The sequence below is a fragment of the Osmerus mordax genome, chromosome 11 (assembly GCF_038355195.1).
Source record: "Osmerus mordax isolate fOsmMor3 chromosome 11, fOsmMor3.pri, whole genome shotgun sequence".
NCBI lineage: Eukaryota > Metazoa > Chordata > Actinopteri > Osmeriformes > Osmeridae > Osmerus > Osmerus mordax.
Window position 1 is genome coordinate 5698115 of NC_090060.1, and position 60948 is coordinate 5759062.

Sequence of the window (60948 nt, forward strand, 5' to 3'; positions counted from 1 at the left end):
TCAGATGGAAATTGAGATTTAGTTTGAGTAGATCTAGGATGTTCTGGGAAGATGCAGTTGTATGCTATGTATGCAACATGTTACAACTGGATTCTATTCCACTGTATTCTGTTTAATAGACAAAAAATGGTATACAATAACTGTCTGAAACTGGGTCTCACCTGCACCCAAGACGCTCTTCAACTTTTTTCTTGATTAAGAGATGGATGATGTTTTTGGTTGGGGGGTCAAAGTGTTTGTGGTTGTACTTGCACTGGTCCTCCAGAGTGCGGCGAGCCACCTCCTCCATTTGCACCTTCTCCTTGTAGTCCTTGAAGGGCAGGCGGGCAGCCACCATCTCATAGATACTGCAGCCCAGCGCCCACCAGTCCACAGAGGTGCGGTAGGACTCCTGCTTTAGAATCTCTGGAGCCATATAGCCACTGGTGCCAGCCTACAAAGAGAGAGGAAGTGAGAGAGAGACAGAGAGAGAGTGAGCAAAGAGACAGACATACACAAGATGTTGACTTCTGAACGCTACTAGGTTTGTATTCCTTGTCAGCCAGTGAGGACATGACCTCATGAAGATAGAGGTTATGCCCCCCATGGCTGGAGCACTCTCCCTTGAGTAAAGGCCTACTGTGACTCAGCTCCCTTCAGCAGACAGATCCCAGATGCAGCTGAGTAATGCTACGATTAGCAAGATGAAGCTAACTCAATCCAGGTCCAATCCCCTACCTGACAATGCAGCAATGAGATTAATTGGGGTCTAAAGTTTTACTTTACTTGACGTTGAGTCTTAGTGGAATAGACATCTCATCTTGTTAAAAGCAAGCTCTTTGAAAGGAGGTAAACTTCCTCCAGAATGCAATACTACAAAAGTACCAACCAAGATGTTCTACTTTCACACATTGTTCATGGCACATGATTTACTTTTGGTGCACAGTGGATGCCAGTCATGACCCTGGTGGTCACAATCCCACATCGGGATGCCATCAGGCCCTAACAGGGTCTTACCTTCTGGCAGATGGTCTTCTTTCCAGGCAGCTCTACAGCCAGACCCAGGTCAGACAGACGACACTGTCCAAAGCTGTCCAGAAGCACATTCTCCGGTTTCATGTCTCTGTACACTATGTGCATGGCATGCAGGTGCATGATGCCCGTGGTGATCTGTGCCGTGTAGTAGATGACTCGTTCCATGTGGAGGCCCTTCTCACCCATGTTATAGATGTGGTACTTGAGGTCTCCTCCAGTCATCAGATTCATGACCAAGCACAGGTGAGTGTCTGTCTCGTAAGCGTAGGCCAGGTTGACGATGAACGAGCTGTTGACCTTCTCCAGGATCTGCTTCTCCAGCAGGGCCATGCCTTCTCCGTTCTTCTTTTTCAAGCGCTTCTTGTTCAGCTTCTTGCAGGCGTACATCTGGCCTGTGTTTTTAACCTGCACTGCACACACCTGGATGGAACAGAGAGAGAGGGCGAACCAATGCATAGCACATCATGGTTAGCACACATCATGGTGTTGACAAACGTATGGTTTTGCAAATGTCTCTAAGGAGATATACATATGTTTATCAGGAGCTTCAATAAAATGATGTGCTAATTAATATTATTTACTTGTGTTATTAACAAAGTGGCATTAAAAGGAAACCAGCCTTTTAATACTATCTAGTAAACAAATGTACTTTATAACTGATTAGGATTATTATTTGGGGACGTACCTCACCAAAGCCTCCCTTCCCTAGGGTCCTGAACTCATAGAAATACCTTTCTGTGATTTTCTGTTTTTCATACTCCTTCCATTGTAAGAACTTTTCAAAAAAGGGACTGGTCTGGTACTCTGTGAAGGGCTTGGCCTTCAGGAAGTCCCGTGTGGCATCTCTCACCTTATCCACCATGACTTCCTCAAAGTCCTTGTCTGAAACAGCCTTACACTTCTCGGCCACATCCCTGGTCAGATAGGAAAGGAAGCTTTTGGAGTCAGCCTTACAGAACTTGTTGATGATGTTCTGACGGTTCTTGTCTTTGGCTCCCCCCACTGCCAGTTCCCAGTCCTGAAGCTCGTCCAGAAACTCTGCTGCTGCCACATACTCGGGCTTGGAGGCTAGGAGAAACTGACGGAAGAATGTCTTACCCAATGGTTGTTTCTCACAGAGCGACTCAAAGTCCTTCTCTATTGACTTGCGGATGGCACTGCTCTGCTCTAGCTTGGGCAGTGACAGGCTGCGCCTTCTCTTTTTCATCTCCTTGTCATCCCCTTCCTGGGCCTTCAGGTAGGCTGTGTTGGCCACCAGGTTGTCCAGCCCCCCCATGTCGCACATGCTGGCGGTGTGGTATATGGGCTAGTCCTTGCACAGTGTGACTGAGTATGGGCTGGGGATGCTGCCTGTGTCCACTTCTCTACAGTCCCAGGAGAGACTGAAACAGCTTACACCTGCTCCTCCACAGAAGACACTCTCCACCACTCACCTAATAGCATGTCGAATTAAAAAGAAAAACTCACAAGGGATTTTCTCTTAGGTAAGTGTATTTGTGTGCTTATTCATGGACACTGCTCACGGAAAGGAACTTACTTGGACTCTGACTTAAGAAGCTTTGGGCCATCTATATTTAGGACGCCGCCATGTGTCAGTTTAGGTGGACACAGTGAAGTTAGCAGGTAACCAGCACCAGCGCCATTAAAGGGAACGAAGGGCTCCAAGTAACAACATTGAGGTTGAGGGGGCCAATCAAGGAATGAAATATAAACAGTTTTTCTTGATGTGCTTGAACAAATGTGTCTTTCTCCATGATTATTTATTGATTAAGTGATTTAACTGTCCCTGATTTATCCCTGTCCCGTTTTCATATTGTTTCCTACAAATGCTTGTGATTAATGATAATGTGCCTTAAAGCAAACCATTCTTAAGTTGCTAACCATTGTTCTTGCCAATCTCACAAGTTAAGCTGTTGCAATCAATCTAATACACAGTAATCTCTGGTTCATGAGGAGTCCAGCATGTGTGTCAAGTCCTAGTCAGGAGACTAAGAATGGATTATCCTTGCTGTGGTGAGCAGACAGACAGATTGTGGGGAATGGGCATTCTAGCATGCGTCTGTGTTAAGAGCAAACGTTGCACTCATCACCATGGCTTACTGTGTGTATGTTCCGTATACGGTTTGCATGGTGACACTCAATTCAGTGTCAGTGTGCAAATGTCAAAAGAACAAATGTCATTAGAACTCTGGTCCAAACCAGAACCAGCAGTTAATCATAGATAGGTATCACTCTTAGCTTTCTAACACTTAACCCTTGTGTTGTCTTCGGGTCATTCTGACCCATCAGTCATTGTGACCCACCGTCGTATTGCGACAAATTTACCTCATACAAAAACAAAGTGAAGCATTTTCTTTTAACTGTCGGGCTGTCTCAGACCCCCCACATTGGAATGGTTAAAAAATATATATATATATATTTGTTTTTGTATTGGGTAAAATTGGGTAAACACAATGATGGTTCGTTATGAACCTTTGGGTCATGTGACCCGAAGGCAGCACGAGGGTTAATAAGAGATTCATCTAGAATATGTATCAATTTTAGAATGAAGAGCAATCATAGAACCTTTGCTTTCCTTAACATAGTATACCACAAATAAAAAACAGCAAGGTCATACTCTCGTTGCAAATGCAGTTTTAGTCACAAGTGGCCTGCTTGCTGCCCTGCTAATATGACACTGAAGGCTGTGGTTTCCTCTCAGTGGTGATGCCAGGGTTGGCTGCTGGTCAAGAAATAAGTGTTAAGTATGACTGCGCATGTGCAGTTCGAGGCGGGTAGTTTTGTATAATTGAACAATGGCAGTGATGCATGAGAGGAAGTAAAGTGATACATTTGATACTCAACGTTGTCGTCTGTTTGAGTTAACAATAAGGACTATTTTTTTCAAGTAGTAGTAGTACATGTGCATGTGGCCTGGGATTGAAACTCTAAACACAATGAAACAGACCCAACTAAACACAAATCAGGGTCAACTAATCAAGTTTACTCCCTTCTCCGAAGGCCCGCCAGCCTGCACCACGCAGCCTCTACAACTCATCTGGAAAGCAGCTGCCGCCTTCTCTGCTGAGGTTGCTTCACTGGCTGGCGCACACCTTCAGGACATCCTTAAGCCCTACTCTGACTTTGCTCGGCGACGTGGTTGAGACATCTTGTGCCTGTGCTCCAGTTCTCTCACCCTGGGCTGCTTCCCTGTCCTCCCCAGTGGTGGGATGAACCGCCTGCTCAACTTCACCTTTCCATCACTGCCCCATCTTCTGATGAGGTCTGAAGACACATCCACTCAACATGGCACCTGGACTTATCTCTTGATATAAAGACACCTTACCCAGCACTTATCTTTACTTTTAATATCAGTGGAATGGACCTTTTTGTTTTGTATGTATTTGCGACGTTCTTGTCTGTGAATGTCTCTGGGTGATTATACAGTATTGAGATGCAGGGTCTTGTAAAATAGATAATTCCTTGGCAATAACCACTAAAATACAGTTAGAAATACAGTTACTTTACAAACTATTTGGATGTCGCTTTTGGATAAAAGCACCTTAACTTTTAACTTTTGTAAAGCCAAGCTCTCCAATCCAGGCTTTACTTTACAAACTTAACCCATCATTATTTTTCTTTCACAAATGTGAGGAACCCAGGGGAGCAAACAAGGGAACTTAGGGTGGCCAGATCCAGAAGTTCTTGTAAAGGCTGTCAAAATAATACTAAATTCCTTTTTAATTTGATTACACATTTTTATTTACAAAGCACAAAAAACAATGACAACACAAAATCTATCTAGCTAACCCAGGAAAATACATAGCCTACTGCTGCCATCCCCCACAGACCTGTTTTCTTTCCCAGTTCAACATCCCACAATTCCATTTGGAGGGCATTGTAGATTTGACCAGATTATAACCCATCACACTTGCATGTGGTACAGGAAGCTGAACATCAGTGTAGTCCACCATGTCCTCAGACAGACACAGCAAGTAGAAGATTTAGGAGTTGTTCATTTGCCAATTCTCTGTACAACCCAGTCCTGCTGGCACAGTGGGCAGCGATTGTTCTGTTTCACCCACAGTGACATGCAGCAATTGTGAAAAGAGTGGTTGCACTCTCCCCAAACCACTGTAATGACAAACAGACAAGGAAACAATGAGAATTACACCTTGCAAAAAGTATTCAACCGTAAATTAAATTAAAGTACATCTCATCTTCACCGTTCACCTTTCTGACAGTAACTGTCAGTGACAAGGTAAGTAGCTGATTCAGTTATACCTACATGTAAAGATTGGATATTTACAAAAATCGAATTGACATGACGAAAGAGGCTTACCAACACAGTCCTCTTGTTTGTTTTCAGCTTGACACCGCAGGCACGCATCTGTGGGTAAAGAAAAATGTCAGTACGTTTGTGGTAGACATTGGATGGGTTGTGAGGACAAGTCGCTAATCTCTCCATAGTACAGTACTACTACTGTAGGGCTATACTTTGCAACTACTAGCTTGGCAGACTGAATGTAATACCAATTAGCTAGAAGATATGCTAGTGAATTAACTAACCTTGCAACAGCACGTTAGCTACGACACTGAAATGTAAAGTCATTATGTGTAAATAAAGCTAGACAAGCTAGCACTTGCTATCTAAAACGTCAGTCACACTGATTGAGCCAAGCTATGTAACCCCAAGCTTAAAACGGAGTCGCGTCAGCCGCTAGCGTAGCGCTAGAGCTAGCTAGATACTAGCTAGTAGTACTAGTCGAACTTACCCATTACTTGGACTCTACAGATGGCACATGTATCGCATTCAACATCCCAGCTCCACATTGCTACAGCATTCCATTTCTTCAGAGAAAACATCTTGTCGCCACCCGATTTCGACACGGTTGAAGTGTTGTGAGAGTGGACTAAACCCGACTCGTCACCCTCATCCATCTCTGCAATGAAAACACGAATCAAAATGGACGAGCTAGCATGATGCTAATTTTTAATACTACTGATTAGCCACAGGGGGCGCCCATTTCGTTAGTCTTGCTAAAATGTTTCAAATGTGCCATCAAAACAAACCGTCATAGCGGTGCCGTTTGGTGGCGCTAGAGTTCAACAATTGTGGTGGTGGCAGGGATTTTAATCGCCTTCACAACAATTCTTGGATTGTAGGCCTACTGTCAAGTAAAACAGCACTCTGACGTTTCTGACTTGAGTCCATGACTTTGCATACATTTTCAATGTGTAAAGCGTGTGTAGGAAGCCTGGAGCTCAAACAATCCTCAGGCCCGGGAGGGATGATACTCAGCATGAAACTGCATGGGTAGCATTCAACCATGGTCCGGTAAACGCAGTAGTACCCTTTTTTGAGTTCTAGCCCACTAGGCTACTTCTCATTGACAAGCAGTAACATGAGCATGAGCAATATGTTCTTTTTAACAGCACTGAAAGCACGTCGTTCTAAATCAGGCTATGTCAAATCATTTAATCTCAGTGAGTGATGAACAAATGAAGAGGCAGCGTGAACGCCCTACAGCAGCTGTTCAAATACGTGTTAAATCTCTACCTCTTTTTAAACGGAATGAAAAAATAATAAACGTGGTAGGTCTAACCTAAATCACAAGGAAGTACCTCACACCAACAGTGGATAGCCTATATGCTTCATGTTTAGGGCTGGGGTGGAGTGATGAAACCCCCCTGCCCCGTCTCCTGTTTGGGAGTCTTCAAAGAGGCTAAGGCAGTGATCATCCGTGATCCCGCTGTTTCCTGGAGATGTACAGTGAAATTTGATTTAGAGAAATGTTTTTTTGCAGGCCTTGGCATACATTTCCTATGTAGCTTTCACACTCAATTTACAGACAAACCTGTTCCCATGCTGATGTGCATAATTGTTACTTTGCATTGCTTCCCATTTGGCAAGACTACCTGACTTTGCTGCACCACCAAGATCTCTGAGTCCAGGGACATGAAAGATCTATGAGTCCAGGGACATGAAAGAGCCAAGGTCTCCGCCTTGCCCAGAGAGGAAGCATCCCATCTCTCCCACCTCTCGCTAACTCCCCTCTCTCACTAAACATCTGTCTCTCATCTATTCTTCCTTCACTGTAGGATGCTCCAGATTTGCGGCCGTGCCTAGCAGAGATAGCTGAGGTGGAGGTCAGAGAGATGGCCCAATAGTTCCAGCGGATTGTAAAGTCACTGTGGTGAAGACATGGAAGTCTTACCATCAATGAGAAAGCTTACTTTAAAAGTGAACCAGTATTCCCAGACATGTTGTCCGTGTCACGTTAAAAGTAAATCAAGTCAGGATTTGTGACATAAAAAGCAGAGTAAAATTAATGTTTCCTATTTCAGTCTGTGTGTCCAGGACAGCATTATGTGTATGTGTTTATATACTTAATAAGCATAAGCTTAATTAGCCCCCGTAATAGCTATGGCTTTAGACAAATGTTGAAAGAAATCTCATGCAGAGAAGTTCCAGTCATATTACAAACACATTGTCTATACTTCTTTCGTACTAGCACACATACACAAATAAGTTGTGGCTCTAATCTATGACTAAGTTGGCCAGAATGCACTGCTACGGGCTCTTGAGAAACTCTTCAGGACACGTAATGTAACATAACAAATCTGACTACAAAGAATGTGAATATGATCTGGGTCCCCAGGGGCTCCCATTACTGTGAAAGCATCTGTTTTCAGGATGTCTTAGGAAGAAGTCTATGCTGTCTATTTTGTGTGTAGCTGTTGCTTGTAAAGCTTTTGAGGAAATGGGTCTCCATCTTCAGCTGCACACAGAGAGCAGATACAAACTTAAAGTTTCCAAACAGATCACAGACCACACACATACGCGCAGACACACAAACACACAAACACACAAACACTTGTATGGTCAGTTCTCTCCAATTTATGGTGTACAGTATATTTATGATGTCTCTGAGAGTAGGATACTAAATTCAGAGAAAGGAGGGACTGGAATTTGCTATTTGACTTGGTGGTTTACTGACCACCAGAAAAAAGAATGTCACAAACCTGTTTGAAATGATGATATACAAGAACAAATAACATATCAAGATACCTTTTATTTAACATAGAGAATCATGACATTTTATTATGCTGCAATCTATCACTATCACCAGATAGATACAAACCTTTTATCTTTCAGTGTATCTAATTTCATTGCTTATCATCCTGGACTCTTACAATGTGGTGAGTAAATCACGGCTCGCAGTTTCAGCAAAGGAAAATATGACTTTGGCACTCTTCTCAAGTGTCCAAAATGTCTGACCAATATGATTTGCACCTCCACTGAACTGAAAGAAGGGGTGATGTTTTTGACACGAGGGGCCTAACTTATAAAACCAGACATATATCTTCTACAGTAGTAGTATAGGTATAATAGCACAATCTTATGAATGCAACAAAAGTAACAAGTAAAAAGTCAAAGAATTCTTAATCAGCTGATCCAAAGAGGACAAATTGAAAGGTGTTGTTACACACCATTAATGCCCACAAATAGCCACAAAACACTAATTTACACCTAGTCGTTGGTCAAGAAAGCACAATTGACCTTGTGCAAGGCACTCTGAATTCCCACATACAGCCTATGGAAATATTCTGACCCCGTATTGTGTGCCATTGGCATATTTAAAATAGATGCAAAATGTTTCCATCAATGTACATACCCCCCACATCACCAAATTATTTACTGAAAACATGTTACATTTTTGTTGATGGTGTATTATACATTTAACTGCCAATTTACATTTCAAATGAATGTATATAAACTGTTTGCAAATATAAGTCATTTATATAATGATATTATATACTGTATATGTTTACCCTTTGCTACTCCAAACTGAGCTTCTTTACAATATAAATATGCTGCTAAATATTTGACAGATATTGCACATATAAAATTATGCATAATTATATATATATTACTTATATATGAAGTACTTCATGAGTTACATTGTCTATTTCACAATACTTAACAGTAAGAAGAACACTGTCATGTAACGTGTAACCCAAATATCTGTGAAGAAAACTTGCTCCAGAGTACATTTAACCTCAGATTGAGGTTTCACCTTTCACAAATACACAGCCCAAACAACATTGGAGTGACTTCGGCACAAGTCTCGGAATGTCCTTGTGGTTCATTCAAAGTCTGAACTTGAATCTCATATAAAACTTGTTTCAGGTTGAATATGACAGTTAATGGACATTTCCCATCCAATCTGACAGAATTTGAGGATCTGTGAGAAAGAATGGGAAAAACTGTCCAGATGTAGGTGGAAGGCTGCAAAGTAGCCTACTGAACAAATATCATTTATATTTTTCCTTTTCAATGCATTTGCTTTCACATAAAAACATGTATAAAACGTGTTCTCAATTTGGGGTCATGGGATAGTGTAGAATTTCTATAAGAGTTTCTATAAGAAGTGGCCTTTTTCACATACCTTAATTTTCAAAAGAATGTATGTATAAATGTGTACACTTTTCTGGGTTAAATTAAGTGCACAGAAATAGATCACATATTAACTGAATCATTTAGTGTAGCAGAGAGATGTCTATGTCAAACATTGAAAAGGTTATTGCATGTATCAATAATTTGGTGCTAGCTTGGGGTGTGGGTCAAACATTGAAAAGTTATTGTAGTTTTTAAGATTAAACACAATTTGGATGAGGTGTTTGATGTTTTTAAATGTCAACCGTTGAAAAGGTTACAAAAGTAAACACATTTTCCTGATTATAATGGCTCTTTTGTCTCCATCCTAACTCGATCATCCACTGTTTGGGTTTCTGAATGTCAAATGAATGTATTTTAAACATTAATCCAATTTAACCGACTTTAACCTGCCCAGTTAAAGGTTTCTGTAAACATTTTTTTTTTTTAACTGTATGGTGAAATTGTTTGTCAGCACAAATACTGCTCTTCTGCGAAGCCAGAACAAATACAAATCCACCAAATGTAAACCTGAGTCAGAAAGACAGAAACAGACAGAAATCCTGGTAAAATCCTGCTTTCATCTGCAATGAAATGGCTCCCTATGACTCATAATAAAGGAAAGATTTGAAATAATGATATTAGACATCTCAGAGAAGTTGCATTAAAGTTAATATTTAACTAACTCAAAAAATACAACTTTTCCAAGCTTTTAATTGTATAACTTTTTCACGGTTGTGTATACTAATGTATGACATTCCCTCAAACATAGTTCTAACACATAAGAGGGTACATCTGTATTTGTGACTTGCATGGACCCAACCTACCTAAGAGAACTCCTCTGGTGGTCTTCTGCAAATAACAGTGATCTACAGCAAGACAAAAAGGCTGCCCTACCGGTTCTTGGCCCATCCATCCTGGTCCCCCCTCGCTAATCACTCCGCAACCACTTTTCTAGTTTATCAGGATTTATAGGTCTACAACACAGCATAATACATGTGCTTTCACAAACCACAGAATACAGCCATAGAGAACCAATGGCTGAATCTGCCTGTCTATCCTTAGGATCCCCTGCGTCTTAAATGATTGCATAGCACTGTATAAATACTGACAAAGCTAGAAATAGACATTTTATAAGCCAAGCTGTTTCTTTTAAAGTCAGAAAGTATGATTTAGTTTGACAGTTGTTATATTTTTCTTAATTTAATGTAATGTGTAAGTGTATGAGGCCAAGAACTCCATGTGTTGTTGTTTACAGTACATACAGACTCAGGACCATGTCGAGCTGTTTTCTTGTGTATGAAGGGATATATTGTTTCATTGGGATGCTCCAGGCAAAAGTTTGAAGGGTTTGGCAGTGGGATCTATCTGATGTACTGCCATTGTTTTTGGCTGTTGAGACCTCATTAGCTTCACTTATACGGTCTGAATTCCTAAATGACAATACATATATGGAATAACTCGGGTACACTCCGAAATGTGTGGTGTCTAAGGGAGTGTGTTGTCAGGACCACCGCTTCAACCATGGCTCTGGGTTATAGAGGTAAAAACGTTCTTTCACTTCTACTTTGATGTGTCACTAATACAAAACTCCATCAATTAAAAACTGTCATGACAGCCATGTGATAAGGGAACAAATACAAACTGACAGGCTTCAGATATCGACACAGACACAATGTTAAATATGTCAGAAATAGCCTAAACACATTTGTTTGGAATAGGCTACTATTGCATATTAATGTGGTGTCTTTTAGATGCTGATCCTGACTGCCACTAAAAAGCAAAAAATAGGGAGTGTATGTCTTAGACTCAGATAAAAACTAGGATCATGTTCTTGGAGCAAACGTATCATGCAACTTGACAGCTAAACAACTTAAAGGGACACGCCTGCCTCCTGTGAAGATTGCAGCCAATCGCACAAAACACTACATAAGATTCTCAACGGGCGCTGACCTGTTGAATTATTGACTTCAAACGACAGAGGAGTTGAGATAATTCGTGGTGTTGCGATTGACTGGATTTGAATTGAAGAGAACATGAAAACTAGGATCATTGCGGACGTTGCAGACCGGGACAAAACTGCTTCCATGCGCATTCAAAAAGGTAGTTTTAACTGATGGGGTGATGACATCACAATTTTTTTAGTATAGGCTACTGTAAAGTAGGCTATACTATTGTTTGATCATAATGTTTGAAAGCTATTTCAAATACGAAAGCTATTTCAATACAATGTTGTCAACCGAAACAGTTTGATGTATGTCCATTATACTGAACGGCAAACTCTTTATGTTAGAAACAAAAATATTGGAGAATTTGATCTTATTTTAATGAATTTGCTTGACAAGTAACTAGGTTTTCTCGCGGTTGGATGACAATTAGCAGCATTATACTGTAATTGTGACTACGATTATTAAATTAAATAGAAATCGTAGTTTGGGCTTGTTTCAACCTAAATTATATTCATTTATAATTAGGTCATACAATAAGTATAATAAGCTGTATGCATTTACATAGTGTCTGTGTTTTGAATGACAGAGACGATGATGAGGAGAAGAAGATGTCTCTTGCTGGTACTGGGCATGCTCTGTCTCTCTCTCCTCCTGGTTGTCCTCGGGATCTACACAACCACACGCACAGAAAGTTTGAGCATCATCGGTTACTCCTCCGGAGTCATTGTGAGCGTCTGCATCTTCATAATTTAGCTGCCTATGTGCCTGTAAACAGCCAGGACTGTATATACGGACCATGAAAGAAACAGAGCAAGATGGAAACTTTAACTCCACTTTGAATTTCACTTTCTTGTAAAATAATAATTACATGTGATGTGGTTAGCCTCAAAGTACGTTATAATGTTGTGTCGATCTTGTTTAAGATTATTTTTAAACATAGGGCTTGGCAGGTGACGAAAATGAAATAATTTTATGACAGTTACTAAGAAACAATATTACAATTGTAATTTACAATTTTAAAGGTTTACTATAGAATGCGCCAGAAATTGTGTTTGTGAAAGTTTTGTGTTTATCATGTTCTGAGACTGTATGCTGTTTTATGCAGTTGGCTTTTGGATCCTTCTTGGGTGTTCTTGGACTCTGTCTTGAGGAAAACCGCAAGCAGCTGGTATATTCTCCTTTTTTGTCTCATTCCTTACCTCCTAATTTCCCCTCCTCTCCCAACAGTCTCTCTCTCTCTCTCTCTCTCTCTCTCTCTCTCTCTCTCTCTCTCTCTCTCCTCTCTCTCTCTCTCTCTCTCTCTCTCTCTCTCTCTCTCTCTCTCTCTCTCTCTCTCTCTCTCTCTCTCTCTCTCTCTCTCTATCTTCATGGTTATCTGATCCTCTTGATCCCACTTGCTCATTGTCTCAAACTTGATTTTGCATGACCTGGAAACCCTCTATCAGAAACATGTTTGTCTCTCCTGCAGATTGTGGCAGCCATTGTTTTTCTCAGCCTCGGGGTCATGACCTCTTTCCTCTGCCTGGTGGTGGATGGTGTCTTCATCGTCTTCAACATGGTGAGTTGGCAGAGGCATGGTGCCTTCTGCGCAAAAAAAGTATTTAATCATTCAGTATTCCAGGTATTCCTCGATTAACTTGTTTTTAGTCATCACAAGTCCTTATTTTCATATTTTCTTTCTTACTTTTTGAATAAAAATATTTTTTGTATCACTACTCCTCTAATGCACAACACGGGTCTAAAATGACCCACATTCATTTCCTATGATATTTCATGTATGGCTGAGTGTTTCTTTGCCATGTCTTTTAAAATCAATTTATTTGATAATTATTATTTATTATTAATTTTCCAAGTATTCATTAAATATCTTGTTTTTGATCGCCACAAATACTTCTTTTTCTTTTCTTACTTTATAAACAACCATTGTTTTTGTGTCACTATATTCAGTTTACAGACATGGGTCAAAAATGACTCATATGTATTCCTATGGAGTTTGATAGGAACTTTTGATATTTGTTAATTTTTGTAATTTGGAACATATTTACTGTGGATAACCATTCATATGCCACACATTTCACAACTCAAACCGGCTGCTTTTAGGCTGGGAGATGTTCATCAGTGACAACATCATTGAGGAGGTTCTGAAATGCAACAACTTAGAGATGAAGAGCTGCAGCAGCAAAAGGAAAGATTGGAGAAGCATTGACAAACAGGAATTCATGGCCTCTTTCAGTTTGTCCCTCCTTGCAGGCAAGGACAAGAGCTTAGAGGTTGTCTTGCGGGAGCGTTTTTGGATCCAATTGTAAAATCCAATGTATAAAGCCACCATGAGGCTATAGAGATATGATGATATCACCAGCTTGACTTTTGATGACAAGAGGAACAGGGCTTTGTGACAAGAAACCAAATCAAGGGAGATGCCAAGTTCCGAATTTTTCCATGGTCAATGGCAACATGACCATGGTGAGCTATGTGCTGAAGAAGGGAAAGGCTGTTGTCCTTCTGACCATGCATGATGGCAAAGCAGTGGATGAGAACAATATTGTGATCCAGCACTGTAACAAAAGAAAAGCAGGAGTGGACACAATGTTTCAGATAGTTTGCACCTACTCATGTAAGTGGAGAACACAGAGGTGTCTGGCACAATGTGCTGGATGTTGCCACCCTCAATGAGTACAGTAACTTCTACACCAACACCTTCATTACATGGGTGGTGTGACCAAGTGGCAGTTCATCAAGGAGCTAGGCAAGGACCTTGTCATGCCACATAAGAGGCGCATGAAGGCCAAATCACAGCTACAAAAGTATATTACAGAGGTGATGGAAAGATGTTTCCATAGTGAATACATATGGATCATTTTTGACCCATGTCTGTAAACTTGATGTAGTAACACAAAAACATTTTTGCTCAGAATGTAAGAAACACAAAAAATAAAATTATGATTTGAGGTAATCAAAAACAAGATACTTAATGAATAATTAGAATTTTAAATAATGAAATAAATCGATCTAAAAAGATATAGCAAATAAACACTGAGCCATACATGTGTGGGGGGTTAAATATTGTCCAAACAACCAAAACTAATTCCCCTATGGTTTAAAGGAAGATGGGAAACTGAACAGTGTATTAACATGAACCAAATAATGCAAATACAAATAGAAATATAGCTGCAGGCAGCAATGGTGGGTTGCTCCTCAACATTGCAAACCATTACAAATTTGGAATGACATTTCAAGACAATTGGATCAATGGCTGATTTTAAGTAATTTTTTGAAATTCTTCACAAATTGTCACTGTAGAGAAATATACATGCTGCCGACATCACGTTCTAAAGACTTTTTTGTTCCCCATTGGCAATAAGGCATGCATACCAACTTTCAGACATCTTGGCCTGATGGGGTCAAAATGCCACCCTTTTGAAAGTGTAAACTTTGAAGCAACTTTGTTCTGTGAGGCCACCTGTGCTCTGGTCAGGCACATCATGCAGAGATCCATTCTTTAAAAGCTTTGATTACAACAATAACTTTATGAAAGTGAGGATACACTTCACTAAAGGATGTGTATGTAGGTTATGTACTACTACTGCTGGCTCTGCCCACACACTTTCCCCATCCATGCTGTTTCCCTCTTTCCCAGCGCAGGTCACGCAAAGGCATAAATGCGGCGGCCGCATGATGATTAGAAGTAGCCCAAAAAACATACCATACACAGTGACACTGTTTTCAAAATTCCCCGAAACCAGTTATAAAACCATGGCTACAGAAACTCTCCCTGAATTGAACTCTCTCTAGAGTCTCAGTCAAACACAACTGACAAGAGTCATGCCGGGAACTTGACCAAGATAGAGCTAATGTCCAGCTGTTTGCAAGTGTACCTTGTGATGGTACTGCAGCTTGACAATACTTTATCATGGTCAGACTCTCTGATCCCATTAAACTACACAACATGCACAATCAGGGTGACCAACAGTATTATTAACATGAAAGCTTGTCTCGGGGGTCATGCATGTGATCTCACTACAAGCTTTTGATTAAACGTGACGACCATGTTAGCAAGGTATTTATATTCATGTTTTGTTTGTGATTGAATGGTAATGTCAGCTAGCTATAAACAATGTTAGTTAGCTTGGCTAAAATGGTTTTCATAGCAACAGATATCAACAAATCAGATCAATCAAACTTTATTCAGAAAGGGGGAGTGGTGGGAACATACAGTAAAGGTGAAATGGTACGCATTGTTCTGCCTTGAAGCTGCATGCGCATCCTCATTGTTTGTAATCATAAGACCCCATCTATATGTAAAGATAACATCCAAGCTAGCAATTTCGCCAAATTTGACTGCAGCTTTTTAACATGTACTCTGTTATGGTTGTTGAGTCAAACAACTTGCTAAATGATTTAATGTCTGTTAAATGTCAAATCCAACTATAAATGTATAAAAGAGAGAATTAAACCTAGAGGTTTAAAAGGGTACCTTTTCCTAAACTGACATGCACCAACTCAGAGCACTGAGTTTTAACATCCATTTACACATTTAGTCTCTATTTTTTACTCTACTCTTAACGCATGACTATGTTTAACTTAATGTCAGCACCTCTCTGTCATCAATTGTGTCTGAAGTAGGGAGTCAGGTGGCTGAGCGGTGAGGGAGTCGGGCTAGTAATCCTAAGGTTCCTAGTTCGATTCCCGGTCATGCCAACTGACGTTGTGTCCTTGGGCAAGGCACTTCATCCTACTTGCCTCGGGGGAATGTCCCTGTACTTACTGTAAGTCGTTCTGGATAAGAGCGTCTGCTAAATAAATAAATGAAATGAAAATGAAGTGGGCGGTGGGGGCTTGTTATCCAATAAATTACACCCCTGAACTTAAAACATCAATGGCCTACTACAATTGTGAATGTCCTTTGGCCTCTTCTCCAATTGGTCCTTGATACAATTGAATCTAAAATAGAATTTCTTCTTCCATTCTGCAGTTTTTGGGGGCTTTCCACATCAGCACCCATTTCCCAGTTCCTCTATTCTGCACTACTACACTTTGACTTTGAAACTTTCATGTAGGCCCATACTATAGCAGTTACAGATATACAACACAGATGAGAGTGAATAATGGATAATGGTAGTGGGATGGTGTTGCACTGTTCTGCTTCTCTTTTTCACCACTCCTATGAAACATTTGATCACTGCTTTTGCCTGTCAGTGCCTGCAATGCTGGGAAGAAAACTATATGACAACAATAATGTTTAATGTAACTGGCCTTTCTAACAGTACAACTGGCCCCAGCTTGGCACCCCAATGGTCTAGAACCTCCCCTAGCTGCATTGCAAATCAAGACAAGAGCCTTTTCATTAGGCCCAGTGGCAGACTTCTATTTTTTGACTCTACTGTTAATGCAAGAGTATATTTAAGTTATTGTCTGAAATTCTCTGTCAGCAAATGTTTATGGAAGAACCGTCCCTCACCAAATTGCTTTGGTCATGCTTACTTAAAAGTCTAGTCCTTAGTTTAATTGTACCAAAGAGGACGATAAAATGACCAAGCTGTGTTTGGTTGATTCAACTTTATGGTTCTGAAGAAGAAGACCTTCTGTTTATTTTAACAGTAGAATTAGCTGTGGCCAAACTAGCTACAGAATGGCTACTAGATCAAGGAGTGAAGGTGGGGGCTTGGTCAGCCCACAATGTCCTGACATGTTGTGTGTGCGTCTCCCCAAGCTCGCACGTGCGTCAAGGGCTCTGGCCCCTTGTGTGTGTGAGAATTTGGAGCACGCGCGCTGAGGAGCAGAGGGAGAGAGGATTTGGGGAAAAAGCTAGCAATTAGCCAAGAATGCATATTTGAAATATTCACAATAAATCTACTTTTCATCTTACATTCAACTTTTTTTTCATATTTGTGTACAAAATATTCTCAAGAGTATTCATATGAACTTGTGATTGAATCAGACTATCGCTTTTGACCGTCGGATGTGTAAAGAAATATTTTAGTGTTAGCGATAAATTCGATTTGCTTTATATCAATCATTTTTGGAGGTATGAAGTTGCCTTTGCACATGGTAACATGTTGTACGGTCTTCCACCGATATACCAACTTTGGTGTTGATATCTCAAAGATTTGCTGAGATTTGACCAAACGTCCTGTTTCGTTGCTTTGTTGCAGATTTTGATTGGCTGTACCGGACACACGATTTCAAAAATCAAAAATCTGTTGAATAATTGAGTGAAGGTTGCTCTGAGGATGATGTGTGACAATTCTGGGGAGGATCGGACCAGAATTGGAGGAGTAGCGAAAAAACGTGTTTCCTTAATCTTTATTGTACAGAAAAATCCAATATGGTGGCCGTTATAGGTTCTTGAGGCTTTTTTGTTAGCAATAAGGCATACATACAAAATTTCAGAATTTTGGGACAAATGGGAAGCAAATGGCATCACTTTGAAAATGGTCAAATTGGGGTGTGGCCTGTAGCGCCACCTTCTTTCTAAAGTGACCCATGTTTGGTATGGTAGTTACTTATGTGCTGCAGTTTCAACATGCCAAATTTCACAACTTTTTACAGTTCTGGTCTATGGGCTGCCATTGACTCCCATAGGACTACCATAATAATACCACCAATAACAATAGGGTTCCCTCCTACCGGAGGAACCCTAATTATAGTTATTTGAGTCTATGGGTTAAATCAGAGCAAGAATGGTCAAAGTAAGGTTAAAATGAAATACGCATTTAATAACATTGCAAATGAATGAAATCAATTGCAAGGCAAACATGTTACAAAATGAAAGTTAACTTTCACCTACGCTACCATGATTATTGTAAACCAGAGATAGAAAGCAAGAGGTGAGCAAGGAGAATGAGTACAAGCCAGAGCTGAGGAGAAGGTCTCAGGAGATCCACAGAACAATGCTTCACCATTCCTTAAATACACAAGAACAACCAATCAGACCAAATCAATGGGGTGTGAGAGCCATCAAGTTAAGAGTCCGCCCAAAAACTCCAGATTTTAGCAATGAGAGGTGGGGGCAGGATGACACCCAACCTTACACATGAAATGTTATAGGAAATGAATGCGGGTCATTTTTGATCCATGTTGTGCATTAGAAGGTGTAAGCATAGCTTGTCTATCAAAGGGTTAAGAAAAGCATACATAGCTTGCTTGTTTGTTGTGTTTTACAATGCAATTAAAACAACAGTGTGTTTTCCATCCTGGCTACAATTGGAGCCTTGTCTGGAGTTAAAAGCGTTATGAGAGAGTTTAATATTTGTCATCGACTTCATTGTTGATGCAGATCATTTATCTGTTACTAAAGAACTGGATCGGAAATGTGCAAGGGATAAGTTTCTATACGTTGAACAGTTAGGCCATGTTTGATTCCTTTCTTATGCTTCAGCTCACAGGAGTGACATGCCTGCAGCTGGCAACGTCTAATACTAAAGGCATTTTTATAGGCAGCTGCAGGATCAGACTCCATGTATTATGTTGTCAAACTAACATCATTGTTATGTTTTACAGGAGTAGACATTGCCAAAATGAAAAGAACCCTTTCTTTCCCCTCCCAGGATGTGCGCCCCCTGAAGGCTGGCAGATGTCAATTCTACACCAGCGGAAGCAGCTACATCTATGAAAACTATTACGCCGCTGTACGTACAGATGTTAAGGTCATCATTTAAACTTAGGATGAAGAGCCACCTATGTATGGATATCATGGGTCAATAGTTTCAAGTAAGACTAAATGGTGCCTGAAGTTTACGCTGAGTAGCTGTGACTGGCTTCTTCCTGTGGCAGGTGCCCTGCCGCGGACTAGTAGAGTCCTGTACCATGAATGTACGCAGCGGGACCTGCTACTGCTGTGACCTCTACGACTGTGCCAAGTGAGCTTGAGCCCTCAACTCTCTCTTTTCATGACTCCTCATTGGTTATTGTATATCAAGATAGACGCACAAGCATTCACCTGTGTTTGCATTCTGTCATCCTGTTCTGCAGTGGAGGATACATGAACAACTACTATGAGTTTGTGGGTGTGCAGAGCTGCCAGGATGTGATGTCATTGTACTTGATGATCTGGCTCATGACCAGCCTTAACCTAGTGGCCTTCTTCATGGGCATCCTCACCACAGCTGTGCTGGGCAGCGTTAAAGACCTGGTGAGACACACACATACGCACGTGCACACACACAGACACACATGTACACACACACAGACACACATGTACACACACACAGACACACATGTACACACACACATACGCACGTGCACACACACAGACACACATGTGCACACACACAGACACACATGTACACACACACAGACACACATTTGCACACACACAGACACACATGTGCACACACAGAGACACACATGTACACACACACAGACACACATGTACACACCCAGAGACACACTTGTACACACCCAGAGACACACTTGTACATACACACAGACACACGTGTACACACACAGAAACACAGTTGTACGCACACCCTGACACACATGTACACAGACACACATGTACACACACCGACACACACAGACACACACAGACACACACAGACACACACACACAGACACACTTGTACACACACTATGTAATCGGTCAGGAGAACAGAAGGGATCACGTTGCATTCTGTCTCACTTTGCATTAGTTCTGTTCTGTAGATTCACATATCTGCCTTCTTCTCGGAAGATCTGTACAATTGCAGACTAAGCAGTTAGGTCAGAGAGCAGAAGAACATGAAATGTAGATTACATTTCCAGCAGCTTTTCCAAAGACATGTGTTCTCAAGATGTAGCTGTGTGGTGCTCTGAATCTAGGTAACTCTAATGCATCGGAATGTCACTACCATGTTTTATTGCTATCCAGTATTTTACACAAAGGGAAGCCTTCTTTCACATCCAAATGTAAAATACCACAGTAAGGAATAGAGATAGCTTTCATCACATGTCTAATGTCTGAGCAGAAACAAGTTAACTAACTCAGATTGCATTATAGTCCCTTCAGCGTGGGAGAAGGGGGGATATTTATGGCATGGAGTCCCGTAAAAAAAGCATGAGTGATAGTTTCCCAGAATGACCCTCTTTCCATTCCTACCCTCACTCACACCCACGTACACACCACACATTTCTTTTGTTTTAAGGGGACTTCTGGTCCCCACAAGAATAGCTAAACAAGTCCACACGCACACGCACGGTCGGCGGGGCTGGTGTAACCTGATCTAGGTATTGGTGTGTGTGTGTCTGCTATATAGAAGAGCTTCACCTCGCAGTTGTCCTCGGAAGGGGGAGATGTGTCCTCTCCCACAGCCCCCCTGCTGATAGAGTCCAACACACATGCTGGGAACCAGGTCAGTCACGCACACCTGAACCCTGAAACCCCCAGTGGCGGTTCTAGACACAAATTTTACTGGGGGGGCCAAGGGGGGGGGGGGGGGGGGCAGTGTTTAATCAGAGCGGCACATTAAAAAACGGAAACAAATGATATTTAAACATTAAATACTTTCATTTTGCTTTACATTAAAATCATACAAACGGCTCTCCCTCTTCCAGCTCCTCAGCTCTCTCAATACTTTGATATGTTTCTCTAACTTTTTTATTTACTGGGGCAAAAAATGCTGCAATGTCCCTTCCTCGTTTCATGATGACTACTAGAAGAAGAAAAACGTGTAATTTTTATTTATTTATTCAGTCAGCTCAGGGGGGCCACAGGGGGGGCCAGGGACATTTTTACAGGGGCACTGGTCCCTGTAGGCCCCCGTGTAGAACCGCCCCTGGAAACCCCTAACCCTAACTCTACCAACCCAGACGCCGTGTACCCCTTAACCCCACTGGGAGAAAACACAGGTCTTATACCCACTCATCCTAATCTCCCTAAATCCGAACCCACCACCTACTATGCCCTCCTGTTCCCACCCCCATCCCAAGAAATGTACCAACCAGTTGTGTAGGGTGGAGGACCCTCTAGACGTGAGAAGCTATCCTGACATAACCCTCTCTGGCTGTGCCTGTGCCTTTACACTCTGTCCTGAGGTTCACTGCTCTGGCTGGGCTGTGCCTTTACACCCTGTCCTGATGTTCCCTGCAAGGAGCGCTGCCCATTGAGATTCCAGCTCCCTCCTGACTCGTTTATCTGTTTGTTAAACACCCCATTGTTGTTAGTGTTGGAACTTACAACACTTACCGACCCAGCACCAAGGAAAACAAACACATTAGCGGTGCAGCATGATAAAAATGCAATAAATACACTTATCATTTCCATGTAAAACAAAAAATATGGTCCATCTCATGTTTGCCCTCCAAGATCAACATTCTTCAGTAGTAGTTGTTGTGATGTTGTGTACTGAGGTTGTATTGCTCGTGTAAACTGTAGAGGTGTGAGATGTGGATTTGATGTCTGTGTCCTCAAGGAGCCAGACTTTTCTCTCTTGGTAGACCCTCATTTAAGAGCAGCCACAACAACATAGATCTCCAGTGATCCTACTGCTAGCAGAACCAGAAGTATATCCTGAAAAACCAACCACCCATATTTGGAATGTATTGACATGGCTGTTTGTTTTACTGCTCCTATCTAATGGGATGATCTAAGCATTTGATGGTGTCTGGTCTATTTCACTACACTGTGCATGAGAGAAAACGGAATGACTGCAATCCTCCTCCTGACTGATCTTTTCTTTCCTGTTTCATCAGAGACAGTCCCCGTATTTCTCACCAGGCATTCTCTCTGGCAGCCAGACTGACTCCCTAGAAACCTCCGCTCCAGATCCAAACCCCCCTCCCTTTGCACCCCTCTATAATCTTCTGCCCTTCAAGTCCCAAGGATTCTCCGTCTAATGTCCACTGCTGGTCACCACTACCCATCTCCACCGGACATATCACCTGCAGTATCATCACCCCACCACATCACCACCCCGACGAATCATCACACTGATACATAACCACTTCCACTCATCGCAACCCCAAAATACCACCATCACCCATCACATGACACATCACTATCTAACACATCACCACACCAACATCATCCTCCTCAACCAACAAATCTGTATAATATTTGTTTCTAGGAACAGTAAACACGACAAACATGATGTGACAGACCATGTGAAGAGAAGCATTCGCAACACAAGGAGACAAATCTATGGAAAAATGTACTGCACAAAATTGTAATGTATCCCAATAATCAGTAACCCTTAATTCGAAGAAAAGGTGACGTTTGTTAGATATGGTGTCAAATGTACATGAAATGTAAATATCTCATTTGGATTGAGTTGTCTATCATGTTTTGAATGCATAACACAACCGTTAAGACTCACTAAGACAACAACTGTTAAAACTCATAAAAACCTTTGTGAAATGTATACTGTAGGTTTACATATACAATATATACCTTGTATACTACATTGTGACTATAAGGTTGCATAATAAAAACGTAGGTGCTGTTTGATCCAACCTTCCTTCTTCTTTCCCCTTTTTAGCAGTGGTCTTTATGGCGACAGTATCTAGATCTACCAAGAATAATTTAATGTGGGTCAGTGATTTCGTTAAGCTTGGCGAACTCGGTTCTCTCTCTCTCGGAACCTTCTAGATTTGAGAGAAGGGCACTGAGGGAAAAAGATCTCTGGTCAGACAGGACACGCTTTATAAAACCAAAAATTGTTTGGTGGACTCTCTCTTCCCTCTGTAGATGTGGTTTGCAATGGTAATGTGTGTGTTCCATCATGAACCCAACAATACTCCGAGACAGGAATGTGGACAGACGCACATGAGTTAGGATGCTGTGTGACTATAAACCCAATGTAATCAAATGACCTATATAAAATCTAATTTGCTTACAAATTTAGACAAAAACAATTAGTAACAGAAGTAGTGTTCTTTTTTGCCACTACACTCCCGTGGGGTCAGGGGCGTAGCCAGGACATTATTTCCCTGACCAATGGTGGCCGTGGCCCCCCCTGGCCACCATGTGGCTAAGCCCCTGCATGGGGTCACACATGATGAAAAGTAAAGTAAAAGTAAAGTCTAGTTTATGCAATTGTGAAAGTTTAAACTGAGGGAATTAAGGGTTTTGTCTATGATATTTATGTTTAGTTGCTATTCTCTCATTACAACAGGGATTTGTGGCTCTAAACCATTCTGTCTTGCATTTGTTGAAACAATACATGGCAATAATACTCCATGCTGAAACCACTCACTGTGGTATGGTTCTAGAACTTATAAGTGTAAGGAAACTAAGTTACTGTTAGTAAAGGTACACAACAGCATTTTCATAACCCACAGAGGTCAACAGGCATCTCAATCCTTATATATCAGCCTGCGGAAGACGGGGGCGGAGCATTTACATTATATATCTTTAGCATTTATATTGCATCTTTATCTGTAATATAAAGGATAATACATCCTGTGACGTGTGTGTATCAGCATTAAATTTGGGGAAGAGGTGCCTCACTGCAAGAATGTCCAGAGTTTGCACAGTGTGGTGCTCTGGCTGGACCATCTCCCAGGCCTTTCTGTGTGGAGTTTACATGTTCTACACATGCTCACATGGATTTCCTCTGTAAAGAACCCCAATTGAAAACGCTCAAAAACATACAGAACAGATCGCTCTCTTACCCATGTCCTTTGGAGCACTTGGACTTGGGCCACAGTTGCCTGGCTGATCATTCCTCCTGGCTGGCCTTGGAGGAATTACAACAAGATGGGAGAAAAACAGAAGGAATGTTATTAGTGGAAACTCGAGCACGTGTGTGCTGGTGCGGCCTCCCTGCAGGCGTTTGCATGTCATCACATGATCAATTAGGGTTTCTTCTTTCTTCATCTTCTTCTTTTGTTGCGTAGTTTCCTGTACCTTCTCTCTCCTCACCTCGGGAGATGCTTTTTCTGGGAGGCCAGAGTTCAAAAATCTCATTATGGTTTCGTAGGACAGGAGGATGGACAGATTGATATGAGGCTTGTGAGAGTAACAGCCATAAATCTCATTTCTAATGTGAAAAGAAAGCGTTTGGTTTACTCTATTTACCGGGATGTGCTTTTTGGAATTTCTTCTATTCATTTTTATACATTGAAATATGTATGTCAGCTCCAAAACTGTCACTGGGTTGCAACGCCAACCACTCAGGCTCCAACAAACGATCACACCATTCATTTTATTAAGGGTGACACCAACAGCACCACAGACCTTTTATTTCCAATAAAAGTTTACCTTGTCTATGACACAACTGTTGTCATTGTAATAGTGCAAATGTGTCATTCGTTCAGAAAGAGATTTTGTCAAATATCTGCCTTGATACAAAATACAAGGCAGACATTGTTGCTTTTGAACATAGACATAATTATAAGATATCATATTCTACTACATAACCTTGTCTATGTCAGGCTCAACTCCAACCTGGAAGCACCCATAGAAACAGGACCCGCTCACTACCCCCCAAGCCCCCCTCACGCACACACACACGCACACACACACACACGCACACACATACCTCTCCCCAGTTGACTGTCTGGTTAGGGGGAGAGACTCAGCTGTCTGGGATCAGGTCTCTTAAGGACATTCTCAGGGGTGTCAAACTCATTTTCACCAAGGGCCACATCAGTATTATGGTTGCCCTCAAAGGGCCAGTTGTAACTACGTGTGTTTTACGTTGTAAAACATCGTTTTTAGCTGTAGCTTTTGTGATATTCTGCAGCGATTGCTGTCTTTTGATTCTTGGACAATCTGCTGTTTTTCTTGGAGGCTAAATTTGGCATATTTATCTCCGTGTTTGGTGTCCAAATGCAGACGGAGATTATACTCTTTAACGACCGACATCGCCTCATAACACAAAATACTGTGTTTTCTAGTTGAAGCACAAACATAACTTTACACAAACTTTCCCATCTTTGTTGAAACTGCCTTCCATCCAGGGCCAGATGCAGGCTTTTTGACTGGGGGTGCAGTGAACATTTCTGGGGGGTATCGGAGAGTATTCTTTTTTATATTGATACAATTTTTAAGACTGCTTATCGATCCTAGTGTTAATCAAAAACAACCCAACCTAGGACGTATTCTGGGTTTGATGTGATGCTAGATAGGGACTTCCAAAGTCAAAATGTTTTGGCCTTCATTTGAGCGCAAAATAGCTTTTGAGCTTAGTGAAGGTGATGTATTTATCATTTATGACTCCAAATGGTCGACAGGGAAGCTGAAACATGCATCTAGCTTGGCTGAGTACTCTAACCAGGTTCGAGAGCGATACCAATTTGGGTTGAATGCCCGAGGACTTTGGCTGAAAATGCGCATGGGGTACGTTTGCAGAACCGGCTGCATTGAGTGCTGTCATTCAAACCATGCTAGCCTTCACCCACAGTTAAACTTGGAACTTTGCTGCTGTTTCCGGCTTCAGCCTGAAGTCTCCCTGCATTCTCATATACACAGAGCCACACGGACACAGCCAACTGGTTGGCATGACTGAAATTGTAGATTCTACTTTATTAAAGGAATCTTCCCAGCACAGCTGTTTCGAGTGTTTAGCAGAAACAACTACAAACAACAATGGGATAAAGATGGGATGTTGTGAGGGTTGTGAACTACAAGATGATTTGAAAACCAAAACTATTCCTGATAGCTCTTGTGTGAGCTTCACGTGTAGTATGAACACACTCCACTCTGGTCCATACTCTCCAGAACAGATTGCTAAAAGGATGTCATGATGAGCCAGATGCAAATTGTGAAATCAGTCTAATTCTCAAATTTTCTCTAAACCTGCCATTTTCCACTTTGAAGTGTGGAAAGTCATCAAAAACATACTTCTGCACTTGCAGTTGATTTATAGTAATCATGTGTGACATAGCTGTCAGATGTTGATCCATCATTACTGTAGGTTTAAGGAGAATAGAATCAGTCTAGCAGATGGATGGGTTCACCTACTTCGAGGTAAGTATAGACTGTTGGAGCTGTGAGGATGTAAGCAACACTTTAACACAAGAGATAGCAGTCAACCAAATCTTCATTATTCATGATCTTGCCTCTGCAGCCTGAATACATAATGTGGTCACTATGCTCCATTCAAGGGTACACAATGTAAATGTTGTCATAATGATCACAGCCCTCTGAGAACTGGTCCATATGGTTAATGATGTCTGTGCTGATAGGATAAGTGCTGTCGAGAGTGCTAGCTCAATCCTTAAAACAATCGGTCACGTCTGAAAGGGACATGGGTCTGTGCTATCTGTTCTTCCTGCTTTTGCTCAGTTCGAAACACTTTGGAAACCCTTTACATCAAGTTTACATGAACTACCATGTAACTAAACAGCCATACCTCAACTAACAACATAGTAGTTACCTGGGAAGTTCTATGTAGGCACACATCATGTGGGCTCAGCAGTAATTGAAACTTGTTATGGGGGTCTTGCCAGCGGTAAGTGGCTTGTTTTGGCAACACAATCTTCAACACCCCTTTACATCCTCCATACATCAAAATATAACAACAACAAAGAACATTGGCAAAGGTTTTATTGTAAATTATTTTCAATGGACAAATAAAAAACCCTGAAATCTTGAGAAAATATCTATAAAACATTTAAATAACAGAAGAAAACGAATCCATGTCCTACAGTCCTGATATAGACACAAGAACATAATGGTGCATTCATCAAGTGGTGGTATCTTGTCATGTACATGTAACCAAAGACAGTTTTTAAATCATCAGATTTTATGCAACATTTTGATATCATTTCAGCATCTTCTATTCAATCGCGGTTGGCCATTTTGTGGATAAGTACATTGTCATCTTACAAAGATAGTCCAGTTCCTTGTAGCCAGTACCGTAAATGTACCTTCCTTAATGCCAAGTCAGGCATGAGAATTAAGTACAGATGTACGTACAGTTGAAAAATCATAACTCCTTGGGTGACTAAGGCCGGTGCATGTCTGGTTATCTGCTGTTGCAATGATAACATTCCCAATAGGGAGAGGATGTGGACTGGATAAAAATGTTCCCTTGTCCTGATCAAAAAGGTATGATAGTTAGAAATCAAAACAAAAGAGCATGACATCTTAACCTTCATTAAACACGCAACAGGTAACACCACCAGGACGAGAACAGGGAGGTTGTGAGTCTTGGACTAGGACGTGGACACAGGAGCACAGTGGGACAGGGGATGGTGGGTTGCTTTGAGCAGGTTCATCTCAGTAACACCGCAGAATCCACAAACTCTGCTTTTCTCTACCATCTGAGACAGACAACTAGCCAGCTTCCTAGTACCACTGAAGAAAAACATTGAGACATTAAATAAACAGTTATGAAAGATCAAGGTCAGATCACAGTGTTTGAAAAATAGACATAGAAAGCACACGTAAAAAAAAAAAAAAATGCTGTTAAATATACGGGACATGCATGTTAGAAATATGATGGACCAAAGACAGGTTTTCTGACAGCAAATATTCCCAAAAGCAAAAATATGCAACACTAATAACTCTGTTCTGACGGCAACATATCTCAACCAAAGTTCAAGTTGGTAGGTATTTGTTCTACATATTGACTTTCAAACTGGTAGACTGAGACAAATGATTGACAACAAACAATTGTGCAGGCCTGATCCTCCTAAAACACAAACCAACGTATGATTGGTCTTTGATTATGGATTGTCTAATCACAAATTCTGGAACTTTCTGTCAACTGGGAGGTTCTCCTGTGACCAGGGGTTGGTCTCAGCCAGGGAAGGTCTTCTCAAGACAGATTCAAATGCGTGCTAGGCTGGGATCATCTTCAAATGGTCAACGTGTCAACAGACGTTGATTTGTGGCGATTGTGACAACAATATGCCGCAACAGTATTTCAAATAGAACAGAGGTGATGAGGTAAACTATGATACCCACAATATCATACTACCAGTCATTCACTTGACTAATGTTATGACCATAACATTTTTTCATCATTCGCTCCTCTACTTTTTCAGAAAATATTAGAGGTTACGTGATCAAATTGTCTGTCATAAAAAAAGAAAAAAAATATAGGTTACCAAAATGTACACATGAACGAAATATATATTTCTTTCCATTTTAAAACATCTGTATTCAAAATACAATAATACCCTTTTCAAGTCAACCCTGCAAAATAGTCTTTGGCTTCAGAAAAATAGTCATAAGAAAGGTTATCGTACAAGAATGAGATAAAAACGTACACAAGATCATTTAACTGATCGATATGGGGTTCTCTGATACCACGTATCTAAATTATTACATCTGGATTATTCCAAATATTTAAAGTGCTTCAGCATTGTTCCCTTACTTTAGGGTGTTAAAGAGATTAGTAGCCACAACAGTTGGGAAAAAAAATTAAATAAGGCAGATTGGTTTTATCCCCTTGACTGTACTCTGAAATCCATATTTGTTCAAAGCACAAAAGAGCTGAAAAACAGGAGGGGAGTACTTGTTTGGAGGAGCAGAGGGAGCTGGAGAACATTCCCTTTACAGAAAAAAAGATTACAAACTATACCTGCTGTTGGCCCAAAAATGGGCACGGAACCAAACTAAGGACTATGAGGGACTGTAAGAACCAAACTAAGGACTATGAGGGACTGTAAGAACCAAACTAAGGACTATGAGGGACTATAAGAACCAAACTAAGGACTATGAGGGACTGTAAGAACCAAACTAAGGACTATGAGGGACTGTAAGAACCAAACTAAGGATTGTGAGGGACTGTAAAGGATTATGATTAAGAACGGTACAACATTTTGAGTGAATACAAAAAATTGGATTTAGCAGCCTATTCACACACCAATTAACTATGCTTTTTCACATAAGTGTAGGAACAAAACAGAGGACAGGAGGTGGAGAGCATTCTCTTCAGGTCGAGATCAGACGTGTCTGGGGGAGGGGCTCTTCGGGGATCAATCATCAGCCCCCAGTGAGGGTCAGGTGACGACACGCTCTTCTCTAATTGGCCTGTGGATGGCGCTGCATCGCCTCAGAGCTTCCTTGTTGTCTCTCTGTGGTGGCAGGCCGCCTTCTCACTTGTTGACGTTTGGAGGCTCCAGTGTTGAACTGTAGCAGGTGGCATTGTGCCATCACTGGTGTGGCCATCTAAGGTCAGACGCCTCCATGCTGGTTAGGATGTCTTCCCCACTATCGGGTTATCCCTGGAAAACAAGAACCAAGACCTCTGTTTAGATGTGTGTGTGAGTGGCAAGGTGTGTGTCTGTGAGCGGCACGGTGTGTGTGAGAGAGGCTGTGTGTGAGTGTGCGTGTGAGAGAGGCTGTGTGTGAGTGTGTGTGTGTGTGTGTGTGAAAGAGGCAGGGTGTGAGTGTGTGTGTGTGAGAGAGGCTGTGTGTGAGTGTGTGTGTGTGAGAGGCAGGGTGTGTGTGTGAGAGAGGCAGGGTGTGTGTGTGAGAGAGGCAGGGTGTGTGTGTGTGTGTGAGAGAGGCAGGGTGTGTGTGTGTGTGTGTGTGAGAGAGAGGCAGGGTGTGAGCATGTGTATGTGTGTGAGAGGCAGGGTGTGTGTGTGAGAGAGGCAGGGCGTGTGTGTGTGTATGTGTGAGAGAGAGAGAGGCAGGGTGTGTGTGTGTGAGAGAGGCAGGGTGTGAGTGCTGACGTACTGGCTGCCGTACTGGGCGGTGAGGGCGTTGCGGGTGTGGTGATGCTCCTGCAGATCCTTCAGGACCAGGCGGATCTGCTTGAGGCTGTGGAACGTCTCCTTGGGGTCCTGGATGGTGAAGAGGGAGTAGTCATCCTGCTCCCTCTGAGGGCCCTGGTACACCGCTATGCTGGCACAGGCATCTGGGGGCAGACACATACACACACACAGTTAAGCCCTGAAAGGCAAGCCGTATCCACTTGCAGGGTAACTGACTAGCCAGGTGGGCCTCACCCTCCATCTTCTGGAGCTTGGAGCAGTTGGAGGAGAGGAGAAAGTAGATGCGCTCCGTCTCCCTGTCACAGTCGATGTCCAGCTGGAGATTGGCCAGCGTGGTCCTGGGGAAGCGGGGGGAAGATACATGACTTAGAAAACGTTGATGTCCCTCGAGAGGACCATGTTGACACCCAAATTAAAAGCACATCTAATGTACACAACGCAGCTCTAAACAGAGAGAGAGAGAGAGAGAGAGCGAGAGAGGGTCACTTACGGGGTGCAGGGTTTGCAGCCCGGCTGGCTGTCGCTCCTCTGGCAACACAGCCACGCGCCCCCCGAGTAGGTGGAGGGGTGGTACGTGACCTGTCGCCCCGGGTTACAGCGGCACACCTGGCTTAGCACCTCAATCCACTCGCTGGCCTCCACACAGTTACCTGCCTGCACATACAGGGGCTTCTCACTGTGGATCACCTGGAACATCTGGGGACAGGAGTCCTGATTACCACAAGTCTCACGCAAACATGGGTGTCCACCACGGCATCATGGGTACTGTAGTTCTAAATCCAATATCATTTGTCACAAATCGGATGTTATCTTTTGTGATGTGGCACTGAAATGGGTCTTATGTAAAGGGATACACACTGTTTAAAAAAAGAACATGACAAGACGCACAAACAGAAAAGTGTTAAAAGAGCTGTTTACGTTTTTGCGGTTGAAAGCACTCTCGTCCAGTTTCTCCACAGCCCGAATATTCTTTACAGGGATGACACACAATGCCTCTTTACCTGGGGAGGACAAACACGTGTGCTCACAATGGCATGTTGATACCAGATAAAAGGAAACTGTGGCAGTGTTTCCCCTACCATTATATTAGGAGGGCGCCCGCCCCCCCGACAGCACCCCCCGCCCCTCCTGGAAGGTCAAGTTAATTTAGTAAAAAATTATTATTATTTTTTTTACATTTTTAATATAGTGCCAGATCACAAAATACATAATTTAAGGTTACCTTTCCTATAAAACAGGTCTATAGCTTGCTCTTTTATTAAACGAACTAAATGGCCTTATGTTATTTATCTTATTTACATGACGGCATGTCATTTCTGTCTCTACATGGTACTTACAGCTACAATACTTTATTGTAGATGTAATCAGAGGTCTTGATAAAAGTGCAATTTCATGTGCAAACATTAAATGTTTCAATATTTGTATAAAATAGCCTAAGATTTCCTTTTCTGTCAATAATTGTGTGCAGATGCTAACGTTTATGTTAATGTTTGGACGGAGAACAAAAAGCATATGTCTACATATGGTACATACAATCAGTCAAGCAATGTGGACTGTTTACACACATGCAGAACACTAAATGTGTGTGTGCTCAAGCTGCACTACTGGCGATCATCAGCCCTAAGCCCTGACAAGCATCCCTTTGAACACAGCCAGCAAACGACTACATTTCACCATCTCCCATCTCCTTCCAACAAAAAGAGAGATTCCGCTCCGTCTCCCCCCACACACACACACACACGGCATTCTTGCCCCTCAACATGACCATTATTCCTGGCTCTGAAAACAGAGGGGGCGGAGAGCTCCAGGGGGCGGGAGAGGGGAGCCGTCTGATCTGCACCTGCCATTGGTCTCTCTGCGCCAGGTCCCATGCCCTCGCCTGAAGTCCAACACACATGCACGTTCAGCCTCAGTGAAGCTTGCACAACCCCCCCCCCCCCCCACCCCCCTCACCCCGAGCATCTGTGAAGCTGTCCCCTAACCCCACCCCCCCCCACCCCCACCCCCCCCCCCCCACACACACACACACACACACACACACACACACACACTCTCCAGTGGAATTGCACACAGGCACCCTCAGTTTCTCCTCTGCAGAGCATCGGGGCTTATCGTGGCCTCTCATGCAACAGGCTACAAATCAGGGCCCTCGTAAACACAGAGTTGATACATGATCCTCCCAGCACAGCAGGGCTCCTGAACAGGGCCAGGGCCTCCGCCTCACTCCAACTGGGTTGCAGCAATCCCACCTTGTGCTGCTTCAGAGCAACACTGTGGAGTCAGCCAGACTAATACAGACTCGTCAACATCCCAGGAGTTTTTTTTTAACATGCAGAACCACCCAGGAATGGCCAACGTCAAAGTCCATTCACACTGATGAGGAACTGCCTGCCCTACTGACGGTCCACACTTACAAGTTCTTTCTGACCGTCACAAGCCTCCGCTCCTCTGCTGTCTGATTGGACCACATTCTGGGATCCAGTAACTTAATGTGTCTGATTTAAAACATTTACTTGGCCTGAGTCAACCCTTAGCTTCTTTATTGAGTCCACAGGGACCGGCATTGAATCATGATAATGTTGCACAACACATCAAGACAAATAGACATGAGAGGCCCTTACTGCAAACTGGACAATGCGGACAGCTAAGGTTGGGTTATGAGCTACAGGGCTTGTGGTTCAAATATGTTTTAAAAGACATTATTTGGATGTTGGGAATTGCTATTGGCAAAAAAAATGAAATAGTGTTTGCGTATGGAAGTCTGACTGGAAAGCAGAAAGGAGAGAGCAGAAAGCAAGGAGGAGATAGAAAGGGAAAGACAGAAAAGGGGGAGAGAGATAAATAACAGAGAGAGAGGGAGAGAGAGACAGGGGCAAGTGTGTTTCAGAAGAGAAGCACACCTGCTCTGGGACTTGGATGTCTGTCAGGACTCCTGTCTGTGGGCTGGGTCAGGGGCAGGGCCGGGGTCAGGGGCAGGGCCGGGGTCAGGGGCAGGGCCGGGGTCAGGCTGAGTGCAGGCCTCTCCCAGCCCCCTTCCTCACTCCCCGCCTGCTCTGGCCTGCCTTGAAAGCAACAGACAGGAAGCGCAACGAAAACCAGAACCAGCTAGCAGTCGGGGCCCGTCCGCCCACCACAGCGCACGCACAGAGCCCCAGTTAACACTCGCACGAACCCTGAGAAACCCCAACAAGCAAACCATGGCATGTGCTGGGACTGTGGACCTTGCAGGAGGATCCAGTGTGTGGACACAGGACACCATCAGACACAATGACCACAGCCCAAGTTATGAGTGCTGTATGTACAAATGCAAGCATGCAAACGCAGAGCGTCAACCTCCGAAACATTTTCTCTGGGAAAATTCATCAAAAACGATTGTTCTGAAGAACATGCCAGGGAATTCTGACGTGCAGTAAATTAAACAAAGGCCACATTTGGCTATCACCACTTGCCAAATAATTCACGACTGCTTAAAAAAACAGCCTTGACTTCGAAAATCAGCCGATAAGGAACGCACTGTTACACAATTCGCTTTTGTTTTATTTATCTTCTACTCAAGTCCAGCATTCCATGCTAAATATGGCAGCTAGCTCTCAGAGGAGGTGGATGATCTGATACTGTCCTGGCTGGAGGGACGAGGATGTGCTATCTCTCATTTGTAGATTGCCTGGATTAAAAGCTATTCTGGCCAAACCTTTTGTAGAAGAACCATGAAGGGTAACTCGGGGGCTAGCATTTCCTGCTACCAGACACCCTGACCCTCACACTGGGCCCTCACACCCTAACCCAGGGTGCTGTAGTAGGATACTGGACAGGTCGAGGCAGGTCTCTCCCTTCCTCCAGGCTGGGCAGGGCAGGGCAGCAGGGGCTTCACTGCAGCACAGTGGATGCTGCAGCTCAGCTCCAGCGACGGTATGTGAGATGAGGTGAGGTTTAGAGTTGGGCTCCGGCCGAGTGTGAGAGAATGGGAACCGGGAACCCGGCCTGAACCTGACAGGCATTCTGTTTTTCATGTAATTGAACCTGACCCGAACTTGATGCAGTTAATTTAAGCTGAAGCACTGAGTTTGTTACCCTGTCACGCAATTGGTGTTACCGCGGTTACAGCTTGCCTGTAATTACCATGCCAAAAGCTGAATTACCATGCCAAGAAGACTCGCCCAGCCCACATGGCCGAACATGACCCCGACATCATTTCGACATATTTGTTTCTACCCTCTAATGAGGTGAAACCCTGCCCCCCCTCCCCTCACATCCAGGAAGCTGGCTGGCCGGCCAGAGAAGACGTTTTCATCTCACCCAGGCTGCCGTGCCCATGAGGAGAGAGGAGACCAGATGCCACGCAGGGAGTGGGTGAAGATGACAATCTGCGTGTTGTTGCTGGTGACGTGGTGGATGTCTCACCTCTGTGCTTGTGGTAGGAGAGCTCTCTGCTGGTCACTCTCAGCCATCTCTTCTTGAAGTTCTTCTTACCAATGCGTCTTCTTCCCTGGGCCCTCTTCTGCACCTCCCTGGACACACACACACACACACACACACACGTTGCTAAACCAGCTACATAGAACTGCACAGCCATGTAAAAGTACAGTTTGAGCAGGCATTCCCACATACCCTTCCTTCAGAACAACGGAATCCTCCACTCCACTAGACTCCTTACTCACGTTGGACGAGATCTCATCTAGGAACTGGACAGGCAGAGAACACGCTCAACCAACACCAGAAAAGGCTCACTCTAACTAGCTTTTTATAGTCTACAACAGTAATATAATATATATATAATCATTTTACCTTCTTCACTTTTTCAATACATTTATCTTCTTGGAATGACTTGAAGAAATCATACATGTAGGACTCCTTAAAACTGGACTGAGGAGAAACAGAAAGGGAGGAGTTCACTCTCTGAAACAGTCAGAGAACACGTATCCCTGTCGCCCGTCCTAACCAGCCCTGCCAGCCTTACCAGCTTGTTCTTGGACAGGCTGCCCCAGCTGCCCAGGGTCTGGATGGTTTTGGAGATGAGGGTGAGCGTACGGGACACCTCAGGGTCCTGGGAAGGAGGGAGACGGGATATCACACAACATACTATGTCCACTTCCTTTTCTCTCTCACACACACGTGCACACGGACCATCCATTACCACAGAGTAAGAATAACGTGAAATATTAAAATAATATAAAAACATTAAATCACAGTTATGATTAAATATGTTTGACTAAATAATAAATCAAACTCGAGCCAAACGGAGGTTCTTTCCTCCAGCCCTGCTGGCAGGACGGGGGGGGCGACGGGGGCGACTCACAGGGTGGTGGGGCCGCAGCTGGAAGGTGTGTGGCGAGAGCACGGCCACGGCGAAGAACCGCAGGAACACAAAGCTGCTGACGGCAGAGTACTGCACGTGGGGGTCGGCTGTGGGGGAGACGGCACACAACACCAGGCCCTCGCTCGTTACCCAGACACACTCGGAACCTTCCAGACCACTTAGATGCATGAGAACTAGGCATGTCTGAACATTGACCTGGCTTGTAGTCTCCTGACAGGTCCTCTCAGTGTGGTGGGTGGCCAAGTAACATACATTTACATTGTCATTTAGCAGACGCTCTTATCCAGAGCGACTTACAATAAGTACAGAGACGTTCCCGAGGCAAGTAGCGTGAGTGCCTTGCCCAAGGACACAACGTAATTTTGCACGGCTGGGAATCTAACTGGCAACCTTCAGATTACTAGCCCGACTCCCTCACCGCTCAGCCATCCCTACATACATAAAGACTGCATCAAATATCTCCCAGCAACTTAGAATAGGGGGGGGGGGGGGTTGGGATCTGTTTTATGTACTTCATATTGTAATGGACAACTGTGTGGAAATACAGTTACACTAGGTCAGGGCTGTCCAATCCCGGCCCTCAGGTTCCACTGTCCTGCATGTTTTAGATGTTTCGCTGCTCCAGCACACCTGATTCAAATGAATGATCATTACCCGGCTTCCACAGAGCTTGATAACAACCCATCCATTTGAATCAGGTGTCCTGGAGCAGGGAAACATGTAAAACATGCAGGACAGTGGAACCTGAGGGCCGGGATTGGACAGCCCTGCACTGGATGGAGGGATGAGGATGGGCAAGCTTCTAGCTCCACCTTGTGGTGGACATGCTCTTTACAAGCTTCTGCTGTTGGGCAGTAATCTTGTCTGTTTGTGGCTCGAATATTTCGAGAAGCGGGCCCTTTTTGAAAACAAAATGTGCCAGGTGTCTGGATCGGGACCCGAGGACGTGTAGTGCTGTTCTGAGGAGCGTTTTCGGATCATTTAAACGCATTCATTGAACTGGAATGAGTTGGCATCGGCCACCATGTTGAACGCTCTCTCCAGGCTCAAAGGCTACTTTACCACCAGTAGGTGGGGCTCTTGGCCAACAAACAAATGGGTCTCACTTCTGTTATGCCCTACATCTCTTTTCTGTCACTTTGTTGAATAAAGTGATGCTCATATCCAGACATTATCATTGTGCAAACCCCAGTGAAACACCAAATCAACGACCCAACATGGTCGGCTGCATCACGGGCTAGTGAATGAACGACGCCTCCCAGTGGGACTCCGGTAGCAATCTGGAGCCCTGAGAGGGGCGGGTCTAGGCGCTCGGCCTCGGCTGGCCTCACCTGGGAAACGCTTGGAGGCCATCTGGCGCAGGGACCTGAACACGTCACACATGAGGGGGGGGCAGCTGGAGCTGGACTGGGTGATGGAGGAGAACACCTTCTGAACGTAGCCCTGGAGGTTCTCCTGCAGACAACACAGATGTGTCGACACGGGCACACCCCCTCATCGTACACGCTCTACCGTGATAGGCTGGCATACGGCGTGACAAGCAGGAAGAAGCGTACTGTACCTTGTTCACCTCCACGTTGTCCCCTTCCTTCAGTTTTATCGGGTCAATTTCACATGTTTTGTTGGATTCACAAATCTATGTGGAACATCAGATATAAGACAGCAGTTAGACAGTGTAAAGGAGCATGCGTGTATTGAGGGGTGCAGTGTAAAGGAGCATGCGTGTATTGAGGGGTGCAGTGTAAAGGAGCATGCGTGTATTGAGGGGTGCAGTGTAAAGGAGCATGCGTGTATTGAGGGGTGCAGTGTAAAGGAGCATGCGTGTATTGAGGGGTGCAGTGTAAAGGAGCATGCGTGTATTCAGGGGTGCAGTGTAAAGGAGCATGCGTGTATTGAGGGGTGCAGTGTAAAGGAGCATGCGTGTATTGAGGGGTGCAGTGTAAAGGAGCATGCGTGTATTGAGGGGTGCAGTGTAAAGGAGCATGCGTGTATTGAGGGGTGCAGTGTAAAGGAGCATGCGTGTATTCAGGGGTGCAGTGTAAAGGAGCATGCGTGTATTGAGGGGTGCAGTGGCGTGATGGAGCACCTCGTCCAGCACGGGCTTCAAGGTCACCGTCAGGTAGCTCCTTCCCACTATCTTCATCATGTCGTCGATGCAGCGCGTTGCCAGTGAATTCCCTCTGAATATGGTGTTGGCCTCCCTGAACGAGCAGAGATTTTGGAGGGGGGGGGGGTCAGAGGTCGGGAGGGCACACAGGTTCGAATACGTCGTGGCCATACGTTTTGGCAATGACAAATGTTGTGTTTGGCAAAGTTTGATGGTTCAGTATTTGATGAAAATGTTTTCACGTTTCTGTAGAATACTGGAATACAATAAGGCACATTTCATATTTGTTAAAAGATTTGGGGGGCAAAAATATATATATTTATTTATGCCCCTCTTTTACAGCAGTCAATCTGCTCAGAATGATAGTGATTTCACCTGGCTAGACCTAGTTCACACTTTCCCCTGTGCTGAAGATATGACTTAGTGAAATTATGCTAGCAGTCATGTTATGCCAAGGCCCAGCAAGTTTGCAAACACAAAATGTACATCGCTCCCAATACTTTTGGCCACGGCTGTACAGTCTAGAGGTGTGTGTGCTCACTGGGTGTTGTCCAGCTCCAGGGCAGCGATGGCAGAGACGAAGGGCACCAGGCGGCTGTGATGGAGCAGCAGCCGCACCACGGGCAGGACGGCCTCGTACCTCTCCCTGCAGATGTCCCCCAGGATGTGAGCCGGGGACGCAGAGATGGGCTGGAGCACAGAGGGACACCCAGAGGGAGAGAGAGAGGTACACGAAGGGAAACATACAGAGATAAGACAGAGGGGCCAGGAGGGAGACACGAAGGGAGGTAAGACAGATGTAGGAGAAGAGACAATGGGAGGGAGGCACAGGGTCAATTCAATATGCTTCTGATGAACACACTGTCAGGGTGATGTGCTGTACAGCCAGCTAGACAGGCAGCCAGGCAGCAGCTGGGTGGTAGTCACCTTGACGTCAGGGGACTTGAGCAGCAGGGTGCGGAGGGGTGTGTAACAGGCGGAGGGCAGCACATTGTCCTCGGTGTAGGTCACATTCAAACGCAGGGAGCCCAGGTCATCATTCTTAGACTTGCTTCCATTCCCCTTGGGCTGCAGGAGGTACCTGGAAACCCCAGGTCAACACACACACACACACACACACACAAACACAAACACACCGTCAGCCTATGGGAACATTTACCAACAGACCAATGGTCAATGCTATCACACACCCAATTCACTGAATTGAAGACGGGCTGTGGTGTGCCTGCACAGCCTGTGACTGACCACCAGGGGGAGCAGCAGTCTGGGTCAGATCCAGACCGAGTCGAACCCACTGCTGCTACTGAGGCCCAGAGCGCCACTAGCGCTCTGGGCAGCAGTCACCAGACACCGACCAAATGGCCGGGCCGAGCACTGTTTACCGTGTGTGTGTTTACGCTACAAAGCGTGTGTGACTGTCACCGGCAGGGGACACGGGCGGCCGTCTTCGTGCAAACGGACGCCCACACACATCTCACGGCACCACACCCAAAAACACCCATTGGAATCTACACAATGTTTTAGCGCTCACACACACACACACTATGTTTACTGGACGCCGCTAGCATGAGGCCGAGTTCAGCCGAAGAAAATGACTGAAAGCTTCTATATCATTTGTATGACTTGAAATTCTATTGACACACAGTTTAGACTGGTCTAGGTCCACCACAGAGCCAAATATCACACATTTACCACATACCAAATATCACACGTTTATCATATATCAAATATCTTTCGACACCAACCCTTATTTACCAATCTGGAGCAAAGGGTTCTAGGAAGGTCACCGTGGTGACATCACCGCGGATGCCCCACGCCTGATATAAACACAGCCAGCCTCACTTGTGCCTAACCCAGTGTGTCCCCTTATCTGCCCTGCTCATCTCTTAATCAGCCTTCCTTTCCAGTTACCGTTACCGCACACCACATTCTCTGAGTTTTCCGCTACAGACGTGTAGGTGCAGGCACTTGTCCATTACAGTGTGTGAATGTGTTTTGTAGCAGCTCATAGCACGTACGCACAGCAGGGGCATGTTGGTGAACGCTGACATGCGCTGGAGGACTGGACGGCTGCTGTGTATGCGCCACATTAAAAGGGAACGGAAGCAGATTTGAGTTTTTGGGTTGTTCATTCTCACGTTTCTTATTTGGTTTAGTTCAGAACGCAACTAGTGTTGGGCAAGACATGGATATTGTGTGGAATCTGTGAGCGGTTGTGTGTGTGAGTGTGTGCGTGTATGTGTCCCCTCACCAGGCCCTGTGAATATGGTCATTTCTCAGGATCTTGACAGATACTCGCGTCTCCCCCAGGAAAATGTCCTGAGCCAAATTCCCATTGTTCCATAAATCAACTCTACAGATGGACAGAGGGAGAGAGGGGGGAGAGAGAAGTCAAACAGGTGTGCACGTCAGTAATAAGGAGACAAAAAACCTCAGGCATCATTACAATCCAAGCAACATTGTCCACAGTCTAATCAAAACACAAAACACCTCAGGCTCAACTCATAGAGCACTCGTGAGTTAGTCTCTCTCACCTGGGGGTGGGGGGGAGGTCCGTGTTCACATACACACACACACACACACACCCACACACACACATATACAGGTACAGTATATGCATGTAAGAGTCAGTACACTTGGTAGAAATGCATGCAATGAAACCTCCAATTCAGCTGTGAACAGCAGCCATGCATGTTTACCTGTGTGGCTCGGCCTAGCCCGGGCTCTCACTCTGCTGGAGAACAGAGGGACACAAGCCCCTCACATCAAAAGGCTCAGTCAGTTCACCCTACTGGGCTGTTTTGTGAAATGACTGTTCTCTCAAATACACATCTGAGGTATGAACTACAAGTCTGCGTACAGTATGATGGAGAAACAAAGTGTTCTGTCAGGGCAAAGAGAGGAAAGGAGGGATAGGGAAAGAGAGAGAGAGACAAACAGACAGAGACAGAGCAAGGAGGCAAACAGAGGTGTCCTTACTTGATCTCGAGCTTTTCAATGTCCTCCTCCTCCACTTGAAAGTGAGATTTTTTGGTGTAGCTGCTGGACCTGGTGACCTGGGGGGGGGGGGGGGGGGGGGTGAGACACAAGCATGTCTGTCTCCTCTGCTAACATGTCACCAGACACCCTGCTACCAGACCTGTATCAGACGGGAGGAAGGTACCTCGAAGTGGAAGGTCTCCTCAAACTGAGGGTCACTGGTCTTCTTCTTCACCTTGGTCTTCTTCTGGTCTACCCTGCAGAGGGAGAAGGGACAGCTTTGAACACACAGCACTGTTGAGTAGTGAACACACAGCACTGTTGAGTAGTGAACACACAGCACTGTTGAGTAGTGAACACACAGCACTGTTGAGTAGTGCCGAGCTGAGAAGCATATATTCCTTATTTTCAAAAGAAAGAATATCGAATTTTCACAGTTTGTGTTTATGTCACATTATCATGTGAACATGAAATGATCATATTATCAATATGATCATTTCATGTTCATGTATGGATTCTGGGGTTCCTGGCTGTTTTTCCCCTCTCTTTACACGGCTGACTAGGAACAGCAGGACTTACCTTGCAGGTCCCACAAGCGAAACAGTGGCGTAAGCGTCACAGTTCTGACCACTTATCAAAGGCAAACCTTGGCATTCAATTATCCTGCGGGGGGAGACACAAACATACTAAAGTAAGATGCAACACTGACTATAACCACACTGTCAAGTGTTTTGACACAACATCCTGTATGGTAAACAGGATGTAAATGAGACCACAGTCCCTGCTCTCCTCTCTCTGTCCCCCCCCACACACATCCCTTGTGGTGTGGGGGGTTTGAGTTGTCAGCACCTGCCTGGTCGTCGGTAAGCCAACGCTGGACCTGGTCGCGAGTCTCCCGGTCCTGTCCTACATCTATAAAGTTGAACAATGGATTTTGGTGTTTCAAAACCCATCGACACTGTATGACTATGTTTAGCCTGTGTTCTGCTCCTCTCTCTCACCAACCGTCTCTGGAGGAGGGGATCCCTCTCTGAATTGCTCCTCCCAAGGTTTCTTCAATTTTTTTTTCTCCTGTTGAGAGTTTTTTGGGGAGTTTTTCCTTGTCTTCCTTGAGGGTTTAGGTTGGTTGAGGGGCAGTTCTATGGGCGTATGTGAAGCCCTCTGTGACGTGCTTGCGTGTAAAAAGGGCTACACAAATAAATTTTATTTTATTTGACCACAGAGGGGGTGAATGACCATGTCAGAAGCTCCAACAGTGAGCCTGGCAGAGGTCACAGTGAGAGTGAGCGAGAGATTCAGAGAGAGAGAGATTCAGAGAGAGAGAGATTCAGAGAGAGAGAGATTCAGAGAGATTCAGAGAGAGAGAGATTCAGAGAGAGAGAGATTCAGAGAGATTCAGAGAGAGAGAGATTCAGAGAGAGAGAGATTCAGAGAGATTCAGAGAGAGAGAGAGAGAGAGAGAGATTCAGAGAGAGAGAGAGATTCAGAGAGAGAGAGAGATTCAGAGAGAGAGAGAGAGAGAGAGAGAGAGAGTGTGAAGGAGATATGAAGGTGTTGTCTGGGCTGTGGTGGCTTCTCAGCCAAGTGACTGAGCTACAGTCTTTTTTCGTTTTGTAATAGAAGAGGTGCTAAAGACGAGGCGAGACTAAAGTTCAAACAGGTGGACTGCATTGCCGTTCCAGCGACAATTTCATTTTGCACATGAGAAACGCATGCCGAGGTCGTTTTGGACGCAGGTGGAGATCTCACTTGTGCATAGCTGAAAAGCCTTTTCATCTGATCTGGTTACAGAGATAAGGTTGACGTGTTTCATTGACGACATGAACACTGCTCGGCTGTGGCTGGTGACATCAGGAGGGTGACAGTATGACAGTGTGACTGTGTGGTTGGGTGCAGAGGGAGAACAGGTCCCTCGGACGGTGTAGTGTGACGCTGGTAGCTAACCACAGCGGCCTCATGGCGGACAACGCTAGCTTCCTGTCGAGATGCGATCATTTCCTCCTCATTGACTCTGAATGTACTGCATTAGTATGAATGGAAGCTCGAAACCAACAAAACCACCATGGCGCATTTCTCTTCGCACGTCTCTCTCTCCTAGTCTCTCTGTGTCACAATTAGGGCTGGGCGATATATCGAATATTAGCGATAAGATCGCAATAATTTTGACGACGATGTAAAATTTGAAAATATTGTGAATATCGAATATAAAAAAAATCTAAATCTGGTCCTTGTGTTCACACACACACACACACACACACACACACACTGAAAATTGCACTCGCACAGGCACTCTCTTTTGCTCTCTCTTTTTCCTGCCACATAAGGACCTCTGCATGAATTGTTCCATGTGAGGTCCATTTTGTCAAGTTGCAAGTACCATGTTATGGCAACTGCTTAAATTTGCACTACACATGATGTACACGATGTACACATGATGTAACAATAGCTGTTTTATCCAAATTGTTTTAATTGGTTTCTAATGGAGGCAAAAGAAAATCATGTTTTTTTATTATTTAAATACAAATGCAAACATTGAGATATATATCGAATATCGTACAAATTGACAATATGGAGACATCAATTTATTATATATATCGCCCAGCCCTAGTTACAATGTGTCTCTCTACCTCCATCCCATCCCTCACACACGTTGGAAACAGTGCACTATTAGCAATGTACAAACATCCTTTCAATGTCATTGGGGAGTACTTAAACAGGGAGAAGACAGGGAGTGCGCGCACACACACACACACACAGCCACACACACACACAGCCACACACACACCGGGGACACACTAGGGTGTTGTAAGTAAACGCAATGGAGTTAACGTCAAAGGAAGAGAGTCTGCTCCAGGGGGAGCCGGGCCTGGGGGTAGGGGAACCAATGGTAACCTGTTGTAACCCAAGGCAACCCACTGTGGCATCTCTGCGCTGTGGCTCCTGGGGGCCTGTGCTGAAGGGGGAGGGATGCTTAACTGAACCTGTAAAGCCTTCATATACTGAGATACGACTTCATAATGGACCACCATCTGATCACCTCTGGTCCAATCTCATACATTACGTACTTAGGGCTGACTCCACTCCACAAAAATCAGTGACTGTGGTGTTCAGACTCCATTGTGTTCATCAGGGAGAAGCAGGGAGGGGAGCAGAGGGGAGCAGAGAGGAGCAAGGAGGAGCAGAGAGGAGCAGGAAGGGGAGCAGAGAGGGGAGCAGAGAGGGGAGCAGAGAGGGGGAGCAGAGAGGGGGAGCAGAGAGGGGAGCAGAGAGGAGCAGGAAGGGGAGCAGAGAGGGGAGCAGAGAGGAGCAGGGAGGAGCAGGAAGGAGCAGGGAGGGGAGCAGAGAGGGGAGCAGAGAGGAGCAGGGAGGAGCAGGGAGGAGCAGGGAGGGGAGCAGAGAGGAGCAGGAAGGGGAGCAGATGAGAGCAGGGAGGAGCAGAGGTAGACTGTACTCACCGCACCAGCAGTTGCTGACACACAGAGCCGTTTTCTGTGATCAGCTCATTCAGACGCATCTCCAGGTGGACCTTACCCTGTCAGAGGAGAAGCAGGCGTCACATATCTACACCCAGGGTTGCCCACCACCTCGACACTGAATCCGATCATGCATGAGTCAGCTTTTGTCTTGCTTAACCACCAAGTTGATTTCTTATACGCTTTATTGCAGCGTTATCACATTACCATAAAGCATTACATGCTGTTGGTGTAACATTGTATAAGATTCTGTGGTTTTACTGGCCTATAGTGCATATCATGTTGTGGAGGAGGTAGTGAATAAGGCCTGTGGCCCAGTGCTCTCTTAGACATGCTGAATGGGGGAGTGAGAGAGAGACGGGCAGTGGCGGCTAGCTGTCATGTTGTTGAACACTTAGAGTCCTTATCAGGTCGGATGTGGTGAACGCTTCCTCGCCTTCGGAAGTGTCAGCACACAGCCGGAAAGAAAACACACACACACACACACACAAAAACACATTACCTCCCACCCACACACTCAGAACACCCACACTCCCTCTCCCCTCTCCCTTCTCCCTATCCACAACCCAGCAGGTGCCGGGTTGTGGTTAATGAAGCACCTTAGCTTTCATTAGTAAGAATTAGCGCAGCTGACTGAGGTACAGTCACGCACTCAGCGCCTTTTCCCTCCACACAGTCCTCTCCGTTCACCTGCCTCACCATGTGTGCCGTCGTCTCTCCCACCCCTCCCCCCCAGCTCTGATCTCACAGCGCCACATGGGTTCCATTCCCCTCTCAGACAGCACTATTACGATTGAGATGGAACTGGAGTTGGAGAGTGTACCCTTCAGAGTGAATCACTGTAGCAGAGATGGGCTTAAAATAGCCCAGGGAGTGGGCAACAGCTGCAGTGAGGGCTGCTGGGAGGTTTTGGAGGAGGTTGTTGTGCAGCTAGGCACAGCCCCGTGGCACAGCCCCGGCCCCTGGCTGAGCTCGTGGCTGAAGGATGCTGAGGGATCCCTCTCGACTAGACCTCAGAGTCCTACAGCACGCCTCGTCACAAGCAAGCGAGTTCCTGTCACCTGCCGGGTGTCTCTCCCCGTCACACAGGACGCCACATCCATCCTCTCTCCCCCGGGGGGTTAAGGAGCACACACTTCCTTTGAGCGGGTGTACACACAAACACACGTCACCAGGCAGCACCTGGGGAACTGCGACTAGCTGTGTGGTGGGGGGGGGGGGGGGGGGAGACATCTAGGCTGAGAACGACATCCTGGAGGACACGTTCATCCCTTCTCTCTTTGAGAAGCAGGTTCTACCGAGCCAATCAGAATACACAGAATCATAAACAGGAAGCGAAGACACACTGTCAGACAAAGGGTACGTCCCAATCCCTGTTCTACCATACTATTTAGTATGCCAGGGAAAGATTGAGTGTGTCCCGATACATAGTATATCAAATGCAGTATGCCAAAAATACTGGTACATCCGGTTGATTTTTGACATTATGCTTGCCCTTTTCTAGCTATTCTGACCTGCAATCCTTTGTGACTGAACTGCATACCGGCACATTCCAATGCAACAGCAGAGCTCTACTGGATGTCCACCAACAGCTACTAGATTTCCTTTGTATCTCCAAGGTAAAAATGAAGAAAATGAACAGAACCCCATGTGATACTGCAGCACTACACCACGGTAGGGCTGGCTAACAGAACCCCATGTGATACTGCAGCACTACACCACGGTAGGGCTGACTAACAGAACCCCATGTGATACTGCAGCACTACACCACGGTAGGGCTGACTAACAGAACCCCATGTGATACTGCAGCACTACACCACGGTAGGGCTGACTAACAGAACCCCATGTGATACTGCAGCACTACACCACGGTAGGGCTGACTAACAGAACCCCATGTGATACTGCAGCACTACACCACGGTAGGGCTGACTAACAGAACCCCATGTGATACTGCAGCACTACACCACGGTAGGGCTGACTAACAGAACCCCATGTGATACTGCAGCACTACACCACGGTAGGGCTGACTAACAGAACCCCATGTGATACTGCACCACTACACCATGATAGGGCTGACTAACAGAACCCCATGTGATACTGCACCACTACACCATGATAGGGCTGTACACAGGAAGCAGCCTCCAGAAATGAAGCCCTTACCAGACCAACTGTACCAAAGTAAATGCATATGTGAGTGTATGTGTGTGAGAGAGGTGGGGGCGATGCAGTGTAGTTTATGAAGTTCCAGGCTTTGGGTGGGAGAGCCAAAGAGGGAGACACAAAGAGAGACAAGAGAGTGTGTGTGTGAAGGGACCACTCACCTGGACTTCAGAGTTGGGGTCCACAGGTTGCAAGCCAAACCAGTGCTCTTTTCCACTGTGTTTACATAGGTCCTCCTTACGGATGGATATCTTCCCTGTGCACACACAGATGCACACAAAAATGTATATACAGTGCCTTGCACAAGTACTTTAAACTTGAAGTTGAATGCGTGTGCACAAAAAAAATATATATATATATTTTAGGAATATTTGCTTGCAAATCTAGACAACATACCAACAGGTAGATCCCTTTGGAAAACACTCTTGGCATAGACGTAAAAGGACAAACACTGAAATGGTCGTGGAATCTCAAAGTAGAAGTCCTCTCCGTAGAAGGGGCTGTAAAAGCAGATAGGAGATCTGTGAATGAGCTGCTCTGGAACCAAGCAGCCAATCATTTAAATGGCCAACAGAATTCAGCTAAATCTATTTGTTTACAAAATAAATAAATTCAATTAGAGATGTTCAGATAAAACGCAATGGATTCCAGGAGAAGATTTCTGGTTTGGCCCAACTTATTTTTCCTGACTTTAGGACGCGTACGGGTTAACCTGCTTCGAGGGTCAGAACACGACCAGGACTGCAGCAGCAATCATTAAACATTGGCAGCTAAATATAGCCAAATGTGGTGGCAGGCCCTCCTCTGAGCAGCATATGGCTCACAAGCCTCAGGTTTGGGCACCTTCCACACAGGACAGGCCTCAGCCGGCTCACCAGCCGTCCACCACCACCCAACACAGCAGGCTTAGCAGCAGGCATCACAGAGGCCCTACAGCCTGGGCCTTGAGGGAAAGAACAGCCCCTTCCCCTGGCTCCACAGGTCTGCTTCACATGGGCTTTTGCAACCAGCGAACCGAGTGGACGAGAAAGTCTCTTTCAAACCAGGCTGCCCTGTGGACGCTTCTTACACATCCGTAGAAACAATTTGGCAACACTTCCACGTTGTGCAAACCGCCCACGCGTCCTCCAGTTGGTGAACACATTCACATGCACTTAAAACACTTGTAACCTACACACACACATAAACATGCAGATACACACACATCTGGGCTTATACCACGGTATAAACATGTGTTACGGTCTGAATTTGAAAAGATTGAATGTGCTCATGTTATGACACAGAGACGGTCTCTCTGTTGTCGAGACGTTTCCAGCGGCTCCTGTGAGGCTTGTCCCTGAGGCCGGCGTAGCGACACCCCATCCTGCACAGCTCATTACCCTGACGCTACCTTCCACACCCAGGGGGAGGACGGCCGCTGGTGCACAGCTGTTAAACCCTTTTAGGTTTGATGCATTTGATGTTCCGGCTGGCCATAGGTTTAGTGTGCAACCGTAGGTCAGAATAAAAAGGTGACCTGAAGAAAGCTGATCAGCCTCTGTATTGGGGGAATATAACACTGCTCAGGGCCGTAAGAGTGACATTTAGATCACCTACTGATGCTGCTATGGGTCTGGTGTGTAGAGGGTTCCGTTTATTGGTTCAATTGATACAAAAGTTGAATTCCTTAAGTGGCTCCACAAGTCTAAAAGCCAGACGCAATACATGTTCATATTAGAAAGAGAGAGAGAGAGAGAGAGATAGAGAGACAGCAGCGCAGCAAGAGAGAGACTGCGTGGGAGGACATACTTCTTCAGAAACTGTAAATCGAGCCCTTATAACATGTCAGAAATCAAGAGAAAATACATGGTTATGAAATACTTGGAGGAGACAAGCCCGTGTTTACAGTGAGTGGAACTGGACTTAGAAACACACTGGGTTCCTTGAAATCCATCTCAAATCATTTGTATGAGCTCGACACTTACTGGAATACAAGTACACTATTGATGTATCAAATATGCCTGTAGCCTAATTCAGAGAGTTTCGCCTTTTAATGAGTCAGTTGTGGATGTTTCCCCATAGACAGCTCATAAACTTTAACATGCCCTTGCTCAGAAGTCATCAGAAGGTTCCACGAACAGCAAAGGGACACGTTTCAGTTACAATGAATATGAGATCCCCATCGATTAACAGAACACATTTCAACATACACGAGATGGTGGATTCTATAAATGGTCAAACTTCATGACATCTGACACTAGCTGATCAATGAGATAGAGAGAGATCGCCCCGGGAAGGAACAGGATGTTACACATCATATGATATCACCTCGTCAGCAATCGTGGCAATTGCGCAACCCAACGCAGCAGGGACTTGAAAAGCAAATGTGGGCGATTAAAGAGGATTTTGGACCCATATCAACAGATCATTGGCCGAGACGCACTGTTATTCTGTGGTGTCTGTGTCTGTGTGTGTTACCTCAGGCTCTTCTCAAACACCTTAGTGCGGAACACCTCCTCCTGGTCCAGATTGATGGTGCAGAAGGTGCAGAGGTCTCGCTGGCGGTTTGGACCTGAGGTGGGACCCAGGTTCTTAGCTTCACCTGAAGGAGTGAGAGGGAAGCAGGCAACTCCAATGACAGGACAGCCAGTAGTAGTTATCATACACAGAAAATAAGCAAGTTAGGCCCATAGGACACAATCTGTCAGTAACACCTGAGTTTAAGGGCAAGGAATAATAGGAATAAAAAAAGATAAGACAACGCTAATTTAAGCCTTGGCCAACTGCCAAGTCATAAACTCAAGGCCTTGTTTGTCCCCAATCAATGGGAACAAACAATCACCTACAATCCACTGACTGCCTTTCAGGTGCAGTTACAGCTCCACACTTTTCCATACAAACAAGGTTTGTTTTGATAAACCACATCCTCATGAGCTATGGTGGTAGTGTGCCTGGAGCCTGGCTGTGTGCATAACAGCACAGTGCGGATGTGGCAGAGCAGAGGTGCAGTGTGTCAGATGTGGCTGAAGACAAAATAACGAGAACCTCCTCCCAGCATTCTCCTGGTTGTCAGTGGAGCGCTGATTCACACATGACAAACTCAGCAGAAAACTTGGTAGGACTACCTCCAGCGTGACAACCCTACAGTATACACACAGATACAAACCGCACCAAACACATCACTACACCCAATGGGTTTGTTAGGACCAATACGTTAGCCTTATGGCTAGCTTTCAAAGGATTACTCAGCAAGTTTACAGCGATCTAAATCGGTCTGAGGTCGGGATATGTAAGGCCAGGCAAACGGAGTGGGAAAAGCCCTGGTAAGGATCAGCCCTTTAAAAAGGCTATTAATATGACTAATCCAAGAAAAGGGCTGTGAAAATCAAAGTGAACACTGAGCTGCCACTAAGCCCCACAGAGCCTGACCTGGATCAAGTTCAGACGTTAACTAGCAATCTCCATCCTCACTATAAATGACGATGGCAGCTCTTGAGACTCAAAGGGAATAGGCCAGAAGGGGAATGGGCCTTAGCACACACACACAAACAAAAACACACACAAATACAAACACACACACTCCATTGATGCTTTTAGAAGTATTATGAAAACACTATGAGGAACAACAAAAGTTTCGAAAGATGGCACAGAGTTACACTATATTCACCAGCTCTGCTGGTTCCTCTTTTTCTACTGCTTCCTGCTAGTTGGTTCATAATAGTTAAACTTGGGTGCTGACAATGTGTGCTTGTCTTTAAGTATAGTTAATTACATCTTAGTAGTAAAAGCAGCCTTCTAAGCCATAGGCACAACCTCTGTTTGTTATTCTAAATATTTTACCCTAATGCTTGCATTAAAGCAATTCTAGAAGTGAACAACATGAGAGTGAGGAGTTGACCAATTTGTAGAATCCCAGATGTAGCCTACATGACTTCCTGGACATAAAATGGTGACAATTGTCCTCTAAAAGCCAATATCGTTTTCCCGGGGACGGTGTCCCTCTCACACACCTGCCTCTGATACAAAGCAGTTTGTATACACAGCCCCCCATCAGTCATAATCAAGCCATTTTGGATCAACTGAATAACTACAAGCTAACTAACTATATCAAGTTGAGTCTGGTGCCACAGTATGTAAACTCAAGTTAAGCTACCTCTACATGGTCAAGCGTTTAGTTTCAGAACAGGTACATTTATTAGCCATAACAGCTTCCTGCGAGTCAGGCCAGGCAAGACGTTTTGAAGATGTGCATGTAAACTCACAGCATCTAGGTCTACTCGTTTAGCATCAATGAGACGACGACTCCTTCCGACGCCAGGCCAAGTTGATCACTAGCTAATGACAAAATCTAGACGAAGTTGTTCTGCGCCATCGAATTATACCAAGGAGGCTAAACATAATATACTGTAATAACTGGATCGATTCCTCGGAAATACGAACGAGTCCCAAGTATAATTTTAGGAAATTATAGCTTGCCAAATACACTGACATGATCATCTTGTCTAATGGGGGTGTGAAAACCACAGCTGACTTAACATTACCGATACGCAATGCCCTTGATTTAGCTATCTGTCACTTCGTTTCACAAGTTTCGGTCTGTCATTTAAAAAAAATCTCTGCATTCAATGCAAAGACACCCGGGCTAGGGGTGACAATGTGCACCGCGGGACGGCGAGGCACTTTACCGAAGAATGTAAGTCACGATATCGCGCTAACTAACTACTACAGCTAGCTAGCTAAGATTTTCAAGCTTATTTACATGAGTCAACTTCTACTTGTTGCAACGGCGAAAGTATTACAATGGAATTTTGCGCAATTAAAAGTCCTGACAATTAATACGAAATAGCTACATTTTACAAGGACCTGGGCAATGTTCAGTCACAACAATACTTGAGCAGTCAACGTTAGTCTAGCTAGCTAGGCTAGGCTAGGCTAACTGGCTGACTGAACTGGCTCAGTCAGTGCACCGCGCCCCTATCTTTCCTTTCCGTTTGCTCACTTTTTGTTAGGTAGACCAGCTCAGTTGAATAAAGCGTGTGTGATTAGCTAGCTAGCTAGCTAAATTATTTGCACTCACATATCTTTCCACGCAGGCTTTGTAAAATCCGAATAGTCATGTCGTCTTCTTCCGCCATGGTCTGACTTGACTGTGTGTGTTTCTCTTGCTGGTACACTGTACATTCGACGCTTATCATATCCGTTTATGAATGCAAGCTCCCAGAGCCAACCTACTGCAGCGTCACTATGAGCGCTATTGGCCGCAGGGCAGTAACTACAAACCACACATAAAAACCTAAACTGGGGGCTTGTGTGAATTAGCTCAGGGCAATTTGCGCTTGTGTCTTTAGTTTATTTACACACCTCAACAGCACCAAGTGAAGCTGTCACAAGATTAATATGAAATGGATTTGAAGATGTAGGCCAACAAACATTTAAGTAATTGCCAGAAACATGGAAGGGTCTGGATAGCACAACCTGCATAGTAAAAGTAAAGGTGAAGAAAAAGGGGTAGGCTACTACATCAGTGAAGGACCGTCTTAGCTCCAGGAACCCCGTCCTTCTTTCATGCAGTAACTTGCCTTATATATATATATACCTTTATTGATTCACAGCCAATCATAGCACACACACATGTGCAGGGAGCAATGGATCACACACACAGGCTGTGGAGCATACGCCAGGTTACAGTGCTTCTTCTCTGTCCTCAGTGCCCACTCTGTGATCACTTACCTCCAAGGGAAATTGGACATGGAACATGGTATAGCCGTTTTATGCCCTTGTTACACCTAACTGTGACTTAGCTCTTGTTTCCGTTAAGAAAAAGCAGAGAATAGCATTGACTGTCCATTGTGTTTAATATGGAACAGCACCAGGGGAAAGAATGTTGCTGAAACATATTGTTACCTGCTACCCGTGGAGAACTGAACCAGTGACAGTGTAGAAGAAAAGAACACCTGGAAATGAAGTCATGTCGCGATGAACAGTGGAAAAATACGAAATGAACCTTTCAGATGGCTCTCTCATTGAGACCACAAAATAACTCAATTGTGAATCAAAGTAAATTGAGAATAAAATAGATCTCTCATTTAGGTATGGTTGCACATTAAAAGGATTAACAGCCCTTTGAATGTTCCCAGTATTTCAGCGTTCAAAAACAAACTTAAGAAATGGATAAAAAATAACCAAACCTTCAACCATAATTAGGCCACTACATTACTCACACCGTAACTTATTTTTATGTCTAACACCTTGTATGTCTATCTGTCTGGATTTTACATTTAGTTATCTTAACTGCACTTTTTTTTCAAACGGTTGCTTATCTTTTATTTATTTTTCTTTTAATTATTTCTTTTAATTATATACGTTTTTATTATTATTTCTTTCTTTTATTTCCGTATCTCTCTGTCATGCCCTGCCAAGGGACAACGGATGAAAACTAGCTAACCTAGATAATTCAAATGCTAACTAATTCCGGTGCATTTACATGTCTGTCCCTTTTAAAATAAATGCATATATATAAAAGTACAAAATAAAACACCATACCAACTTTCTTTGTAATTTGCAATTTGCAATTTATAACAAATGCAATGTGTTATAAATTTATTATTACTATTTAGTATTTTATAAGTTAAAAAAGTACTTTGAACATTGAAATACTTCAATACATTCATATAAAATACAAAAATGGTCTTCACTGACATTTTAGACTGACAAAATTGATACTTTTTAATTAGATTCCTTTGATACTCAAACTGCAATTATCACATTTCATATATACATTAAACTAATATTAGTTTGTTAATCTGAAAGGTGCATGTCGTGCAGTAATAATTGGGCATGGCCTGCTGTTTATGGCTGGTAGTTAAACAATTGCAATAAAGTGTAACTAACTATGCCCAATTAAAGTGATGCATAGGGGGGCAACATAATACTCTTGACTTTTAAAAATCATAGAAAAATAAATCACTTCTTTCAAGAACATGAACATGTGTTTTAAAGAGCAGAGACAATACATATATGTCAGTTATTGTAGGTCCACTTTTTCAATGTCTGGCATCCGACAGGCCTCCCTATATAGTCTCTTGGTTTGGATATGTGATTAATATCAAATACATTCACTACTTCAGTGTGGCAGCTAATCAGTGGTGGGTCTGAAAAGGTGGTTCCTCTTTGTACAGTGTCTTTTCTGGCTTCTGTGAGGTAAAAGTTGGTACCTTTGAGACAAAGTCCTTTTTCCACCGTGTAGGAAAAGCCTGTCCATAATTGTCATGGTTGTCTGGTCTGGTCTTGGTCGGAAGGTCTTGATAGCTGGATGTGTCCCTACCTGTAGAGTCTGACCGTGGCCGTTTAGAAGTGAAACAGGTCTGATGTTCATAGTTCATCCGAAAATGTTTTTTTGTCTTTTTATGCTTTAACTCAGAGGGTGACAAAGAAAATATGGTGTTGATGGAGGGGGGTGACAGCTGTCTGCTAAGGTTTGCTCGTATGGTTGTGTGCTGGTTTCTATTACTGTCGGTCCTAACTGAATCCTCCAGCTTCGGAGTCAGTGACATATAGTCAGCTGTGTCCTTCCTGTCTTCGATTTTAGGCTCCATATTATCTACTGAGAATCTATCTATGGATTGTTTGCTCACTCTCTCTGTGCCGTCTTGATCTTCCTCCTCTGTTTTGATGGCACACTTTGCCTGGTGTTCATGCAGTCTTCCTGTGGATTTAGGGTGTGTTGTGTAGGTGTCGCATTGGTACCCCTTTCCAGTGGGCTTTTGGTGTTTCTTCTCATGGCTCCTCTTGGTAGCCAGGTACAGGAAGCGCTGGGGACAGAAAGCGCAGCGGTACCGCTTCTCTGTGCTGGGGCTCCGTGCTGTATTTTCAAAACAGGAGCCATTCTCCATACAGCTCTCACATATGAACTCACCACTGGCCTGATAGGTCTCAGAGGCAGGCCCCTCGCCAGGGGGCCCCTGCTTACTGCATATCCGACAGAAACTTGGGTGGAGGCCAATGATGTGTGCTTTAAGGCCAGATTCAGTGATAAAGATGCTTGAACAGATGTTGCAGGTAAACATGGGTTTTGGACTGTTGTTTCTGAGACGACGTTTCACCTCCAAACTGTCGCTTGAGAAGCTCACATCTCCGCTACTGTGGCTTGTGTCCTTGTAGGCCTCGCCGGCCATAGGTGTTATGGATGTCATGGAGTGCTTGAAACGTCTCTCCTTCCTGTGTCTAGATCTCAGCTTCTTGCTCTTCTTCTTAGGTTTGTAAGAGTAGTAGGGCCGCCAGAGCTGGTCAGCCGCATCACGATCAGTGGAATCATCACACAGCTCTGGCTCGGCAACAGAGGAAGTGGCCTCGGTTCTTTGACGACGACTTAGACTGGAACTGTCTACAGCGACCTCTGCAGGCCAGCTCAGGCCTTGACTCTCCACCTGGCTCCAGGACTGGCTTCTCTTTTTTCTTTTGGGGAACAGCTTGGAGCCTTTGATCCTTCGGCGGATGATGGCCTCGTTGCCTATTTTCACTGTAATCTGGCAAAGGGGCAGAACATGACTGTCCAAAGATGGGCCTGGGCATGCTGGCTTGGCAATGTACGTCTCTGTTTTGCCCCCTACTGCCTTGCTGTGCCCTAAACTCTGTGACCCTGCTTGAAGTAGCTGACTAGTCATAGTCTCAACTCTCCTTGCTGCTGCTGAAAGTTCACTCAACCTATTCACATTATTCAATGAGCTTCGTGGCATAACTTCTTGAAAGGGCATTTTGGGACTTCTGTCGAGTGCTGAGGATTCCCCATCTGGTTGCGTTGTGGCGTTATAGTCATCCATGTCACGCTGGGGGATTGATGGGGATCTACTCGGATCTACTTCCTGGTCACATGGCTGATCAAAACTAATATGAGGCATCACTGAGGCGACCATCTTCGGGGTGGCCATGAAAGTCACTGGCATGGAGAACAATGCTGGGTCTGCATTGTTCATAGCGCCACTGTCCTGAAGTGATGGGATGGGAGAACTGCATTCTAGTGGGGCTTGGTCACTGCTCTCCAGCCCTTCTGAGTAGGTCTGACTGTAAGTCTTATAGCGCCTCTTTCTAAACTTCATAGGAAGGAGTCTATAGAGTTTGATTGGGTAAACACTGCCTTTCAAACCACCGTTTGCGGACTTTTTATTCACGGCCATTCTGGGATCAATCCCGTGAAAGGACCTCTGATGGTTCTTCAGAATATAATAGGTCATGAAGGTCTCCAGACAGAAGATGCACTGGTAGCGACGCTCGCCTGTATGCCAGATTTCATGCTTGGTACGATATTCTGCGAGGGCAAACACCTTGTTGCAGTAGTGACAGGGGTACGCCCTGTGCCAGGAATGCACATTCTCATGGCGTCTCAGACTGGACAACGTCACGTAGGCCCGTTTACACACGCTGCAGCTATACACCCTCTTAGACCCTCCTGGCCTCAACGCCTTCTCCACGGCCACGCGGGGTTGGGATTGGTCCAGCTCCAGGGTTTCTGATGTGTGGGGGTTGGAGAGGTCCGGGGAAGGCAAGTGTACATCTGGTCCTGTGTTGTTGATGTCAGTGCCCGGCAGGCTGTCTGTTCCAGGATTCCCTTTTGCCTCCTCGTCATCAGACTCTTGTTCAAGTGAGCTTTTCAAGGCCTTGAGGCACACCTGCTCATGGTTACGCAATCGTTTTAGGTGGATGAATTTCCTGTGACAGAATTTGCAAAACAAATGGCTGACAAATCGTTTTTTGTGCATTTCCATATGTACGGTGAGAAGTGCTTTATTGGTGAATATCTCTGGGCAGTACTCACAGCCATAGATAGATATGCTAGCTTGTGTGTGAGGTGAGAGTGTGGGTGGGTCTAACTCCATCTGAACATTCTCATTGGCCAGAGGCAGCTCCAGAGAGGTAGTCCTGCTCTTCTCCACCTCAGTCTCTGCGTACAGTGACGGTGGTGCCATTACTCCTTGTGTGTCTGGGAAATCATTGGCTGAGAGGCTATCTCCAGTATTTTGTAAAAGTGTATGTGGCACAGCCGAATTAGGGAGGATACTTTTGGTCAAAGTGCCTCTCAGGCTGTGGCGCTTTTTCAGTGGACCCGAATTCCGATTCACTAATTGCTTTGTTAGTGAGTTTGAGGGCTTGTTGCTCTTCTTACTGTCTCCCTGGCAGCAGTATTCTGGGGGTTTGTGTCCCTGGTTGACTGCATAGGAATGCTCTGACAGGGTGTTGTTTGGCTCAGTGTCTGCTGTGGGACTGCATGGGGCTGGACAGCCAGCTGGGGGCTGGCCCAGGTCTGGGGAAGGCCTCTCCTTACTGCGGAAAACCAGAGGAGTGAAGAGGTGGTTTCCAGGGCCCACTTCAGTGATGGAGAAGGCATTAGTGATCCGTGGACCCTGGGAGCTGTCAGGTTCCTCAGGCCGACAGGTGTCCCCTCGAGGTTCTCTGGGAGCGTGGGCTTGACAGGGGTCTGGGGTCTTGACTGAGATAGGAATGATCTCAACTTGTGGGGCCACGGAGCTGTGCATCTCCTTTTCTATCAGTCTCTCTAAAAAGGGAATCCCCAGTCTCTTTCCAGCTGCTATTAAACATGTCTGCTCCTCTATGCTGGATGATGCCACCTTAGAAGAATAGATGAAATTCAGAATACTGGCAAACACCTCTGACTTGAGGTCCATCAGTTCCAGCACCTGATTGGAGGGCCATCCCTCCGGGGTGGCAAAAGCGCTCTTGAAGTAGCCACTGCATGCCGCCAAGACATTCCTGTGAGCCTGGAACTTGACGTCCTCCACCACAATAGTGACGTCGCAGAAGAGGCCCAGGGAGCGCTGGTCACTGAGCCTGCTGAGCACAGCCTGGGGGTGGGCACTGTCCATCAGACACTGAGTACCGGGGTGCACCACAGTCATCTGCTGACCAAGACAAACAGACAGGACAAGAGAAGAGGGGAGCATGTTTGAAATGTGACGCATATCCTGCTCTCTGCTCATTGTCTATGAAGGTAAATAGAAAACAGGAAATAATATTATTCTAACCACACAGATGAAAACAGGAAATGTCTATTTGACTCGTAGAATGTGCCGGTAAACTGTGTTGGAAATCTAACAGGCAGGTGTCAGTTTATCTCATCTTACTTCATAACACTAGATGGCAGTAATGTTTATGGAGATGGTCCACGGTTTCCATAGTAACACGGTAACCATCAAACCATGGAGGAATATTGTTTGGCCAAACAATTTTGAGATCTCCACTCTCCTAGTACAAGTGAAAACTACTACTGTACTTATTGCTAACATCTTTAGCCACATCCTGTTACTCTTGGCTACATAATGTTTCAAAATTCCATTCAAATTCTTAATAAATAATAAATCCCTCTGGAACCAAATTTAAACCAAATTTGAATGACCATAGCAACGCTTCCTCTTGGAAGGCTCCTTCAGAACTCCTGTTAGAATATAGTATCTGAATTCTTTCCGGAATGAGTGCCAAAAGGCAGAATGATTAAACATTTCCTCTATTACATAGCTAATTAAGCTAACCATTGCATACAGGAAGCAATACTGCTGCAACACTCACATAAGTCATGCTTGTTTTTCACTTTACATTCCATTGAGTGTATGTGACATAGTTATGAGTAACTGAACAAACATTTTGAGTTGCTTCACAATAAACAGTACATTTCACTGGTATGTAACAAGCTCAAGTTCAGAGGAAATAAACTGTGACTGAGACAGTGAATTCCAACATCACCCTGAGTCATAATGAGGCTTCTACCCTTGGCTTATGTATCATAAAAACAGAAGGTGGGGGAGGGGCGGGTTGTTTTGACTGCTCTCACCCACACACAGCTGAGTCAGAGGCAGTACCAGGAACACTAACCAACGCTTTGAATAAGACTGCTGAAGGATAGGTCTGAGCCCCAGAGCCAGTCAAATAGAGGTGATCAACAAGGTGTTACAACCTCTGCAAGGCAGCTCCTCTTTTTGAGGGGAGAGTTGAGTTGTTTGGTTGCTTATCCTCGTCATTGATGCATGCACACTTGGCAACAGTCTACATGTAGGCTCGACACAGCACACATAGGCCTACACGTACATACACAACCATCTGCTGCACTTGTCGTGAAAAATATTCAACGTTTTCATCCAATTCTCAAAGTTTTAAAACAGCATTGAAACTCACCTGAAAGTGTGATGCAAAGTGTTTATTAGAATTCAGAATGACAGAGATTCCAACAAACTTGAGTAGACCCCGGGATCTGACTGGAATTTTTCTCCGGACATTTCACTTATATATTTACTCTCTATTATTTTGTGATATTTTTCCATTGGTACGTTATAGTTGGTCACAGATGCATAATGCATTTCTCACACCATTGGTCTCTTACTCTAGGGGCTTCAGAATACAGTTGCATAGAAATCAGGCCTGCTCTGGCCTTGAAGACCAGCTGCACTAGATTCCTGGTGTAGGGTCGTAAATCTGTCCCATGATATCTGGGCCTTGTAGTCCTTGATATCTGGGCCTTGTAGTTTTCTATGGAAGAAGCCTATACACACAGTCTTCTTTCGCCCTGAGCCCCTAAATATCCAGATTAGCATTTTGGGCTTAATATCGTCTACATATTAGTGGCAATACTAATAAGTCAACAGCTTTGCATCTGGTTTTCAGTAATATAGCGTTTAAAAGTAAAAAAGGTGATTAAGAGGTTCATTTTCAATCCTATAATCCATAATCATTTCTCCATCGTCATAATTACAGCAGTGTGATGTTTTTTCTACAACACACTGTCCATAGATAGCTCATTGTTTTTGTTTGTGATTAATGGGAATGCCTCTGATCTTTCTGCCTGACTAAGAGGAAATTCTAAAGTACAGCGTTCCTCCTCACTTTTGAGGGAACAGCCTGCCTCCGTGCAGCCATGTACTCTTTAACAGCTGTGTAATCACAGGAGGAAATTTACTGGCTTGGAGAAGGGCCACATTTAATAGCCTGTGTAAACAAGGTAAAAACTGATCCCAAACTGTAAGAATACTCTTCCTCCAGTTATCACGGAATACTTTCTACTTCAGGATACAAAAGTATTTATTTATAATCCTCATCATGTTATTGTGTGCTCTACTGATGACAACATTAAGAGTTGTTGTTTTTTTTGCAGATCAAGTTCTTCAGTCTAGCACAGCAGCTACATCACGCTAGCTCTGCCTGTCAGCCGCGATTGTGTCCATGCATAATATTGGGGATATAAAATGGCTGCTGGTTTAAGTATCATTTGTTCCTGCCCCTGATTACCTTTAGACTGGGACGTTCTTCCATAGTACCGTGAATTAATATTACCATCAAGGAATTCCTATAGCACATCAGGGCTGCCTGACACCCTGTCTGGGGTTTGTTTTGGCTATTTATAGGTGATACAGTAGCTGACCTTTAATGTGCATGCTAAATTGCTTCAATTAAGGAGGAGGAAGGATGGCTATATGAAAAAAGAAAGGCTTATAAACTGCACAAATTGTGCAATCCTTCGACTTAATAAAAAAAAATATATATAATGGTAATATTACACCAATCTTTTATTGTTATTTTTTAAAGGTGCTTTGACTTCAGTGCTTTTTCACTCTAAGTTTAATTAATATAGCACACATATACATTATTTTCTTTTGTTTAATTTGGATGCCAGTGACAACATGGCTGCCCGCAGACAGAGGCGCAGCCTCACATCTTCCTGAGCACGCAGCCTCTTGCCTCCCTTACTGACAGGCCTTCGTTGCCACGGCAACATGCTGTGGCGCAGCACATATTGGGATTCAGTTGGATGGCGGGCGACTGCATAAGCTGTCAGGGGGATTTGGTCCTTGTCTCTCCCTCAGTGATCCCAGTCTGAAAGCAAGTATTGCAGAGCAAGCTCCAGCACCTTGAAGGATCTCCTTTGTCTCCCTTTGGATATTACATGTGTATGTCAGAGTCTGCTGCTAGGTAACCAAATGGACCAGTTCTCTTCTGCTTAGGGCAGACTATGTGCTTCAACCTTTAGTTCTATCCTCTGGTAACGAGTGCTTGTATACATTTTTTATGTCACTATTTTTGTTCGTACGAGTTTTGTTTATTGTTGTTATGCACTGAGCGGAAATGAAGATGTTGTCATCAACTGGGTTAATTTGCCACACCCAAGCTCACCGTTCCTTAAATATTCTGTGATACATGTTGTAACCTGTAAAAGCTAAATTAAATCTCTCTCCCCCACAGAAACTACAAAGCAAGAAACCCTCCTATCCACACATGTGACGCTTCAGTCAATGCAAGAGCGAAAATGTCCCTGCACAAGTCACAGTCTATACTCCCTAATGATTTCCGTTAAATAATGTTGTAAAATTAGTGGAAAACATGCAGAACATACCTTGACAAATCAGAGAGAATGATGCAGAAGGGGAACAGGAAACAATATCATGCTGTATTCCTCCTCTTTACTTCATGCTCTCTATTGTACGCCAAAAAATGTTTCATAAACGGAAGGCAGACTTTTTCCCCCCTAGATTAATCGCTGCACACTGGTGCTGTATAATGCAGAGCTTTCGTTGTCGTATTTCCTCTTCTCCCACCCTCTCTCTATTCTGCTCACTCCAGCTCAAAAGTCCTTCTCCTCTCCCCGCTCACCCCAGTGCTGGGCAGACTAGTCTCCGCTGCCCAGGGTGCCCCCTGTCCCAGATATTAGCCCAGCAGCCAAAGGAACCCACATTCAGGGTATAAATAGCAGGACGGGACTAGAGCTCTGCCTCTGTGATGCCCCAGTGGCTTGTGCAGTCTGCACCCGCAAAGCAGGAAGCACCAACTTTATTAAGCATGGTTGACGACTACAGAGAGTCGCTTGCTGCTGCATCCCACACCCGCTGAACACTATGAGAAATGAGAGCGAGTGGCCGACTGAGCGTCTGCTAGCGGGGCACAGTAATGAGGTTTTAGCTGAACCA

The 60948-nt window shown here is 44.4% G+C and overlaps 5 protein-coding genes across 9 annotated transcripts in view; 1 reads left to right on the top strand and 4 right to left on the bottom strand.

The window, feature by feature from the left end:
• grk7b (G protein-coupled receptor kinase 7b) overlaps positions 1–2305 on the bottom strand; it is a 3046-nt gene extending 741 nt beyond the window's left edge. Inside the window, exons 1-3 of the mRNA XM_067246175.1 lie at positions 1700–2305; positions 997–1434; positions 162–433 (exon numbers count right to left, since the gene is read on the bottom strand). Coding sequence (XP_067102276.1) covers positions 162–433; positions 997–1434; positions 1700–2299 — 1310 coding nt within the window. The 5' untranslated portion in view covers positions 2300–2305. The remainder of the gene's footprint in view (positions 1–161; positions 434–996; positions 1435–1699) is intronic.
• A 2425-nt stretch (positions 2306–4730) lies between these two features.
• On the bottom strand, positions 4731–5937 carry rnf7 (ring finger protein 7). The gene is made up of 3 exons (XM_067246602.1): positions 5769–5937; positions 5336–5383; positions 4731–5127 (listed from the first exon to the last, which is right to left on the bottom strand). The coding sequence occupies exons 1-3, from the start codon at positions 5932–5934 to the stop codon at positions 5009–5011; spliced, it is 333 nt and encodes a 110-aa protein (XP_067102703.1). The 5' UTR covers positions 5935–5937; the 3' UTR covers positions 4731–5008.
• Positions 5938–11415: 5478 nt separating this feature from the next.
• On the top strand, positions 11416–22798 carry LOC136952109 (transmembrane protein 255B). Its single transcript, XM_067246795.1, has 9 exons — positions 11416–11536; positions 11969–12108; positions 12488–12550; positions 12851–12940; positions 18930–19010; positions 19156–19241; positions 19354–19513; positions 20616–20711; positions 22051–22798. The coding sequence occupies exons 1-9, from the start codon at positions 11470–11472 to the stop codon at positions 22192–22194; spliced, it is 927 nt and encodes a 308-aa protein (XP_067102896.1). The 5' UTR covers positions 11416–11469; the 3' UTR covers positions 22195–22798.
• Positions 22799–26831: 4033 nt separating this feature from the next.
• Positions 26832–51183, bottom strand: rasa2 (RAS p21 protein activator 2). 4 transcript variants are annotated; one of them, XM_067246130.1, is made up of 24 exons: positions 51066–51183; positions 48467–48590; positions 46406–46509; positions 46171–46265; positions 43832–43908; positions 40956–41039; positions 40561–40633; positions 40377–40453; positions 39649–39750; positions 38325–38478; positions 37939–38087; positions 37377–37491; positions 36852–36926; positions 36622–36745; positions 35270–35376; positions 34931–35017; positions 34759–34836; positions 34582–34655; positions 34375–34481; positions 30892–30974; positions 30464–30669; positions 30208–30311; positions 29936–30116; positions 26832–29478 (listed from the first exon to the last, which is right to left on the bottom strand). In XM_067246130.1, the coding sequence occupies exons 1-24, from the start codon at positions 51181–51183 to the stop codon at positions 29448–29450; spliced, it is 2529 nt and encodes an 842-aa protein (XP_067102231.1). In that variant the 3' UTR covers positions 26832–29447. The 4 variants fall into 4 exon arrangements, with proteins under 4 accessions (XP_067102231.1, XP_067102232.1, XP_067102234.1 ...); XM_067246131.1 differs by having other exon boundaries at positions 40537–40633; positions 51066–51168; XM_067246133.1 differs by lacking the exon at positions 39649–39750 and having other exon boundaries at positions 51066–51168.
• A 1500-nt stretch (positions 51184–52683) lies between these two features.
• zbtb38 (zinc finger and BTB domain containing 38) lies at positions 52684–60700 on the bottom strand. 2 transcript variants are annotated; one of them, XM_067246206.1, is made up of 2 exons: positions 60378–60700; positions 52684–56898 (listed from the first exon to the last, which is right to left on the bottom strand). In XM_067246206.1, exon 2 carries the CDS (start codon positions 56896–56898, stop codon positions 53128–53130), a length of 3771 nt encoding a protein of 1256 aa, XP_067102307.1. In that variant the 5' UTR covers positions 60378–60700; the 3' UTR covers positions 52684–53127. The 2 variants fall into 2 exon arrangements, with proteins under 2 accessions (XP_067102307.1, XP_067102308.1); XM_067246207.1 differs by having other exon boundaries at positions 52684–56901.
• Positions 60701–60948: the final 248 nt, after the last annotated feature.

Excerpts from the sequence above, each read along its gene's own strand:
- rasa2 (XM_067246130.1), bottom strand. The coding sequence starts at position 51,183 with ATGATAAGCGTCGAATGTACAGTGTACCAGCAAGAGAAACACACACAG. Across the intron at positions 48,591-51,065 it reads AAGCCTGCGTGGAAAGATAT|GTGAAGCTAAGAACCTGGGT; the intron begins GTGAGTGCAAAT and ends TCACTCCTTCAG. Across the intron at positions 39,751-40,376 it reads ATTGAAAAGCTCGAGATCAA|AGTTGATTTATGGAACAATG; the intron begins GTAAGGACACCT and ends GTCCATCTGTAG.
- rnf7 (XM_067246602.1), bottom strand. The coding sequence starts at position 5,934 with ATGGATGAGGGTGACGAGTCGGGTTTAGTCCACTCTCACAACACTTCA. Across the intron at positions 5,384-5,768 it reads CTGTAGAGTCCAAGTAATGG|ATGCGTGCCTGCGGTGTCAA; the intron begins GTAAGTTCGACT and ends CTTTACCCACAG. Across the intron at positions 5,128-5,335 it reads CAAACAAGAGGACTGTGTTG|TGGTTTGGGGAGAGTGCAAC; the intron begins GTAAGCCTCTTT and ends TTGTCATTACAG.
- zbtb38 (XM_067246206.1), bottom strand. The coding sequence starts at position 56,898 with ATGACTGTGGTGCACCCCGGTACTCAGTGTCTGATGGACAGTGCCCAC.
- LOC136952109 (XM_067246795.1), top strand. The coding sequence starts at position 11,470 with ATGAAAACTAGGATCATTGCGGACGTTGCAGACCGGGACAAAACTGCT. Across the intron at positions 12,941-18,929 it reads TCTTCATCGTCTTCAACATG|GATGTGCGCCCCCTGAAGGC; the intron begins GTGAGTTGGCAG and ends TTCCCCTCCCAG. Across the intron at positions 20,712-22,050 it reads ACACACATGCTGGGAACCAG|AGACAGTCCCCGTATTTCTC; the intron begins GTCAGTCACGCA and ends CTGTTTCATCAG.